This window comes from Zea mays, chromosome 10, assembly GCF_902167145.1.
Source record: "Zea mays cultivar B73 chromosome 10, Zm-B73-REFERENCE-NAM-5.0, whole genome shotgun sequence".
In the NCBI taxonomy this organism is placed as follows: Eukaryota; Viridiplantae; Streptophyta; class Magnoliopsida; order Poales; family Poaceae; genus Zea; species Zea mays.
In genome coordinates this window covers 1,043,993-1,114,795 of record NC_050105.1, presented here as the reverse complement: position 1 = coordinate 1,114,795, position 70,803 = coordinate 1,043,993, and the positions used below count along the sequence as shown (strand labels likewise).

The 70,803-nt window shown below is 50.1% G+C and overlaps 2 protein-coding genes across 3 annotated transcripts; one reads left to right on the top strand and one right to left on the bottom strand.

Annotated features, from left to right (window-relative positions):
* Window positions 1-31,620: 31,620 nt before the first annotated feature.
* On the bottom strand, window positions 31,621-51,835 carry LOC100281538 (AMP-binding protein). The gene is made up of 23 exons (NM_001154456.2): window positions 51,629-51,835; window positions 51,080-51,140; window positions 50,918-50,995; window positions 50,499-50,570; window positions 50,328-50,409; window positions 50,116-50,221; window positions 49,947-50,023; window positions 49,446-49,490; window positions 49,265-49,351; window positions 48,294-48,383; window positions 48,116-48,195; window positions 47,910-48,003; window positions 41,774-41,862; window positions 41,583-41,671; window positions 34,461-34,590; window positions 34,264-34,382; window positions 33,603-33,726; window positions 33,428-33,514; window positions 33,161-33,264; window positions 32,995-33,080; window positions 32,386-32,472; window positions 32,200-32,286; window positions 31,621-32,102 (listed from the first exon to the last, which is right to left on the bottom strand). The coding sequence occupies exons 1-23, from the start codon at window positions 51,732-51,734 to the stop codon at window positions 32,007-32,009; spliced, it is 2,076 nt and encodes a 691-aa protein (NP_001147928.2). The 5' UTR covers window positions 51,735-51,835; the 3' UTR covers window positions 31,621-32,006.
* Window positions 51,836-52,949: 1,114 nt separating this feature from the next.
* Window positions 52,950-57,068, top strand: LOC100193832 (uncharacterized). 2 transcript variants are annotated; one of them, XM_020544891.3, is made up of 10 exons: window positions 52,950-53,216; window positions 53,326-53,421; window positions 53,810-53,904; window positions 54,421-54,492; window positions 54,673-54,714; window positions 55,753-55,901; window positions 55,983-56,101; window positions 56,252-56,333; window positions 56,421-56,488; window positions 56,580-57,068. In XM_020544891.3, exons 1-10 carry the CDS (start codon window positions 53,126-53,128, stop codon window positions 56,723-56,725), a joined length of 960 nt encoding a protein of 319 aa, XP_020400480.1. In that variant the 5' UTR covers window positions 52,950-53,125; the 3' UTR covers window positions 56,726-57,068. The 2 variants fall into 2 exon arrangements, with proteins under 2 accessions (XP_020400480.1, NP_001132386.1); NM_001138914.1 differs by having other exon boundaries at window positions 53,079-53,216; window positions 56,255-56,333; window positions 56,580-57,002.
* The last annotated feature ends 13,735 nt before the right edge of the window (window positions 57,069-70,803 follow it).

Sequence of the window (70,803 nt, the reverse complement as noted above, 5' to 3'; positions counted from 1 at the left end):
CTGCAAAAAGAAATATGTGTGTGTGTCAGTGGGTTTAAATGAACGGAAAAATACAAGGATTTCATATATCATACCTTTAAACTGTTATAAGCTAGGCTGTCAGCCAGATCGTTCTTTGACAGCACCGAAAGTCCGTCTTCTAAAGTTGGGAATCCGAAGCTTCTGCTTATCTCCCGACAGACAGAAATTTCCTTGTTGTCGGGGAGACAGTACAAGAAGTCTTCTTCTCCACTGCCATTGAATATTAACGCCCCCTTTGGATATTTCAGTTTTTGGGCATAGTGGTGGGCCTCTTGTTCTTCTTTTTCTGATAATTTTTTCCCCGAAGCATGACGAACAATATAATCACGAACTTTGAATGCTTCGGGGGCAATAACACCGGTTTCTTCAATAAAAGTTGGTTTTGTTATTTTTTCTGTCTCGCTTTCCAAGGGTCTTTTCTTTGCGGGCTCTGAGGGCCCAGCTTCGGCTTCAGTATCTTGCTCTGGAGCTTTAGAACCCGAAGCTTCAACTGTTGTTTCAGGAGTGACAGCAGCCTTCTTCGGAGGGGTGCTTGAAGATTTGATCGTTTCCAGCACATCTAGCACATTAGCCATTCTCTTTCTTTTCGGAGTCAATGCTGGCACTTTTTGATTTTTTACTGTTTCAATGTTTGCCACAGGACTCAAAACTTCTGATGTTTTGGGGCCCTCAGTTGCTTCTTTTACCTGTTCCATTTTTTCTGTGGACGGCGCTTCGGCCCTCTCTTTTATTTCTGGTAACAAAATCTTTGATTGTTCCAATTCCATCTTTGATGGCACTTCGGCCATTTCTGTGACTTCTGGCAGCAGAGTTGGCTCAGTTGGTTTTTTAGCTTCGGTTGCCGAAGGAGTTTTTTCGGTAAACTCCGGCACCGAAGCTGGTTCGATGTAGCGCGGTCGGTGAGTGAGGACTTTTATTTTCTTTCTTTCAGGCTCTGGCTCGCTAGGAGCAGTTGCAGCTTCTTCTTTTGCAGAAGTTATGTTCTTTCTTTTCTGCTTTCGGACGGGGTAGCAATAGTCAGGGTAAACAAACCCAATTGCATCAAATACCCGATTCAGCCTCTTCTTTTTTCGGCCTCCGAAGGCCGCTGACATCGCAGTATCTTCGGCCTTCGAATAAGCACCAAGCAATTCGTCACTTAAATTTTCAATACTCTTTAGCCAGTCGTCATCTGGCTCAGTAAATTTATCTCCAAACTTGAAGGTGTACTTCAGTCTCACAAGCCCACCTTCGTCGGCCTCTTTTGTGGTTTCTTGAGGCATTTCCCATTTCTCCGCAAGAGGCCACACCCGGAAGGCAATATGCTCTTGTACTAAATCTCTTGTTCCAATAAAAGAGCAGATGACGCCAAAGGCCCTCTGGCATTCTTCGGCAGCTTCATTCATTTCCACCTTCGGCCTCCGAAGGCCGAAGCTTTGCCAAATAGGACGCATAATTATACCTTTGATGTCTTCTCGTGCTGATAAGTCATTCTTCACATAAAACCATTCTGTCATCCAATCCCCGGGCCATCTCTTCCGAAAGGTTGGTACGGGACAGCTTGCCCCGGACCGAGAGACGAAGCTGTAGCAGCCAAAGTTATTATGATACTGTTCTTTGCCCCAAGGCTTTGTTTCATATAATAATTCATGAACATTACAGAAGCTCCTTGCGTCAGGCTTCAGACCTTGGCTTCTCGCGGCCCACACGAAGATATTTAGCCTTATAATTGCCTCGGGAGTAAGTTGATGAAGATAGACTTCGAAGATTTTCAACACCTCCACGACGAAGCTGCTCAAGGGGAATCGCAATCCAGCTTTCAAAAAGCTTCGATACACCACAACTTCATTTTCTTCAGGGTGTGGACAAGTTTTTTCCCCTTCGTCCGCCCTCACAATGGACAGATCCCGGAAATACCTTCCCCTCATATTGGCAAAATGGTTTTCTTTGATAGCTGATTTGCCGAAAACCGCATGACTTGGTCGCCAGGGGCGATCTTCGGAGTCTTCACCGCCACTATCTACATCATAACTGTCACTGTCACCAGTATCCTCAGACAAGCCTTCCAGAATTTCCTTGGTAATTTTTTCCGTGTTTGTCTTCGACATTGCTATAAGAAACCCCAAGTTTTTCTCTTCATCAAGAGTCAGCTTCGTCTCAGCAACAGCATCCTTGTCTCCAGACATCTTCGGAGATACTAAAAACTGTTTTCAAATCCGAAGCTTTAAAAACTAAAGACTCAGAGAATCTTAGCGCGCAAAAGCTAAAATACGAGCAGGCGAGAGCAAGTGACAAAAGAGCGTACCAAATGAGCTCGCGGTATGCTCTTATTTATACGCTCGGTGCGGAAAAAATTGAAAGACCCCGCCTGTCAGTGAATGTTGCTATTCTAGCAAAGGGAAGGTGTTTTTTTGGACCTTCGGCTTAAAAGCCTTCGTCCATGTCGCAATCTAAATTTATTATTTTAATAAATTAATATTGCGAGGGGCTACTGTTGGGGGCCTTCGGCTTCCGAAGGTCCTCAAAAACATGATTTAACAGTGTTTCTAGAGTGTAATGTGTGAACAGGTACCTTCGGACTTGTATCAAAGAGGGAGAAGCTTAAAAGATACGAAGGTTGACACAGCACCGAAGCTGTGAAGCAGGAAAGCTTCGGCATGTTCGCAGAAAAGGGAACCGACTTAAAGATGAAAAGGCCATTTAGACCTCGATAGAGTGCTATAGAATTATCACCAAATGTAAAGGGCATGTATGTAATTTTGTATGGGTTGTACCCTGTGCCTATAAATAGGTGAACAGTACCCCCGTATTGTTTACGCTGACTGGGCATTTGCTTTTGCGTCATACTTGTATTTTCATCTCCTTCCGAGCCGAAGGTACATTTGTAATTCGATATTATCTCTATTTTTCTATGATGAGATAATAAAAGTTAAGTTGATGATATTATATAATTATTCATGCTATCTTTTATGTTTCATATGCTTCGTCTTTCATTAATGTTTACTATGATAATGAAGGTTTGTCCTTCATAACCTTCGTCCGAAGATTGTTATATCCTAAGGGAAATAATGTTTCGAAGGACGAAGGACTTTATCGTTTAACATTCTCTGTGTTGCCTTGTTCTTAACTCATAGCAATTGAGAACAAGTCCCCAACAAAGCCATTCGGGATGGAATACCTCTTTGATGAACCCTGCCGCCATCAGCTTGTGGATCTCCTCGCCTATGGCTCTGCGCTTTTCTTCGTCGAATCGGCGCAGAGGCTGCTTCACGGGTCGGGCTCCAGCTCGGATATCCAGCGAGTGCTCGGCGACATCCCTCGGTATGCCGGGCATGTCCGAGGGACTCCACGCGAAAACGTCGGTGTTTGCGCGGAGAAAGTCGATGAGCACTGCTTCCTATTTGGGATCGAGCTCGGAGCCGATCCGTATCTGCTTGGAGGCGTCGCTGCTGGGGTCGAGGGGGACGGATTTAACCGTCTCCGCTGGCTCGAAGTTGCCGGCGTGGCGCTTCACGTCTGGCACCTCCTTAGAGAGGCTCTCCAGGTCGGCGATGAGGGCCTCAGATTCGGCGAGGGCCTCGGCGTACTCCACGCATTCCACGTCGCATTCGTACGCGTGTCGGTACGTGGGGCCGACAGTGATGACCCCGTTGGGGCCCGGCATCTTGAGCTTGAGGTAGGTGTAGTTGGGGACGACCATGAACTTCGCGTAGCATGGCCTCCCCAGTACTGCGTGGTAGGTTCCTCGGAACCCGACCACCTCGAACGTGAGGGTCTCCCTTCGGAAGTTGGAGGGTGTCCCAAAGCAGATGGGAAGATCGAGTTGTCCGAGAGGCTGGACGCGCTTCCCGGGGATGATCTCGTGGAAAGGCGCAACGCCTGCCCGGACCGAGGACAGATCAACACGCAGGAGCCCGAGGGTCTCGGCGTAGATGATGTTGAGGCTGCTGCCTCCGTCCATGAGGACCTTGGTGAGCCTGACGTCGCCGATGACGGGGTCGATAACGAGCGGGTATTTCCCCGGGCTCGGCACGCGGTCGGGGTGGTCGGCTTGGTCGAAGGTGATGGGCTTGTCGGACCAGTCTAGGTAGACTGGCGCCGCCACCTTTACCGAACAGACCTCCCGACGCTCTTGCTTGCGGCGCCGAGCCGAGGCGTTCGCCGCTTGCCCACCGTATATCATGAAGCAGTCGCGGACCTCGGGGAACTCTCCTGCCTGGTGATCTTCCTTCTTATCGTCGTCGCGAGCCCTGCCACCCTCCGCGGGCGGCCCGGCCTTGTGAAAGTGGCACCGAAGCATGGCGCACTCCTCAAGGGTGTGCTTGACGGGCCCCTGATGATAGGGGCACGACTCCTTGAGCATCTTGTCGAAGAGGTTGGCACCTCCGGGGGGTTTCCAAGGGTTCTTGTACTCGGCGGCGGCGACAAGGTCCGCGTCGGTGGCGTCGCGTTTCGCTTGCGACTTCTTCTTGCCTTTCTTCTTGACGCCGCGCTGAGTTGACGCCTCGGGGACATCTTCCGGTGGGCGGCCCTAGGGCTGCTTGTCCTTCCGGAAGATGGCCTCAACTGCCTCCTGGCCAGAGGCGAACTTGGTGGCGATGTCCATCAGCTCGCTCGCCCTGGTGGGGGTCTTGCGACCCAGCTTGCTCACCAGGTCGCGGCAGGTGGTGCCGGCGAGGAACGCGTCGATGACATCTGAATCGGTGATGTTGGGCAGCTCGGTGCGCTGCTTCGAGAATCGTCGGATGTAGTCCCGGAGAGACTCCCCCGGCTGCTGTCGGCAGCTTCGGAGATCCCAGGAGTTCCCAGGGCGCACGTACGTGCCCTGGAAATTGCCGGCGAAGGCTTGGACCAGGTCGTCCCAGTTGGAGATCTGCCCCGGAGGCAGGTGCTCCAACCAGGCGCGAGCAGTGTCGGAGAGGAACAGGGGGAGGTTGCGGATGATGAGGTTGTCATCGTCCATTCCACCCAGTTGGCAGGCTAGCCGGTAGTCCGCAAGCCACAGTTCCGGTCTCGTCTCCCCCGAGTACTTTGTGATGGTAGTCAGGGTTCGGAACCGGGTCGGGAACGGCGCCCGTCGTATGGCGCGGCTGAAAGCCTGCGGACCGGGTGGTTCGGGCGAGGGACTCCGATCCTCCCCGCTGTCTAGCGTCCCCCACGCCTGGGGTGGTAGCCTCGGCGCACCCTCTCGTCGAGGTGGGCCCGACGGTCGTGGTGGTGGTTCTCGTTGCCGAGGCGAGCCGGGGCCGCAGGCGCTGTGTTGCGCGTGCGCCCGGTGTGGACTGAGGCTTCCCGCATGAATCGGGAAGTCGCGGCGCGATGTTTCGAGGGGTACCCCTGCCTTCGGGAGGCGGAGCTTTCGGCCCGTCGGACCGCGGCGTTCTCCAGGAGATTCTTGAGCTTTCCCTGGATACGCCGCCCCTCGGTGGTTGACGGCTCTGGCATCGCGTGGAGAAGCATTGCCGCTGCAGCCAGGTTTTGGCCGACTCCACTGGAAGTCGGTGGCGGCCTTACCCTGACATCGTCGGCGATGCGGTGCTGGATACCCTGGGGTAGATGACGCACTTCTCCGGCCGGAGGTTGGCCCGCCCATTCCTGCCCGATGTCCCGTCGGATCGGCTCAAGTGTTCCTGCACCCTCGTCGAGCCTGGCCTGCATCTCGCGGATTTGCTCGAGCTGTGGGTCATGACCCCCCGCCGGAACGGGGACCACAGCTAGCTCCCGTAGGATGTCAACGCGAGGCACAGGCCTAGGGAGATCACCGTTCTCCGTCATACCAAGATGGTTGCCTTCGTTGGGACCCCCTAGATCGACGTGGAAACATTCACGACTTGGGCCGCAGTCCTCGTCGCCGAGGCTACGGCTACCGTCAGAACAGTTGGAAAGGAAGTAGTCGCACGCGGTCATAAAGTCCCGCATGGCACTGGGGTTACCAAGTCCGGAGAAATCCCAACAGAAGTCGGGCTTGTCATCTTCCTCGGACCCCGAGGGCCCGTAGGTCGAGACGTCCGTCAGCCGGTCCCAGGGTGACCGCATACGATACCCCAGAGGGTTTGGACTCGCCTCTACGAGGGCGTCCACCAAAGCGAAGTCTCTTGATGGGTCGAGGTTGAATCCAAAAGGCGTGAGATGGGAATCGGTTGGTACCTCTTGGTCGACGGGCGGTGACGAAGTCACGTCAGGGACTGACTGCACCGTCGTCTCGGGTACGAGGGTGACGCCCAGCAAGTCCTTCGCGAGCGTGCTGGCGTCGTCCGTTTGCTTGGAGTTGGTGTGTTGCGGGGAGACGACGCTCGTCTTCGTCTCAGATGCGAGGTCGATGCCCGACGTGCCCCCCGTTGGGGCGCCAGCGCCGTCGACTCGCTCAACAGCCGACGAGGGGCCGCCTCCTACTTGGCCTTGGTTGCCCCGCCTCCTCCTCCGTCGGCGGGGGAGGGGACGGGGCGAGCTCGAATGTCGTTCTTCCACCATGCGGGGAAGACGTCGTCGATTCCGTCGCCGGCGGGCGGGCTGTCGGTCGCCATTGTCGCTGTCGCGCGGCGGGGGAAGGAGTATCATGTCGTAGCTGCCGTCGAGGGACATGAACTCAAGACTCCCGAAACGGAGTACCGTCCCGGGCTGGAAAGGTTGCTGGAGACTGCCCATTTGGAGCTTGACGGGAAGCTGTTCGTCAACACACAGCAGGCCCCTACCTGGCGCACCAACTGTCGGCGTTTTGAACCCGGGGGGTCCCTGGACCGACGAGTAAATTATCATCGCGTGCCCCAGCCCAGATGGGTCGGCGCGAGACGGAGCGCGAAGGGGGGAGAAGGAAGCCGGAGGGAGACAGGCGTGAGAGGTGGAATCCCGCGGCTTTCGTGTTTGTCCCGCGCCCGGGTCGGGTGCGCTTGCAGTAGGGGGTTACAAGCGTCCACGCGGGAGGGAGCGAGCGGCCTCACGCGAGCTCCGTCCCGTCCTTCCCCGCGCGGCCAACCTTCTGTAAGAGGGCACTGGTCCTTCCTTTTATAGGCGCAAGGAGAGGATCCAGGTGTACAATGGGGGTGTAGCAGTGTGCTAACGTGTCTAGCGGAGGAGAGCTAGCGCCCTAAGTACATGCCATCGTGGCAGCCGAAGAGGTTTTGGCACCTGTGAGCACCTAGAGGGGGGGGTGAATAGGTGATCCTGTGAAACTTCAAAAACTTAAGCCACAAAACTTGGTTAATCGTTAGCACAATAATTGCCAAGTGGCAAGAGAGGAATCCTCAACAAAACACAATAACCAACAAGGATCAATCACAGAGATGGCACGGTGGTTATCCCGTGGTTCGGCCAAGACCAATGCTTGCCTACTCCACGTTGTGGCGTCCCAACGGATGAGGGTTGCAATCAACCCCTCTCAAGCGGTCCAAAGACCCACTTGAATACCATAGTGTTTTGCTTGCTCTTTCTCAATCCCGTTTGCGAGGAATCTCCACAACTTGGAGCCTCTCGCCCTTACACTTGAAATTCACAAAGAACACAGAGCAAGGGAGGGATTAACAACACACACAAGACACAAGAATCAGAGTGTCAACACGCACACAAGTCGCAACAAGAGCTCGCAACACAACTCGAAGAGTTCACAACTCCACTAGAGCTCTATATGCTATCACAATGAAAAGAACGCGCGAAATCGATGTCTTGGTGCTTAGGAATGATTGGAAGATGCTTGGTGTGCTCCTCCATGCGCCTAGGGGTCCCTTTTATAGCCCCAAGGCAGCTAGGAGCCGTTGAGAGCAATCAGGGAAGGCAAATCTTGCCTTCTGTCGTCTGGCGCACCGGACAGTCCGGTGCACACCGGACACTGTCCGGTGCCAGATTTCTTTCCTTAAACGGCGAAGCCGACCGTTGGCAGACCTGGAGCCGTTGGCGCACCGGACATGTCCGGTGCACACCGGACAGTCCGGTGCCCCCTTCTAGCCGTTGGCTCGGCCACGTGTCCCGCGCAGATTGCGCGGCCGACCGTTGGCCCGGCCGACCGTTGGCTCACCGGACAGTCCGGTGCACACCGGACAGTCTGGTGAATTATAGCCGTACGTCACAGGTGAATTCCCGAGAGCGGCCACTTCGCTCGAACCAGCCTGGCGCACCGGACACTGTCCGGTGCACCACCGGACAGTCCGGTGCTCCCAAACACAGCAGAGTCTTGGCTGCTCGAGCCAAGACATTTCCAATTGGATTTTTCCTGTTTCCAGCACTTAGACACAATACATTAGTCCATAAAACAATGTACTAAGTCTGAGAAACATACCTTTATTCTTGATTTGTACTTTGTCCACCTTTTTACACTTAGGCCCTTGTGTTGGACACTAAATCACCAAAATACTTAGAAATGGCCCAAGGGCACATTTCCCTTTCAATCTCCCCCTTTTTGGTGATTTATGCCAACACAACATAAAGCAAGTAGAACAAGTTCAAAATCAATTCAAACTAGAACTCAAAGTTGTTTTGATTCATTTTGACATATATGGATCACTCTATGCCACCACTTGGTTTGTTTTTGCAAATCAAACTCAAATTTCTATCTCTAAGTCAAACACACATGTTAAGACATAAAGAGAGTCATTCCAAGAGAAATTGATTCAAGATTTCAAAAACTCCCCCTTTTTCCCATAATCAATACTTCTCCCCACAAGAAGCCAACTTTTGACAAGAGAGACAACAAAAGAGTTTTGACAAACCAAAAGCTCTATTCTACTGTTTTCAAAATCTCTCAAGTGGTAGCTAATCCATTTATCGCTTTGGTCTTTATTTTCTCCCCCTTTGGCATCAAGCACCAAAACGGGATCAATCTTGGCCCTTTAACCCCATTTCCTCACCAAAATCTTCAACTAAGAGCAAATAGGCAATAAGAGTATAAAGATGAACTTGGAAGAGTTACTCTTTTCATCGGAGTGCAGTGGAAGTCTTGCATGGTCCAAGTCCACCTTTTCCCTTTCAATCCTCTTTTGAGACTAAAACAACCAAACTCAAGTACATGGTTAGTCTCAAAGGGTCAAGTTGTAGCACAGCTCCCCCTAAATATGTGCATCACTTGCAAACAGGACTTGTGAGGTCCAGGGAGTGTTTATACAACTTGAGCACCACAATAAGCAACAAAATGCAGAATGAACATGATCAAAGGCATAAACACATGTATGCTATAATTCAATCCAAGTTCCGCGAATCTAAGATATTGAGCTCACTACGCAGCCTGCAAAAGGTCTTCTCATCTAGAGGCTTGGTAAAGATATCGGCTAGCTGGTTCTCGGTGCTAACATGAAACACTTCGATATCTCCCTTTTGCTGGTGGTCTCTCAAAAAGTGATGCCGGATGTCAATGTGCTTTGTGCGGCTGTGCTCAACAGGATTTTCCGCTGTTCGGATAGCACTCTCATTATCACATAGGAGTGGGACTTTGCTCAGATTGTAGCCAAAGTCCCTGAGGGTTTGCCTCATCCAAAGTAGTTGCGCACAACACTGTCCTGCGGCAACGTACTCGGCCTCAGCGGTGGATAGGGCAACGGAGGTTTGTTTCTTAGAGTTCCATGACACCAGGGACCTTCCTAAGAATTGGCACGTCCCCGATGTACTCTTCCTATCGACCTTACATCCAGCATAGTCGGAATCTGAGTACCCAATCAAGTCAAAGTTAGACCCCTTTGGATACCAGATCCCGAAGCAAGGCGTAGCGACTAAATATCGAAGAATTCGCTTCACAGCCACTAAGTGACACTCCTTAGGATCAGATTGAAATCTAGCACACATGCATACGCTAAGCATAATATCCGGTCTACTAGCACATAAATAAAGCAAAGAACCTATCATGGACCGGTATGCTTTTTGATCAACGGACTTACCTCCTTTGTTGAGGTCGGTGTGTCCGTCGGTTCCCATCGACGTCTTTGCGGGCTTGGCGTCCTTCATCCCAAACCTCTTTAGCAAATCTTGCGTGTACTTCGTTTGGGAGATGAAGGTGCCGTCCTTGAGTTGCTTCACTTGGAACCCAAGGAAGTAGTTCAACTCGCCCATCATCGACATCTCGAATTTCTGCGTCATCACCCTGCTAAACTCTTCACAAGACTTTTGGTTAGTAGAACCAAATATTATGTCATCGACATAAATTTGGCACACAAAAAGATCACCATCGCAAGTCTTAGTAAAAAGAGTTGGATCGGCTTTCCCAACCTTGAAAGCATTAGCAATTAAAAAGTCTCTAAGGCATTCATACCATGCTCTTGGGGCTTGCTTAAGTCCATAGAGCGCCTTAGAGAGCTTACACACGTGGTCGGGGTACCGTTCATCCTCGAAGCCAGGGGGTTGCTCCACGTACACCTCCTCCTTGATCGGCCCGTTGAGGAAAGCGCTCTTCACATCCATTTGGTACAACCTGAAAGAATGGTGAGCGGCATATGCTAGCAAGATACGAATTGATTCTAGCCTAGCCACAGGAGCGAATGTCTCCTCAAAGTCCAAACCTGCGACTTGGGCATAACCTTTTGCCACAAGCCGAGCCTTGTTCCTTGTCACCACCCCGTGCTCATCCTGTTTGTTGCGGAACACCCACTTGGTTCCCACAACATTTTGCTTGGGGCGAGGCACCAGTGTCCAAACTTCATTGCGTTTGAAATTGTTGAGTTCCTCCTGCATGGCCAACACCCAGTCCGGATCTAGCAAGGCCTCTTCTACCCTGAAAGGCTCAATAGAAGAGACAAAAGAGTAATGCTCACAAAAATTAACTAATCTTGAACGAGTAGTTACTCCCTTGCTAATATCAGCCAATATCTGGTCGACGGGATGATCCCTTTGAATCGTCGCTCGAACTTGGGTTGGAGGTGCCTGAGGTGCTTTTTCCTCTTCAACTTGAACATCCTGTGCTCCCCCTTGATCATGCGCCTCCACTTGAGGTACCTGTTCGTCATCTTGGGTTGGGGGATGCACCATAGTTGAGGAAGATGGTTGATCTTGCTCCAAATGTTCCTGAGGCCGTACATCTCCAATCGCCATGGTGCGTATTGCGGCCGTTGGAACGTCTTCTTCATCTACATCATCAAGATCAACAACTTGCTCTCTTGGAGAGCCATTAGTCTCATCAAATACAACGTCGCTAGAGACTTCAACCAAACCCGATGATTTGTTGAAGACCCTATACGCCTTAGTATTTGAATCATAACCTAATAAAAACCCTTCTACGGCTTTGGGAGCAAATTTGGAATTCCTACCCTCACTAGAATGTAGCATTTACTCCCAAAAACATGAAAGTACGATACATTGGGTTTGTTACCAGTCAGCAGCTCATATGAAGTCTTCTTGAGGAGGCGGTGAAGGTAGACCCTGTTGATGGCGTGGCAAGCCGTGTTCACGGCTTCCGACCAAAAGCACTCGGGGGTCTTGAACTCTCCAAGCATAGTCCTTGCCATATCTATGAGCGTCCTGTTCTTCCTCTCTACCACACCATTTGCTGAGGTGTGTAGGGAGCAGAGAACTCGTGCTTGATCCCCTCCTCCTCAAGGAACTCCTCCACTTGAAGATTCTTGAATTCGGACCCGTTGTCGCTCCTTATCTTCTTCACCTTGAGCTCAAACTCATTTTGAGCTCTCCTTAGGAAGCGCTTGAGGGTCCCTTGGGTTTCAGACTTATCCTGCAAAAAGAACACCCAAGTGAAGCGGGAAAAGTCATCAACAATAACTAGACCATACTTACTTCCTCCTATGCTCAGATAGGCGACGGGTCCGAAGAGGTCCATATGCAGCAGCTCCAGAGGTCTTGACGTGGTCATCACATTCTTGCTGTGATGTGCTCCTCCAACTTGTTTACCTGCTTGACAAGCTGCACAAGGTCTATCTTTTTCGAAATGAACATTGGTTAGACCTATCACGTGTTCTCCCTTTAGAAGCTTGTGGAGGTTCTTCATCCCCACATGTGCTAAGCGGCGATGCCACAACCAGCCCATGCAAGTCTTAGCCATTAAGCATGCATCTAGACCGGCCTCTTCTTTTGCAAAATCAACTAAGTAAAGTTTGTCGTCTAGTACACCCTTAAAAGCTAGTGAACCATCACATCTTCTAAAGACAGACACATCTACATTTGTAAATAAACAATTATATCCCATATTACATAATTGACTAACAGATAGTAAATTATATCCAAGGCTCTCAACTAAAAACACATTAGAGATAGAATGCTCATTTGAGATTGCAATTTTACCTAACCCTTTTACCTTGCCTTGATTCCCATCACCGAATATAATTGAATCTTGGGAATCTTTGTTCTTGACGTAGGAGGTGAACATCTTCTTCTCCCCCGTCATATGGTTTGTGCATCCGCTGTCGATAATCCAGCTTGAACCCCCGGATGCATAAACCTGCAAGGCAAATTTAGGCTTGGGTCTTAGGTACCCAACTCATGTTGGGTCCTACAAGGTTAGTGCAAATATCCTTAGGGACCCAAATGCAAGTTTTGTCTCCCTTGCATTTTGCCCCTAACTTCCTAGCAACTATTTTCCTATCCTTTCTACAAATAGCAAAGGAAGCATTTAAAGCATGATAAATTGTAGAAGGTTCATTAACTTTCCTAGGAACATTAACAACATTTCTCCTAGGCATATTATGAACAACATTTCTCCTACCAACATTTCTATTATGCACATAAGAAGAACTAGAAGCAAACATGGCACGAGAATCAAAGGCATCATATGCATTATAACTCCTATAAGCATTTCTAGATTGTCTCCTATCGTGGTACATAAAGGCATGGTTCTTTTGCACACTACTAGCCATAGGGGCCTTCCCTTTCTCCTTGGCGGAGATGGGAGCCTTATGGCTTGTCAAGTCCTTGGCTTCCCTCTTGTAGCCAAGTCCATCCTTAATTGAGGGGTGTCTACCAATCGTGTAGGCATCCCTTGCAAATTTTAGCTTGTCAAATTCATTCTTGCTAGTCTTAAGTTGGGCATTTGTAACACCCGGTTTTAAAGGACAAAGCCGGGTGCATCTCATACATGCGCCAAGAAGACAACATATATAATAACAGAGTGTATAGAGATAAATGTCATAATACATCAGAGTATTTATTACATAGCGGAAGTCTTATTACAAAATAAAGATAAATATAAAACGAACTAAGGATCGTCGGCGCCAATGTCAACTGAGAAACGCCACCTAGATCAGATCAAACTCCTCGCCTTGTAGCTCCTCCTGAACCACCTGTTCTTCTCCTGTGGGGGGGTGTGAGACAGCAAGAGTGAGCTCACATACGTTCATCGCTCAACAAGTTGTGGGGAATAATGTGGCATGAACTCACCAAAGGTGGGAGTTCATGAAGTGTAAGGCTGATCAATGAAATAAAGGCTGAGGCTGAGCATTGCTTTTATAAGTTGGTCAAAATTTTATTAGCAATTACTAAGTGTAAGTAAATACCAAACCCTTAGAAATAATAAGTAAAAGTAATAATAAAATAATCCCAAATGCAATGAAATGACAGATTAAGTTTAAGTTCCATAAATTAATCATGTGAGGGTCCGAGCCGCTCATGACCGTGAGCACGGCTAGTATACCAGTTTTACACTCTGCAGAGGTTGCACATCTTTACCCACAAGTCATGTTACCCATCTGCCAAGAGATGGCCAATCCCATACACCTCTACCGAGGAGGCGAGGCAGGGTAACACTACGAGGCCTTTACAAAGTTCCACTAGCTTCAGAAATCCCGCTACAGTTTATAGGAAGCTCCAGTGCAGGGTTCTTGCCTGACCGCCATCGCAGCAAAATCAACCCAAGGACCTCCCTACACTGACCACTCCCCTACTGCCCTTGCCCCTTTCGGGTAAGGAAGACCTCCACTAGCTTTCCTAGTTAATCAGCCAAGGGCGTCCCATTATACCCTTGTGGTAGCACTGTTTTCCCGGGTGGTCGCTCCATGTTCCCATTAACATAATGATCTTAACATGAACAGTAGTAATAACAAGATAATAAAAGAGTAGTCATGAATGTTGTATCTCCATACCCAATCCACATAAAGCAATAGCAGATACTACCCAAAAATATTTCAGGGGTGAACAAGGTATAAAGATAACCAAAACTGGGTAACCTAAAGGATCCCATCAAAATTAACCTATGCAGATCATTATAATTAATAAGAACATGGCTGGGAAAAAGTAAGTGATCAAGGGCACAACTTGCCTTCAATGAGCTCCTGCTCAGCTATCTCTACCTGTTGAACCTCAGATTCCACAGTGGCTTGCTCGTCTACTCGCATCAACACAATACATACATAGTATAGCATAAATTAACATCACATCAAACATGCAAATAGAATATACAGTAAAAATCTACACCTTAAAATGAGATCATAGAAACTGGAATCACTAAATTTGGAGTTATAGATTTCAAGTTATGAATTTCCTAAGGTTTAATGTGATTAAAATAGGATTAACTGATAAATTAATTTTCTAACAGAGTTCATGTCAAAACAGTGACTCTAAGCGTTAAAGAATAATATTACAAAATTTTAGAAACTAGAATGGCTCAATTTGGACTAAAAATGGATTTTCTATGATTTATACAAGTTCTAGGGCTTATCTTCATATTAAAATCCAATTTCTAATTCATTTAATTGATTTAAAACAGTTCTGGATCGGGCCTTAATTACTGGTAAGTTCAGGGGCTAACCCGCAAGATCTCCAAGACACAGCGCGCCACTGGTCTGGACTGCGGGTTGATTTCCAGAGAGGTGAGGGTCTCTTTAGAAAAATTGACCCACGAAGGGGTATGGATCTATCCTGGCTGTCCGATCTGAAATCAGGGGCACGGATTAGATCCAGGTGAGTTACCCACCGCGCTCATCCCTAGCCGTCGGATCGCGGATCTGCGGCCCCGATTCAATATAGCGAAAAGTTGTCCTCCATCTAATCGCAGCCGTCAACAGACGATCCGACGGCGCACGGTTGACTCCGCGAAGCGGTACGCGAGGATCTAATCAGGACCGCGCAAAGTGCATCCAACGACCCACGCTGAGCGCCCGAATTCCTTCTCCCATTCCTGACCGACGGCGACCCCAAACGCGGCGGCGCCATAACTGGTGAGAGCAAAAACGCCGACCACTACCCCAATCCTCGATGTAAACGGTGCTACACTATACGGCAACGATGGTGAACCGAGGGGTAGGATTCTTACCGAAAATGGCGCGTGCACGCGGTCGGTCCGCGGCGGGGTGTGAATCCGCGGCGGCTTGCAACTACGGCGAGGAATTGCAGGGGCTCGGGTCGATCCTCATGTTTGGCACTCCACACACACAATCCACACACGCAGTAGAGCGCCCAAGACCCAACCCCGACCACCCAACGCCGGTGCAGGAGCGGGGCAACAATGGCGGGCGGTGGCCTTCCCTCTCGGGTCTGTTTGCTCGTTCACGGGAAGGGGGCGGCTGGCTTCGTGGGGTCTTGGGGTTCCGAGTTAAGCGTCCGCGTTTATACGCGCAGCCCAGGCGGGGTGGAGGTTACGCCACCGGCGAAATCGGCCCGGTCGTTGGCGCCAGCTGGATCCGCGGAGGAGATGGTATGACTGCGATTCCGATTCGAACGGCGGTGGAAGACGTGCAGATGGATGGGATCCGATGCTCAGTGGAGCGGCGAGTTCACGTAGTGGGCGCGGGGGAGGCCGAGTCAATCCGCTCCTGTGGATTCGCGGCGGAGGACTGTTAGCGTGCGGCGGAATCCGCGGCGAAGAAGACCCCCGTCGGTATGGTCCACCAGTCATCGACTAGCGAAAAACGCCCGGGAGACTGAGAAGTGGGCCGCGGTCGTGATCAGGATGACAGGGCGGTCCCGCGGTGTCGGCGTCACGCAGCGGAAGGGCAGGTTGGGCCGCGCGCACGCTGAATGGGCCGCACCAGAAAACGGAGGATGGGCCAGATTCCAGGGTTTAGGCCCCTTACGCCTTTCCCCTTTTTGCCTTTTCTTTTTCCTGATTTCTTTTCCCTTTTATTTTTTTGAATATCTATTTTGAATCCAAATTTTCCTGTGAACTTGTTCCTAGATTCAAATGTAAAAATTGATCAAACAAGTATGGAAGGATTTTGTTTATTTATATATTTATTTTCTTCATTTTGTATAGTATTTTCATTTTCCTTCTCCAATTCTAACATTGTACCTTTGGGTTAAAATCCAATTCTCATCTCATTACTATATTCCCATATTATTCCTTTTTGAAATTATTTTTATATTGTCACAAAACGGACACAAAATAAAAATCTCAGCATGATGCAATGATTTAGTGGCATATATTTTATAATTATTGGTTCCAAAATATGGTGTTCACATGTGATGGCACGAAAGTTCAAACTCCCACATAGATAAAGTGAACTTGTTTCTCCCTTTGATATTAGCTCTTGCAAATTATAAATTGGGTACTACAAATCCTACCCCCTTAAAAAGAATCTCGTCCTCGAGATTTAGGAGAAACGAGAGAAAAGATGGGGAAAATCTATGCAAAGCTCTTCTTCTCTTTCCCAAGCTGCTTCATCTTCTCCATGGTGACTCCATTGCACTTTGCACATCTTTATAACTTTGTTCATCGTGACATGAGTCAGTGTGTCAAGAATCTTGATAGAATACTCCGTGTAAGTCAAATCACCCTGAACACTGAGCTCTTCCATTGGTAACTGTTCCTCAGGGACACGAAGACACTTCTTAAGTTGAGACACATAGAATTCAATATGCACATCAGATAGATTATCAGGTAGCTTGAGTTGATAGGCCATCTCTCCAACTTGCCTAAAAACTCTGAATGGTCCAATAAAACGAGGGGACAATTTGCCTTTAACTTTAAATCTCCTCATTCCACGAAGTGGTGACACCTCGAGGTACACATAACCTCAATCCTCAAATTTCAGTGGTCTCCCTCTATTATCAGCATAGCTCTTCTACCTGGTTCGAGCTAACCTCAAATTCTCTCGAATTATATGGACTTGTTCTTCTGCTTCTTGAATAAGTTCAGGTCCAAAGAACTATCTTCCTCTAGTCTGATCCCAATATAGAGGAGTCCTGCACTTCCTGCCATGTAGAGTCTCGAACAATGACTTCTTCGGACTGGCCTGGCAATTATCATTATGTGAGAACTCAGCATAAGGTAGACTCTTGTCCCAACTACTACCATGCTGAAGAGCACAAGCTCTCAACATGTCTTCCAATACTTGATTAGTCCTTTCAGTCTGTTCATCAGTCTAAGGATGATAGGCCGAACTTCGCATCCATATCCTCATGAAAACTTTTCCAAAATCTGGAGGTAAACGGTGATACTCTATCTAAAACGATCTTCTCCGGTACACCGTGTAGAGACATAATCCGAACCATATATAACTCTGCTAGCTGAGAACCTTTATAAGTAGTCTTGACAGGAATGAAGTGAGCCACTTTGGTCAGTCTATCCACAATGACCCATATAGAATCATATCCTTTCTATGTGCGAGGCAATCCTGTAATGAAGTCCATACCGATCTCTTCCCACTTCCACTCGAGTATCTTCAGTGGGTGCAATAGTCCAGCTGGCCTCTGGTGTTCAGCCTTAACCCTTTGACATACATCGCACATAGCCACATGTGCAGCCATATCTCTCTTCAATCCATACCACCAATATTTTTGCTTCAAATCCTGATACATCTTAGTACTCCCAGGGTGAATAGAATAAACTGAATCATGTGCCTCCTTCAATATGGTTTCCCGAAGACTATCAATATCGGGAACACAGATCCGATTCTTGAACCATATCGTGCCTTGCTCATCCTCTGTGAATTCCGGACCTCGACCTTCAGTAATCAGATCCTTGATCTCTTGTATTTTAGCATCACTAATTTGACCTTTGCGGATTTCTTGCTCCAAAGTAGGTTCCACATCAATAGTAACTCCTTTAGTGTGGGCAACTATCCCCAGGTTAAGTATCCTGAAATCCTCAACAATCTCATCGGGTAGCTAGGCAACAATAGCTGAATGAATATGCTCCTTTCAACTCAAGGCATATGCAACCAAATTTGCCTTGCCCGAGTGATAGTGAATCTCCAAATCATAATCCTTAATAAGCTCCAACCAACGGCGTTGCCTAAGGTTGAGATCCTTCTGAGTGAATATGTACTACAAACACTTATGACCCGTGTATACTTGACACTTGTTTCCCATAATATAATGTATCCAAATCTTAAGCGCATGCACAACGGCTGTCAATTCTAAGTCATGCATGGGGTAGTTCAATTCATGTTTCCGCAACTAACGAGATGCATAGGCAATCACATGTCCTTCTTGCATAAGTACACATCCCAAGCCTTGGCCACATGCATCATAATAAATGTCAAATCCCTTCTGTAGATCTGGCATAACCAACACTGGTGGCGTCATCAACTTCAACTTCAGTTGGTTAAAACTATCTTGGTACTTCTCGTCCCACTTAAACTCTCTTCCTTTCTCCAAAAGCGAGGTCATAGGCTTGGCAATCTTAGAGAACCCTTCAATAAATCTCCGATAATATCCTGCGAGTCCCAAGAAACTTCGAATCTCAGTAACTATAGTGGGCACTCTCCACTCCATTATCTCCTTCACTTTAGCAGGATCCACTGCTATTCCTCCATTAGAAATAATATGACCAAGGAATGGCACCTTGTCAATCCAAAACTCGCACTTGCTGAACTTAGCGTAGAGTTGATTATCTCGCAGCTTCTGTAGCACCAATCTTAGATGTTATTCATGATCACTTTCATTCTTAGAATAGATAAGAATATCGTCAATGAACACCACGACGAATCTGTCCAAATACTCCATAAACACCTTATTCATCAAATTCATGAAATATGCTGGTGCATTGGTTAATCCAAACGACATAACAGTAAACTCGTATAATCCATATCGGGTTGAGAAAGCTGTCTTAGGAATATCCGATGGTCTAATCCTCATCTGATGATAACCCGGTCGGAGATCAATCTTCGACACCTCTCATCTGACTAAATCCTCAATGCGGGGTAATGGATACTTGTTCTTCACAGTGTCATCGTTAAGGGACCTTTAATCCACACACATCCCTTGCAATCCATCTTTCTTCTGTACAAACAAAACTGGTGTTCTCCGAGGTGAAGACTCGGACGAATGTACCCAGCCTCTTGCAACTTCGTTAAGTGCTTCTTAAGTTCCTTCAACTCATCTACGGACATCCTATATGGCCGTTTAGAAATAGGGGCGGTTCCAGGTAAGAGATCAATAACAAACTCAACTTCTCTATCAGGTGGCATCCCTGGTAACTCCTCTAGAAAGACATCCGGAAAATCCCTAACCACCCGGATGTTGTCACCAACAAACTCCTCAGGCATAAAGAACATTGCACGCATGGATGAGGAGGTTACTGCAATATTAACTTGAAATCTTTCTCCTTTAGTGGTAGTGAGCTCTATGGTTCCTTTAGCACAGTATATAGACCGCCTTTGCCTTTTTTAACCATGACATACCAAGGATCACGTCTATAGTGCTCTCTTCTAACACTATAGGGGTAGTTCATCTGGGTTAGAAACATAAGGTAAGAAAGAAAGGTTTGTAGACAAGGCATGTAATTACGAAGCATGTTACTTTGGAGGATTTATTAGCTAAGTAGATTAGTGTGTTACCTACTAAAGCTAATACATTACCTTATGGTGGTACATGCTAAGATGCCCAACTATAATGTTTCAATCAATCAAAGAAGCAAATCAGGCATTGATCATCAGAACAATCAACCAACATTTTTTTTAATAGAGAAAATAATTTTAATTTCGTCTTAGGTTTCCTATCTCTTAAAAAGGCTATAATTGTAGGATTCCAAGGTGTGGAATCCATCATGTCTTAGAGTAGAAAAGGTAAGAATGATCAGAGTAGAAAAGCAAAAGGTGAGACAAGATCAAGATGAGATAAGTATAGAATGAATCAGAGTAAGGTAAGTAGTGAAGGGTTTTGTCCATTTTCTATCTAGGTTTCGTCCTACAGTCAACATTTCCTCTGATACCACTTCTGTAACACCCGGTTTTAAAGGACAAAGCCGGGTGCATCTCATACATGCGCCAAGAAGACAACATATATAATAACAGAGTGTATAGAGATAAATGTCATAATACATCAGAGTATTTATTACATAGCGGAAGTCTTATTACAAAATAAAGATAAATATAAAACGAACTAAGGATCGTCGGCGCCAATGTCAACTGAGAAACGCCACCTAGATCAGATCAAACTCCTCGCCTTGTAGCTCCTCCTGAACCACCTGTTCTTCTCCTGTGGGGGGGGGGTGTGAGACAGCAAGAGTGAGCTCACATACGTTCATCGCTCAACAAGTTGTGGGGAATAATGTGGCATGAACTCACCAAAGGTGGGAGTTCATGAAGTGTAAGGCTGATCAATGAAATAAAGGCTGAGGCTGAGCATTGCTTTTATAAGTTGGTCAAAATTTTATTAGCAATTACTAAGTGTAAGTAAATACCAAACCCTTAGAAATAATAAGTAAAAGTAATAATAAAATAATCCCAAATGCAATGAAATGACAGATTAAGTTTAAGTTCCATAAATTAATCATGTGAGGGTCCGAGCCGCTCATGACCGTGAGCACGGCTAGTATACCAGTTTTACACTCTGCAGAGGTTGCGCATCTTTACCCACAAGTCATGTTACCCATCTGCCAAGAGATGGCCAATCCCATACACCTCTACCGAGGAGGCGAGGCAGGGTAACACTACGAGGCCTTTACAAAGTTCCACTAGCTTCAGAAATCCCGCTACAGTTTATAGGAAGCTCCAGTGCAGGGTTCTTGCCTGACCGCCATCGCAGCAAAATCAACCCAAGGACCTCCCTACACTGACCACTCCCCTACTGCCCTTGCCCCTTTCGGGTAAGGAAGACCTCCACTAGCTTTCCTAGTTAATCAGCCAAGGGCGTCCCATTATACCCTTGTGGTAGCACTGTTTTCCCGGGTGGTCGCTCCATGTTCCCATTAACATAATGATCTTAACATGAACAGTAGTAATAACAAGATAATAAAAGAGTAGTCATGAATGTTGTATCTCCATACCCAATCCACATAAAGCAATAGCAGATACTACCCAAAAATATTTCAGGGGTGAACAAGGTATAAAGATAACCAAAACTGGGTAACCTAAAGGATCCCATCAAAATTAACCTATGCAGATCATTATAATTAATAAGAACATGGCTGGGAAAAAGTAAGTGATCAAGGGCACAACTTGCCTTCAATGAGCTCCTGCTCAGCTATCTCTACCTGTTGAACCTCAGATTCCACAGTGGCTTGCTCGTCTACTCGCATCAACACAATACATACATAGTATAGCATAAATTAACATCACATCAAACATGCAAATAGAATATACAGTAAAAATCTACACCTTAAAATGAGATCATAGAAACTGGAATCACTAAATTTGGAGTTATAGATTTCAAGTTATGAATTTCCTAAGGTTTAATGTGATTAAAATAGGATTAACTGATAAATTAATTTTCTAACAGAGTTCATGTCAAAACAGTGACTCTAAGCGTTAAAGAATAATATTACAAAATTTTAGAAACTAGAATGGCTCAATTTGGACTAAAAATGGATTTTCTATGATTTATACAAGTTCTAGGGCTTATCTTCATATTAAAATCCAATTTCTAATTCATTTAATTGATTTAAAACAGTTCTGGATCGGGCCTTAATTACTGGTAAGTTCAGGGGCTAACCCGCAAGATCTCCAAGACACAGCGCGCCACTGGTCTGGACTGCGGGTTGATTTCCAGAGAGGTGAGGGTCTCTTTAGAAAAATTGACCCACGAAGGGGTATGGATCTATCCTGGCTGTCCGATCTGAAATCAGGGGCACGGATTAGATCCAGGTGAGTTACCCACCGCGCTCATCCCTAGCCGTCGGATCGCGGATCTGCGGCCCCGATTCAATATAGCGAAAAGTTGTCCTCCATCTAATCGCAGCCGTCAACAGACGATCCGACGGCGCACGGTTGACTCCGCGAAGCGGTACGCGAGGATCTAATCAGGACCGCGCAAAGTGCATCCAACGACCCACGCTGAGCGCCCGAATTCCTTCTCCCATTCCTGACCGACGGCGACCCCAAACGCGGCGGCGCCATAACTGGTGAGAGCAAAAACGCCGACCACTACCCCAATCCTCGATGTAAACGGTGCTACACTATACGGCAACGATGGTGAACCGAGGGGTAGGATTCTTACCGAAAATGGCGCGTGCACGCGGTCGGTCCGCGGCGGGGTGTGAATCCGCGGCGGCTTGCAACTACGGCGAGGAATTGCAGGGGCTCGGGTCGATCCTCACGTTTGGCACTCCACACACACAATCCACACACGCAGTAGAGCGCCCAAGACCCAACCCCGACCACCCAACGCCGGTGCAGGAGCGGGGCAACAATGGCGGGCGGTGGCCTTCCCTCTCGGGTCTGTTTGCTCGTTCACAGGAAGGGGGCGGCTGGCTTCGTGGGGTCTTGGGGTTCCGAGTTAAGCGTCCGCGTTTATACGCGCAGCCCAGGCGGGGTGGAGGTTACGCCACCGGCGAAATCGGCCCGGTCGTTGGCGCCAGCTGGATCCGCGGAGGAGATGGTATGACTGCGATTCCGATTCGAACGGCGGTGGAAGACGTGCAGATGGATGGGATCCGATGCTCAGTGGAGCGGCGAGTTCACGTAGTGGGCGCGGGGGAGGCCGAGTCAATCCGCTCCTGTGGATTCGCGGCGGAGGACTGTTAGCGTGCGGCGGAATCCGCGGCGAAGAAGACCCCCGTCGGTATGGTCCACCAGTCATCGACTAGCGAAAAACGCCCGGGAGACTGAGAAGTGGGCCGCGGTCGTGATCAGGATGACAGGGCGGTCCCGCGGTGTCGGCGTCACGCAGCGGAAGGGCAGGTTGGGCCGCGCGCACGCTGAATGGGCCGCACCAGAAAACGGAGGATGGGCCAGATTCCAGGGTTTAGGCCCCTTACGCCTTTCCCCTTTTTGCCTTTTCTTTTTCCTGATTTCTTTTCCCTTTTATTTTTTTGAATATCTATTTTGAATCCAAATTTTCCTGTGAACTTGTTCCTAGATTCAAATGTAAAAATTGATCAAACAAGTATGGAAGGATTTTGTTTATTTATATATTTATTTTCTTCATTTTGTATAGTATTTTCATTTTCCTTCTCCAATTCTAACATTGTACCTTTGGGTTAAAATCCAATTCTCATCTCATTACTATATTCCCATATTATTCCTTTTTGAAATTATTTTTATATTGTCACAAAACGGACACAAAATAAAAATCTCAGCATGATGCAATGATTTAGTGGCATATATTTTATAATTATTGGTTCCAAAATATGGTGTTCACATGTGATGGCACGAAAGTTCAAACTCCCACATAGATAAAGTGAACTTGTTTCTCCCTTTGATATTAGCTCTTGCAAATTATAAATTGGGTACTACAGCATTAAGACTAGCCACTTCCTCATTTAATTTGGAAATTGAAACTAAATGATCACTACAAGCATCAATGTCAAAATCTTTACACCTATTACAAGTTTCAACAATTTCTACACAAGAATTAGATTTACTAGCTACTTCTAGTTTAGCATTTAAATCATCATTAAAACTTTTTAAAGTAGCAATGGTTTCATGACAAGAAGATAATTCACTAGAGAGCATTTCATTCCTTTTAATTTCTAGAGCAAGAGATTTTTGTGCTTCTACAAATTTATCATGTTCTTCATACAACAAATCCTCTTGCTTTTCTAAAAGCATATTCTTATCATTCAAGGCATCAATCAATTCATTAATTTTGTCTACCTTGGTTCTATCTAGGCCCTTAAACAAACATGAATAATCTATTTCATCCTCATCACTAGATTCGTCCTCACTTGAAGAAGCATAAGTAGAGTTTCGAGTACATACCTTCTTCTCCCTTGCCATAAGGCATGTGTGACGCTCGTTGGGGAAGAGGGCCGATTTGTTGAAGGCGGTGGCGGCGAGTCCCTCATTGTCAGAGTCGGAAGAGGAGCAATCTGAATCCCACTCCTTGCCTAGATGCGCCTCGCCTTTTGCCTTCTTATACTTCTTCTTCTTCTCCCTCTTGTTCCCTTGTTCTTGATCACTATCATTGTCGGGACAGTTAGCAATAAAATGACCAAGCTTACCGCATTTGAAGCATGAGCGCTTCCCCTTGGCTTTGGTCTTGCTTGGCTGTCCCTTGCGACCCTTAAGCGTCGTCTTGAATCTTTTGATGATGAGGGCCATCTCTTCATCATTAAGTCCGGCCGCCTCAATCTGTGCCACCTTGCTAGGTAGCGCCTCCTTGCTTCTTGTTGCCTTGAGAGCAAGGGGTTGCGGCTCGTTGATCGGACCATTCAAGACGTCGTCCACGTACCTCGCCTCCTTGATCATCATTCGCCCGCTAACGAATTTTCCGAGGACTTCTTCGGGCGACATTTTGGTGTACCTGGGATTCTCACGAATATTATTCACCAAATGAGGATCAAGAACGGTAAAGGACCTTAGCATCAGTCGGACGACGTCGTGGTCTGTCCATCGCGTGCTTCCGTAGCTCCTTATTTTGTTGATAAGGGTCTTGAGCCGGTTGTATGTTTGAGTTGGCTCCTCGCCCCTTATCATCGCGAACCTTCCAAGCTCGCCCTCCACCAACTCCATTTTGGTGAGCAAGGTGACGTCGTTCCCCTCATGAGAGATCTTGAGGGTGTCCCAGATCTGCTTGGCATTGTCCAAGCCGCTCACCTTGTGATACTCGTCCCTGCACAAAGAGGCTAGCAACACAGTAGTAGCTTGTGCATTTTTATGAATCTATTCATTAATAAACACAGGGCTATCCGAGCTATCAAATTTCATTCCACTTTCCACAATCTCCCAAATGCTTGGATGGAGAGAAAACAGGTGAGTACGCATTTTGTGGCTCCAAAATCCGTAGTCCTCTCCATCAAAGTGAGGGGGCTTGCCAAGTGGAATGGGGAGCAATTGAGCATTTGAGCTATGCGGAATGCGCGAATAATCGAAAGAAAAGTTTGAGTTAACCGTCTTTCGTCTGCCGTAGTCGTCGTTGTCCTTTTGGGAAGAGGAAGATTCGTCGCTGTCGTAGTAGACAATTTCCTTGATGCGCCTTGTCTTCTTCTTCCTCCCGTCTTTTCTTTTGTGGCCCGAGCCTAAGTCGGTGGGCCTGTCATCATTGGGCTCGTTGACGAAGGACTCCTTCTCCTTGTCGTTGATCACCATCCCCTTGCCCTTAGGATCCATCTCTTCGGGCGGTTAGTCCCTTTCTTGAAGAGAACGGCTCCGATACCAATTGTGAGCACCTAGAGGGGGGGGTGAATAGGTGATCCTGTGAAACTTCAAAAACTTAAGCCACAAAACTTGGTTAATCATTAGCACAATAATTGCCAAGTGGCTAGAGAGGAATCCTCAACAAAACACAATAACCAACAAGGATCAATCACAGAGATGGCACGGTGGTTATCCCGTGGTTCGGCCAAGACCAACGCTTGCCTACTCCACGTTGTGGCATCCCAACGGACGAGGGTTTCAATCAACCCCTCTCAAGCGGTCCAAAGACCCACTTGAATACCACGATGTTTTGCTTGCTCTTTCTCAATCCCGTTTGCGAGGAATCTCCACAACTTGGAGCCTCTCGCCCTTACACTTGAAATTCACAAAGAACACGGAGCAAGGGAGGGATTAACAACGCACACAAGACACAAGAATCAGAGTGTCAACACGCACACAAGTCGCAACAAGAGCTCGCAACACAACTCAAAGAGTTCACAACTCCACTAGAGCTCTATATGCTATCACAATGAAAAGAACGCGCGAAATCGATGTCTTGGTGCTTAGGAATGATTGGAAGATGCTTGGTGTGCTCCTCCATGCGCCTAGGGGTCCCTTTTATAGCCCCAAGGCAGCTAGGAGCCGTTGAGAGCAATCAGGGAAGACAATTCTTGCCTTCTGTCGTCTGGCGCACCGGACAGTCCGGTGCACACCGGACACTGTCCGGTGCCAGATTTCTTTCCTTAAATGGCGAAGCCGACCATTGGCAGACCTGGAGCCGTTGGCGCACCGGACATGTCCGGTGCACACCGGACAGTCCGGTGCCCCCTTCTAGCCGTTGGCTCGGTCACGTGTCCCGCGCAGATTGCGCGGCCGACCGTTGGCCCGGCCGACCGTTGGCTCACCGGACAGTCCGGTGCACACCGGACAGTCTGGTGAATTATAGCCGTATGTCGCAGGTGAATTCCCGAGAGCGGCCACTTCGCTCGAACCAGCCTGGCGCACCGGACACTGTCCGGTGCACCACCGGACAATCCGGTGCTCCCAGACACAGCAGAGTCTTGGCTGCTCGAGCCAAGACATTTCCAATTGGATTTTTCCTGTTTCCAGCACTTAGACACAATACATTAGTCCATAAAACAATGTACTAAGTCTGAGAAACATACCTTTATTCTTGATTTGTACTTTGTCCACCTTTTTACACTTAGGCCCTTGTGTTGGACACTAAATTACCAAAATACTTAGAAATGGCCCAAGGGCACATTTCCCTTTCAGCACCCGGTTCGTGTGGTGTCGTGGCCGTCAGAGGAGCGCAGGAGCCTGCTGGAAGGACAGCTGTCGGGGCTGTCGAGTCCTTGCTGACGTCCTCTTGCTTCCGTAAGGGGGCTGAGAGCCGCCGTCGTCATAGAGCGTGCGGGGCGCCATCATTGCTTGTCTGGCGGAGCGAGCCAGATGGACGCCGGTCTTATTCCCCGTAGCCTGAGTCAGCTTGGGGTAGGGTAATGATGGCGCCTCCTGTTGACGTGGTCGGTCCGTGCCCTAGGTTGGGCGAGGTGGAGGCTCCTCCGAGGTCGAGGTCGAGTCTGTCTTCCAACGTCGAGGTCGAGTCCGAGCCCCTGGGTCGGGCGAGGCGGAGACCGTCGGCCGAGGCCAGGGCTGAGTCCGAGCCCTAGGGTCGGGTGAAGCGGAGTTCATCGTCTTCCGGGGCTGAGCCCGAGTCCGTGCCCTAGGGTCGGGCGGAGCGGAGTTCGCCGTCTTCCGGGGCTGAGCCCGAGTCCGAGCCCTGGGGTCGGGCGGAGCGGAGTTCGTCGTCTTCCGGGGCTGAGCCCAAGTCCGAGCCCTGCGGTTGGGCGGAGCGGAGTTCGCCGTCTTCCGGGGCTGAGCCCGAGTCCGAGCCCTGGGGTCGGGCGGAGCGGAGTTCGTCGTCTTCCGGGGCTGAGCCCGAGTCTGAGCCCTGGGGTCGGGTGAGGCGGAGTTTCCCATGGCGCCTAGGGCCGGACTTGGCTGCTGTCAGCCTCACTCTGTCGAATGGCTCAGCAGTCGGTGCGGCGCAGACGACGCTGTCCACTTGTTAGACCGGTCAGTGGAGCGACGAAGTGACTGCGGTCACTTCGGCTCTGTCGACTGGAGGGCGTGCGTCAGGATAAAGGTGTCAGGCCACCTTTGCATTAAATGCCCCTACGATTTGGTCGGTTGGCGTGGCGATTTGGCCTAGGTTGCTTCTTGGTGAAGACTGGGCCTCGGGCGAGCCGAAGGTGTGCCCTTTGCTGGAGGGGGGCCTCGGGCGAGACGTAGATCCTCCGGGGTCGGCTGCCCTTGCCCGAGGCTGGGCTCGGGCGAGGCGTGATCGCGTCCCTCGAATGGACTGATCCTTGACTTAGTCGTACCCATCAGGCCTTTGCAGCTTTGTGCTGATGGGGGTTACCAGCTGAGATTTAGGAGTCTTGAGGGTACCCCTAATTATGGTCCCCGACAGCTATAAAGTGACCGGGCTTACCACATTTGTAGCAAACCTTCTTAGAGCGGGGCTTGTAATCTTTCCCTCTCCTTTGTTTGAGGATTTGGCGGAAGCTTTTGATGACGAGCGCCATTTCCTCATTGTCGAGATTGGAGGCATCGATTGGTTGTCTACTTGGTGTAGATTCCTCCTCCTTCTCCTCCGTTGCTTTGAATGCAACCGGTTGAGCTTCGGACGTGGAGGGACCGTCAAGCTCGTTGATCTTCCGTGAGCCCTTGATCATAAATTCAAAGCTCACAAAATTCCCGATTACTTTGTCGGGAGTCATTAGTGTATATCTTGGATTGCCACGAATTAATTGTACTTGAGTAGGGTTAAGGAAAATAAGCGATCTTAAAATAACCTTAACCACCTCGTGGTCATCCCACTTTTTGCTCCCGAGGTTGTGCACTTGATTCACCAAGGTCTTGAGCCAGTTGTACATATCTTGTGGCTCCTCCCCTTGGCGAAGACGGAAGCGACCGAGCTCCCCCTCGATCGTTTTCCGCTTGGTGATCTTGGTGAGTTCATCACCCTCGTGCGCCGTTTTGAGCACGTCCCAAACTTCCTTGGCGCTTTTTAGTCCTTGCACCTTGTTGTACTCCTCCCTACTTAGAGAGGCGAGGAGTATGGTTGTGGCTTGGGAGTTGAAGTGCTCGATTTGGGCCACCTCGTCCTCATCATAATCCTCATCTCCTACGGATGGTACCTGTGCTCCAAACTCAACAACATTCCATATACTTTTGTGGAGTGAGGTTAGATGAAATTTCATTAAATCACTCCACCTAGCATAATCTTCACCGTCAAAGGTTGGCGGTTTGCCTAATGGAACGGAAAGTAATGGAGTATGTCTAGAAGTACGAGGATAATGTAAGGGGATCTTACTAAACTTCTTGCGCTCATGGCGCTTAGAAGTTATGGAGGGTGCGTCGGAGCCGGAGGTAGAAGGTGATGAAGTGTCGGTCTCGTAGTAGACCACCTTCCTCATCTTCTTTATTTTGTCGCCACTCCGATGCAACTTGTGAGAAGAAGTCTTCTTCTCCTTCTTCTTCTCCTTGTTGTGGGACTCTCCCGATGAAGCTTTCCCGTGGCTTGTAGCGGGCTTGTCGCCGGTATCCATCTCCTTCTTGGCGAGTTCTCCCGACATCACTTCGAGCGGTTAGGCACTAATGAAGCACCAGGCTTTGATACCAATTGAAAGATTGAAAGTCGCCTAGAGGGGGGGTGAATAGGGCGAAACTGAAATTTACAAAGTTAATCACAACTACAAGCCGGGTTAGCATTAGAAATATAAATGAGTCCACGAGAGAGGGTGCAAAACAAATCGCAAGCAAATATAGAGTGTGACACGCGGATTTGTTTTACCAAGGTTCGGTTCTCGCAAACCTACTCCCCGTTGAGGTGGTCACAAAGACCGGGTCTCTTTCAACCCTTTCCCTCTCTCAAACGGTCCCTCGGACCGAGTGAGCTTTTTCTTCTCAATCACTTGGAACACAAAGTTCCCACAAGGACCACCACAAGATTGGCGTCTCTTGCCTCAATTACAAGTGAGTTTGATCGCAATGAAGAATCAAAGAAAGAAGAAAGCAATCCAAGCGCAAGAGCTCGAAAGAACACAAGCAAATCTCTCTCACTAATCACTAGGGCGTTGTGTGGAATTGGGAGAGGATTTGATCACTTGGGTGTGTTTTGTATTGAATGCCTAGCTCTTGTAAGTAGTTGAAGTGTGAAAACTTGGATGACTTGAATGTGGGGTGGTTGGGGGTATTTATAGCCCCAACCACCAAACTAGCCGTTTGGTGGTGGCTGACTGTCGTATGGTGCACCGGACAGTCCGGTGCGCCAGCCACGTCACCAGGCCGTTGGGATTCGACCGTTGGAGCTTCTGACTTCTGGGCCCACCTGGCTGTCCGGTGTACACCGGACATGTACTATAGATTGTCCGGTGCACCGTCTCGCGCGTGCCTGACTTCTGCGCGCTTCTGGCGCGCATTAAATGCGCCTGCAGGTGACCGTTGGCGCGAAGTAACCGTTGCTCTGCTGGTTCACCGGACAGTCCGGTGTACACCGGACATGTCCGGTGAATTATAGCGGAGCAAATTCCCGAAGCTGGCGAGTTCCAGAGCCGCTCTTCCCTGGGGCACCTCTGGATTTTCCCGAAGGTGAAGAGTTCAGCGTGAAGTCCCCTGGTGCACCGGACACTGTCCGGTGGTGCACCGGACAGTCCAGTGCGCCAGACCAGAGGTGCCTTCGGTTATCCCTTGCTCTCTTTGTTGAACCCCATACTTGGTCTTTTTATTGGCTAAGTGTGAACCTTTGACACCTATATAACTTGTACACTAGAGCAAACTAGTTAGTCCAATTATTTGTGTTGGGCAATTCAACCACCAAAATTAATTAGGAAAATAGGTGTAATCCTAATTCCCTTTCACACAGTCACGTTCTGTTCCGTTCACTATGCAACCAAACAAAAAACAGAGCCGCTCCGTTCCAGATTACCAAACACAGAACAGAGCGGCTCCGTTTCTAGAATTGGGGATGGAACGACTCCGTTCTACTTGGCTCCTCAACCAAACACTACCTTAACGGCTTGTTTGTTTGTAAGAGGTTTAAAGGGGATCGAAGACTATTCGATTTTGAGGGCTGGTTTGATGGATAAAAAAGTAAAGAGAATCTATGGGGTGAAATCTTCTTAAAGTATAATTTGGATACTTTAGTATTGAGCTTAATCCATATGTATTAAAGTAGATTTGGTGTAATTTAAACTAATTTACATCTCAACACACGTGGCTTGGGTTAATACTAGAGTATTCAAACAAAGCCTAAAGCTAGTTTGGGAGCCATAAAACCGTAGGCGATTGGAGGTGATAGAATCTCTTTCTTATTTAAAATTAAATAAAAAGATGATTCTAGCCCCCTCCAATCCCTTTCGATTTTGTGGCTCTCAAACTAGCCTTTACTATTCAAATTCTACCCCATGAGGCTTTGTTTGTGTACTCAAGTATCGATCTCAATCCACATGTGTTGAGGTGGATTGGAGTAACTTAAACTAGTTTACATCACAATCCACCTCAATACATGTGGATTAAAATTAATACTAGAGTACCTAAACTAGACCTAAATGTTCTCTATTTCCTTACTACTCAAAGGGGATTTAGTCCCCTCCAATCTCACTGAGGCTATTACCAATGGTGGTTTCATGCACATTTAGTAGTGTGTCACGTCAGATTTTTTGGTGACATGGCATAACATTTAAAAAGATTGATTTTCATGGGATAAAACTATGTCAACTCGTTTTTAAGGTCTTAGAAACCGTGTAAAACCTTCGTTGAGAGTGATTTGTTTCATATTCATATAATTTACTAAATTTTGTTGCCCATTGAGTTGCGATATTTACTAAATAGAGACATGAAATATTGTATTGAGAGGTATTGTTTCTTTCATAATTTTATAGCACTTATAGCATAATCCATCACTATCCGAATAAGGCCTAACGAAACACGGTTCCTGGTGTGCTGGATCGAGATCAAACGGTGCAAATCAAAACAAGTTACGGACTGTAATATACATCTAACAAATTTGTCGTCTCACCATGGTAATAACAACGTAAAAATCGCACGTGCATTTTTTGTTTTGTGATCAAACTTGTGCTAACGAGAAACGGAGGCGTGTTTTCACTCTCCCTTTCTCTTTGTTTAGCTGATAAGTTTAGAAACTCAAATTCCCTTTGGAATTAAAGGGGACTAATTTCCGCGAAGATCAGTGACCGTCCAAGCAATTTGATTGCTTAGCAGTAGATTATATTGAGAGATTGCCATCGCGAATAATCCTTATTTAAATTCAAACAGAAAGGCGCTTCGTGTTCTTCACATTTCTCTAGGTCGTTCCGATCAACTAGATATGCAACAACACACCACGATTGTTAACTGTTCACTGTTACATTTGCAGAATATCTTTTTCCTCTCTACCTAGTATCAGGCTAACGTGGCTTGGCACGTTGGACAAGGGAAAACGGCATTCAGTTGAGAGGTTCATAACGAGGATTCATCTATATGATTTGCACCAAGCACTGCCTCCGTCTCGACTCTTCCTGACCATTGCAGGAACCATTATTTGCTGCGCCAGTAAAAAGATGATTACGTTTCTTCTAGACATATGATCTGTAAGCCTGTATATGTCGCTTCTCCTTGAATTGATCATTACAACTTCGACCTGGGTGCCTCTGCCTCCCGCAGCTCCGCGTACATATCTGAAATTTCCTTTGCAAAGTATGTCTTTGCTTGCTGCCTTTTGACCTGCACAAGTATTGAGAAGGGAGGGGGTGCAAAAGGCCATAGCCACTCAGCATTTCAGCTTGTAAATTTCCTCTAGAGTCGCCAGTGGGGGGCCTACCTTGAATGTTGGGGTGAGGAGACCATTGTCCACTGTGAATGGCTCAGCGACAAGCCGAACAGCTTTAGCAAATTCAAAACCTCTTAGCTGGGCACAGAAGACCAATATAAATCATCACAGCACAAGAGTTTCGCTTGGATTGAACATTTAGAATTTGCTACGTGGGTCAGAGCAGAAGAGAGAAACCTGTGCTTCCTTCCCAACAGAATCCATGTCGGCCAGGACTGCAGCTCTTGCTCTAGGGTCAGCACAAAGCTGCCTCAAGTCTTCGCACTACATGTTACAAAAGAACAGTTTAGAGCATAAAGAACCTGTGCAGATGTTGAAGAGTTGCTTGAAGGCCTATCTGTGCTGAATTTTACTGTGATGGACAGTGGACACCGAATCGAAGAGAGACAGACAGGTCGTAGTCGTAGGCATGGAACAATTAAGGAATGTGCAAGTGACAATAACATGCTAAAGCTAGATAATATTTTATATAGTGTGATCTATTGGGCTTGGGCAGCAAAATAGTTGTGGGAACCAATAAGATTCCACCTGATCTACACTTCCTTTGGACCCACAAGGCCACAGCTGAACACAGGATTCGGCATTAAACAGCCACATGCTAAGGAGGGCGTGGAAGAGACTGACACAGTTCCATTCGATATATGATTCAACCAAAGCATAACATGGAAAATGAATGCCAGTTTTCATAAATTGTAAGTTGGATCAGTGTCGGACTACTTACAGACTCTCTTTTTTGAAGGATGAAACAAATAGATGGCAAACGTTGCTATGGTTAAAATCTTTTACCTGGATCCCTTCAGATGCAGCCCAAGCCTTCATAACCTCTGGTTCAACTGCAACAATACCAACTAAGGAAGAGTTGAAACTGTCGCCTGCAACCGAAACAAGAGATTTAGAACATGCTTGGCCATAACTGATGGTCATATAGCCAACACAGAATCATAAATATTACCATATATAAAACATTGGGCAATGAACTTGCATTTGGCATAGACATTTTCAATCTTCTCTGGAGCTATGTATTCTCCTTGAGCTAACTTGAAAATGTTCTTTTTCCTAAAATCCAGGAGAAATTTAAGGCATTAATAATATAGGAAGAAAAACGGTGAGATCAAACAGCGCCTAGGGAAAATGTAAATCAACAATATAGCCAAGGAAAAGTGTTCTGCAAGAACACAAGTTCTGAATGGATAAAATATAAAACAGTGCACGTTTTTACCTATCGATGATCTTTAAACGTCCTCCAGGTAGCCACAGACCTATGTCTCCAGTGTGCAACCAACCATCTTCATCAATGACTTCTTTTCTGTAGTTTTTAAAATGTATTTATTGATAAGTTGCAGTTGAAGATCATTCAGTACAAAGCTATGTTTAAGTGACGGATAGAAATTTACGTTTGAACTTCATCCTTATAGTAACCCTGGAATATTATAGGTCCTCTAACACAAATTTCTCCACGAGGATAAGGTTGATCATCAGATGTATAATTCATTTCTGGGACATCCACAAGTTTCACCTCTGAAAATGGAAACACAAAGATCCACATTACGAAACTGTGACAATAATACAAAAGCACAAAGGCACACCCAATTATTTTGGATATGGATGTCATTTGATTAGTGTCATGGGAAAGAATATTGACATCTTTCTCAAGAAACAGGCAGCTTTTATTCTAGAAACATGACCCATTCAACATGGTGACTACAGGACCTTGCTAAATGGATGACTTCAAGCACGTTAGACTTAAAACTTAAAAATAATCCTATATAGGGTGCAGGGCATAGAAACAATAATTTAGGATAAGTTTGCTCAATGCAACTAATTTCAGTAAACGTTTATTGGATTTTTAATGCACCACCATCATGGCATCATCAATATAAGATAAGAAACATCCAAAAGTTTTTAAAATCAAATAAAAGCCTCCTAACTTTAGCATGGCTTCTCTACGTATATTAATATATTATAAGTTGAATTCATGGACAATATTTTCAACACAAGTGCAAGTGCTACCCAATCAAATTCATTATACCCTTCAAATTGAAACGCGGAGCTTACCACAAGATGCAGTTGGGGATCCAACATGACCAATTGATCTGTCACCAATATCCATTGCAGATATGATACAGGATGTCTCCGTCATTCCATAGCCTTCAAGAACTTCACCACCAAAGCATCTATAGAAATTGAAACAGTAAATGTCACCAAGCCAAGTTCCAAAATCATCCAAGGGAGCTCAAAAGGAGACAGCTTACATCCTCAGGAATTCCATGACATCTGCTGACAGTGGAGAAGCACCTGAACTCATAAGTCTCACTCGTCCACCAAGCCTAGCTTTTATTTTGTTAAATACCAACTTATCCCACACTGGGGATGGATTTTTCCCTGATAACACAAAGTATAGAAGTGACATTTTATTGCACATGCATGTGACGATCAAAATTGGATTTAAAGATGTTAGACTACCCGTCTAGGGTTTGGGGTGTTCCCCCTGTAATTACCATCTCACCCTCTCTGTATTGGGCCTGGCCCATTTACTGCGTCTATTAATATCACTCCTAGCCCTGTTTAGGGTTTAGGTTCGCATTCCAACATGGTATCAAATTAGGTTTAGGTCCCAACAGCAGCCCCAGCCGCCGGGGGGGGGGGCTTTCTCCTCCCGTACAGCCGCCGCCGGCTCCCCTACAGCCGCCGGCCTCCCTCCCCCGTCGGCCTGACCTCTCCCCTTCCTCCCGTACAGCCGCGCCGGTCCCTCTCCCTCTGCCGCCGGCTCCTCCTCCCTCACTGCTCGCCGCCGCGCCAGGTTGCAACCGGCCGGGCGACTGAAGCCCCGAGCCGCCTCGACGCCCCTGCCCTACACCGCCTCGACGCGCCCGCGCCAGGAGCACGACCGCGCCGACCCTGCACGCGCCGCGCGCGCCCCTCGCTCAAGCCGCCCGAGCCCCTGCGCCGCGACCTCCGACTGTCCGCGCAGCGACCCGAGCCCAGGACGTCAGGACCCGACGCGCCAAGCCGCCTCGCCCTTCCTCGACGCGCGAAGCCAGGAGCAGCCACGCCAGCCGCCAAGCCCGACGCCCTGCAACCAGCCGCCAGCCGCGCCCGGAGCCGCCGTCCGTGACCTCGCCTGGCTGCCGCACCACCGTCCCAGGTGACTGCCGCGCCGCCGTCCCAGGTGGCTGCCCTGTCGCGCCGCCGTCCCAGGTGACTGCCGCGTAGCCGCCCTAAGGTGCTGCTCCGCCGCCCTGCTGGGTCCTCGCCCGATGGACGCCCCCACTGCCGCCACCACTGCTGCCGGACCCAACGTCGGGGTCACCACCGGCCCTGGCACGCACGCTCCTGTTGTACTCAGCAGCGAGCTCGCCCATGGAGGGGCCCCCTACATCGCCGGTCTTGGGCCGATCCACGCTGCTTCCCCGCTGCCCATGCGACGCGGCTCCCCGCCGGGCTTCCCCGCCTTCGCTTCTCCCACCTGGAGTCACACAGTCGCGCCCTCCGCCTCCCTGCCACCGACTCCCCGCTCGTCGGCACCCTCGCCACGATCCAGGCCGCTGTGACGGCCTCGCGGGAGCGCGAGCGCGCTGCCTCCCTCGCCCTGGAGCGTGAACGTGCCCTGGGCGCTGCTCTGACCACCCAGATGGCCACCACGCAGCGCCTCCTCGGCCGCCCGACACTCGCTGATGCGGCGCCCCCAGAGGACCCCCACGCCTCTGACCTCGACGCCGACCTCATCGCCGCTCTCCACGCTCAAGCCGCCGGCCTGCACAACATCCGGGCCCTCGTGTCCGTGGTGTTGGATCCGGCGTCTTCCCACTACCCCCGTTGGCGAGGACAGGTCCTCCTCACACTACGGCGGTTCGTCCTTGACGATCACGTCCTCGTCGACCACGACACTCCGTCGCCTCGCTCCTGGAGCCTCATGGACAGCGTCGTCCTCTCGTGGCTCCACGGCACCATCACCGTTGAGCTACAGGACATCATCCACGACCAGGCGGACACTGCGCGCCAGGCGTGGCTCGCTCTCGAGAACCAGTTCCTTGGGAATCGGGATGCTCGGGCACTCCACCTCGACGCCCAGTTCCACCTGTTCTCTCAGGGGGACCTCTCTGTGGGAGAATATTGCCGCCAGATGAAGGGTCTGGCTGACTCTCTCCGCGATCTCGGCGAGCCCGTTGCCGATCGTACCTTGGTGCTGAACCTCCTGCGTGGCCTCAGCCCCCGCTACGGCCACCTGAAGGCTCTCATCAAGAGGACCGTGCCCTTCCCCACCTTCCACGCCGCGCGGAACGAGCTTCTCCTCGAGGAGCTCACCATGGCGCATGAGGCACCCACTCCTGCCTCGGCTCTCTACAGCGCTCCTACCAGCGGTCAGCCGACTTCGGGGGGCCAGGCCACTCGTCCTCCGTCGACTGGGGCTCCTACCCGCCCTCCACCCGCCGTCCCGGCGGCCCCTCGTCCGACTTCCACGACCGACGGAGGTCGTCGCTCCCGCAAGGGCGGCCGTGGGGGTGGCGGATCCTCTCGTGGTGGTCCCTCCGGCCGGGGTGGCGGCCACGCGTGGCCGTCCTTCTACAACCCCTGGACCGGGACCATCGCCATGTGGCCGGGCCAGGCACCGAGTGCCTCCCGTCCCTCGGCACCGGCGCTCCTGACTGCACCTCACTACGGCATGCCCCCGACGCCTCCTTACGGTGTGCCCGCCGTGCCCCAGGCTCCGCCCGCGCTCCTGCCCCCGGGGACCCACACCTCGACGCCTTGGTCCCCGACGGCTGGCGGTTGGGACAACGCCTCCCTCGCTGCTGCCTTCAGCACCATGGCGATGACCCCACCCCCCTCCGACTGGGTGATCGACTCTGGTGCCTCGTACCACACCACTCCCACGACAGGCACGCTCTCTCGCTCTCATCCCCCCTCCCCTCTCACCCATCCTCGATCGTCGTTGGAAACGGTTCCACTCTGCCAGTCACCTCAGTAGGTGCCTCGGTTCTCCCTGGGCCGTTTTACCTCAACGATGTTCTCGTTGCTCCCCACATCACTCACAATCTTCTTTCTGTTCGTCGATTCACCACTGGCAACTCCTGTTCCCTTGAGTTTGACCCCTCTGGTTTTTCTGTGAAGGATCTGGCCACCAGGACCCTTCTCGCCCGCTGTGACAGCTTGGGGCCGCTCTACACGCTCCAGCCCTCCACCGCCGGCGTGTCTCCACCCCCTGTCCTGGTCTCCACCACCTCCTCCACCACATGGCATCGTCGTCTCGGCCATCCTGGACCCGACGTCATGACCAAGATTACCAGTAGTCTAGATCCTTCATGTAGTAGGGGACATTTTGAGGGTCTCTGTCATGCTTGTCAGTTAGACCGACATACTCGTCTCCCATTTACTACTTCTTCTCGGGCTGAGCAGGCTTTTGACCTGGTTCACTGTGATCTTTGGACCTCCCCTGTACTCAGTCTTTCTGGTTATAAATACTATTTGGTGATTTTGGATGATTTTTCCCATTTTCTCTGGACCTTCCCGCTTCGGTTGAAGTCGGATACATTCACCACCCTCACACACTTCTTCACTTGGGTATCCACTCAGTTTCGTCGCCCGGTCCGTGCTCTGCAGTGTGACAATGGCCGCGAGTTCGATAACAACGCCTCTCGCTCTTTCTTCCTCACTCATGGCGTCCAGTTGCGTCTCTCGTGCCCCTACACCTCTGCACAGAACGGCCGAGCCGAACGCATGATCCGCACCACCACTAATATGCTCCGCTGCCTCCTCTTCCAGGCGTCTCTCCCTGCCAGCTACTAGGCAGAGGCCCTGCACACTGCCACCCACCTCCTCAACCGTCTTCCCTCGAAGGCGGTACGCCACCCTACCCCTCACTTCGCCCTATACGGCATAGCCCCTTCCTATGACCACCTTCGCGTGTTCGGCTGTGCCTGCTACCCTAACACTTCCGCTACCGCTCCACATAAGCTTTCTCCTCGCTCCGCCCGCTGTCTATTCCTTGGCTACTCTCCTGACCACAAGGGGTACCAGTGTCTGGACCTCACCTCCCACCGCATCATCATCTCTCGTCATGTCATCTTCGACGAAGCTGTGTTTCCTCTTGCTGGCTCCACCCCACCCACCGATCTTGACTCCCTCCTCGAGTCCGATCCGATTCCTCCCCCACCTCCGGCTCCCCGTCTTGCGCCGTTACCTGCTCCTCGTACGGCCACTACGACCTCTTCCGCGCCACGCGCGGCCCCGTCGACCCCGCCTGCGCCACGCGCGGCCCCGTCGACACCGGCTCGCTTCGCCAACCCAGCACTCGTCTACCATCGCCGCGACCACGCCACTACCTCGGCGCCCCCCGAATCGGGCCCGTCGACGAGCGCGGCCCGATTCGCCGACCCCGCCGTCGTCTATCACCGCTGCGAGCCGGCCCCACCAGCCGCTCTCGACGTTCCGGCGGGTCGCTCCGAGTCGTCCGTGTACCACCAGGTCGCCATCCACCGCGACCCCGGGCACGTCCACCCGATGGTCACTCGGCGCGCTGCTGGCGTTCTCCGCCCCGTCGACCGGCTAATCCTGGCAGCTGCTACGTCTAGCACTCCACCCGACGCCTCCCCAGTGCCCTGCTCCGTTCGCACTGCCCTCGCCGACCCACATTGGCGTCGTGCTATGGAGGAGGAGTACGCGGCCCTCTTGGCCAACCACACCTGGGACCTGGTGCCGCGTCCACCAGGCACCAACGTGGTCACCGGCAAGTGGCTATTTCGCCACAAGCTAACCTCGGACGGCTCCCTCGACCGCTACAAGGCCCGTTGGGTCCTTCGGGGCTTCACCCAGCGCCCCGGAGTGGACTACGACGAGACCTTCAGCCCTGTCGTCAAGTTCGCCACTGTTCGCGCCGTCCTCTCCCTCGCCCTCTCCCGCGACTGGGCGATCCATCAGCTCGATGTCAAGAATGCCTTCCTCCATGGCACTCTGACGGAGACTGTCTACTGCAGCCAGCCCACCGGCTTCGTCGACGCTGACCGTCCGGATCTGGTTTACCGGCTGAATAGGTCCCTGTACGGCCTCAAGCAGGTGCCACGGGCTTGGTACAGTCGCTTCGCCTCCTACCTGGCCTCCATCGGCTTCGTCGAGGCCAAGTCGGACACGTCCCTGTTCATCTACCGGCGCGGCGACGACACCGTCTACCTCCTGCTCTACGTCGACGACATTGTGCTCACGGCATCCACCGCCGACCTTCTACACCGCACGATCGTCGCCCTTCAGCGAGAGTTCGCGATGAAGGACCTGGGGCCCCTACACCACTTCCTCGGCATCACCGCCGAACGACAGCCTCAGGGTCTCTTCCTCCACCAGCGCCAGTACGCCATCGACATCCTGGAACGGGCTGGCATGTCTGACTGCAAGCCCTGCTCCACGCCTGTCGACACTCAAGCGAAGCTCTCTGAGGACGACGGGCCTCCGGTCGCCGACGCGACGTCATACCGGAGTCTCACCGACGCGCTCCAGTACCTCACGTTCTCCAGGCCCGACATCGCTTACGCCGTCCAGCAGGTGTGCCTTCATATGCACACTCCGCGGGAGCCCCATCTCACTGCGCTCAAGCGGATTCTGCGCTACCTCCGCGGCTCCCTCGACTACGGCCTCCTACTCCGCCCATCCCCGACGTCGGAGCTCGTGGTCTACACCGACGCTGACTGGGCTGGCTGTCCCGACACGCGCCGGTCCACCTCCGGCTACGCCGTGTTCCTGGGCGCCAACCTCGTCTCTTGGGCCGCCAAGAGGCAGCCCGTCGTCTCTCGCTCCAGCGCTGAGGCCGAGTACCGTGCCGTGGCCAACGGTGTGGCAGAGGCCTCCTGGTTGCGCCAGCTCCTCCATGAGCTCCACAGTCCCCTCCAGCGCGCCACTCTCGTCTACTGCGACGACGTCAGTGCGGTCTACCTCTCCACCAACCCCGTGCAGCATCAGCGCACGAAACACGTCGAGATCGACCTGCACTTCGTCCGCGAGCGTGTCGCTGCCGGTGACGTTCGGGTTCTCAGCGTCCCCACCACGCTGCAGTTCGCTGACATCTTCACCAAGGGACTACCGTCGAGTGTATTCTTAGACTTTTGATCCAGTCTCAACATCTGTACAGGATAGAGTTGTGACTGCGGGGGGGTGTTAGACTACCCGTCTAGGGTTTGGGGTGTTCCCCCTGTAATTACCATCTCACCCTCTCTGTATTGGGCCTGGCCCATTTACTGCGTCTATTAATATCACTCCTAGCCCTGTTTAGGGTTTAGGTTCGCATTCCAACAAAAGACAGCATCAAAATGAAAAATTAGACTGATCCATTTTTTTCAATTAACAGCAATAAAAAACCAAGATTACTATTTGAAGTTCTGAAACACAAGTTATGAATGCGCTATATAATGAAGTCCTGAAGAAACTACAAACCTTCATATTTGCTAGTACTATGAGTGGCCACCAATCTTAGATGAATTTCATTTGCACAGCAAAACCCTAATGGTTGACTGCACCATATTCTTGCTTCAAAATTATAAACGGAAACAAAAGAAAGGATTGCACAAAGTATTCTATTTTCCAAGTAAAAACCAGGCTGGTGATACTGAGGTCATCCTAAAGATCATAAGGTATATAGCAAACTAGATAATGCAAAGACACATGAACAACAAAAAAGGCATATTACTTCCCACTGTGTTTATATACTTGTCATTGTTGACTTTTGCTATTGTAACTTCGACCGCCATTCTTCTAGTTAGTGCATATTTAAATTCTTATAAATATACTACAATATTGTAGTACTATCTATACCAAATCTACCAGTTACATTTTATTTTACCTAAGTCAATCACTTGGAAGTTATTAAGTGGTCAAGTTTTGAACAGTACTCTAGAGTGATAAATATTTGAAAACAGAGGAAGTGTCTTCCTTTTTTTTCTCGAACACACCAGAGAGCTGTGTATCTTATATTAAAGAGAACAAAATGGTCATTCTATGGACCCTTACAAACAACCACTCTAACCCCACTAGAATTATCTTACTACAAGCTACTGGAACACTGACCATTTTCTTCAATGTGGATTGGGTCAATGACTCAATGCTCTTGCCGGCAGTTTCGCGCGAGCGGGGGGTGGGGTGGGGGTGGAAGGGTCAAAGTTTCTGTGCAATAAAGAAGTAAAATAAACCTAGTTGCCCAGGAGATCTCCTTTCTACCCAGGGGATCGCCTTACCATTTATTTTACTAAATTCTGCAAGTGTCCAGTTATCCATGTATGACTGGTTGGCTGTATCGATCCTATGCTTCACTATGGATGCAAAAGAAATTCTCATAACTGTTATCCAAAAAAAGAAAAGGCACCTAACTTCAATAAACTGCATACTGTTCTTACCTTTAAGGATTGCTTGTCTCTTGGCATTGTATGCAGTATGAAACAATTTTTCTTTCAGCCCACCAGACTCCTTCACAGCATTTGTAATCCTACAGATCGAATAAGCAACTAGTATTGTTAGCATTATGAACAGATCATATCACTTCAAGAATTTATACCAAACATAGAAGTTATTGATACAGTTTTATTACGCAGTATAAATTCTGTTATATAACCGGGGAACACTTGCGAATATTGTCGGTCTCAAAGCAGCCAGATCATCCATGAGCTTCAAATTATCCTGGAATTTAACAAAGGACAGATGAAAGGGTCATAATGGTAGATTTATAGGTAAACAATTATGGGATGCAAGTACAGATTATTGGAAGCTGAACCCATACCCTAATCAGGGGTTGGGAGTGATATTAAATAGAGAGAGTAACTGGGCCAAGGCCCATTACACAGGGGTATAACGGTCATTACACAGGGAATAACACAAACCCTAGACGGGTAGTCTAACACCCCCCCGCAGTCACAACTCTATCCTGTACAGATGTTGAGACTGGATCGGAAGTCTAAAAAGACACTCGACGGTAACCCCTTGGTGAAGATGTCGGCGAACTGAAGCGTGGTGGGGACGCTGAGAACGCGGACGTCGCCGGCAGCGACACGCTCGCGGACGAAGTGCAGGTCGATCTCCACATGCTTCGTGCGCTGATGCTGCACGGGGTTGGTGGAGAGGTAGACCGCGCTGACGTTGTCGCAGTAGACGAGGGTGGCGCGCTGGAGGGGACTGTGAAGCTCGTGGAGGAGCTGGCGCAGCCAGGAGGCCTCGGCCACGCCGTTGGCCACGGCACGGTACTCGGCCTCAGCGCTGGAGCGAGAGACGACGGGCTGCCTCTTGGCGGCCCAAGAGACGAGGTTGGCGCCCAGGAAGACGGCGTAGCCGGAGGTGGACCGGCGCGTGTCGGGACAGCCAGCCCAGTCAGCGTCGGTGTAGACCACGAGCTCCGACGTCGGGGATGAACGGAGGAGGAGGCCGTAGTCGAGGGAGCCGCGGAGGTAGCGTAGAATCCGCTTGAGCGCAGTGAGATGGGGCTCCCGCGGAGTGTGCATGTGCAGGCACACCTGCTGGACGGCGTAAGCGATGTCGGGCCTGGAGAACGTGAGGTACTGGAGCGCGCCGGTGAGGCTCCGGTAGGACGTCGCGTCGGCGACCGGAGGCCCGTCGTCCTCAGAGAGCTTCGCCTGAGTGTCGACAGGCGTGGTGCAGGGCTTGCAGTCAGACATGCCAGCCCGCTCCAGGATGTCGATGGCGTACTGGCGCTGGTGGAGGAAGAGACCCTGAGGCCGACGTTCGGCGGTGACGCCGAGGAAGTGGTGGAGGGGCCCCAGGTCCTTCATCGCGAACTCCCGCTGAAGGGCGACGATTGTGCGGTGAAGGAGGTCGGCGGTGGATGCCGTGAGCACAATGTCGTCGACGTAGAGTAGGAGGTAGACGGTGTCGTCGCCGCGCCGGTAGATGAACAGGGACGTGTCCGACTTGGCCTCGACGAAGCCGACGGAGGCCAGGTAGGAGGCGAAGCGGCTGTACCAAGCCCGTGGCGCCTGCTTGAGGCCGTACAGGGATCGGTTCAGCCGGCAAACCAGGTCCGGACGGTCAGCGTCGACGAAGCCGGTGGGCTGGCTGCAGTAGACAGTCTCCGTCAGAGTGCCGTGGAGGAAGGCATTCTTGACATCGAGCTGATGGATCGCCCAGTCGCGGGAGAGGGCGAGGGAGAGGACGGCGCGAACAGTGGCGAACTTGACGACAGGGCTGAAGGTCTCGTCGTAGTCCACTCCGGGGCGCTGGGTGAAGCCCCGAAGGACCCAACGGGCCTTGTAGCGGTCGAGGGAGCCGTCTGAGGTCAGCTTGTGGCGAAATAGCCACTTGCCGGTGACCACGTTGGTGCCTGGTGGACGCGGCACCAGGTCCCAAGTGTGGTTGGCCAAGAGGGCCGCGTACTCCTCCTCCATAGCGCGACGCCAGTGTGGGTCGGCGAGGGCAGTGCGAACGGAGGAGGGTACCGGGGAAGCGTCGGGTGGAGTGCTGGTCGTAGCGGCTGCCAGGATGAGCCGGTCGACGGGGCGGAGAACGCCAGCAGCGCGTCGAGTCACCATCGGGTGGACGTGCCCGGGGTCGCGATGGATGGCGACCGGGTGGTATACGGATGACTCGGAGTGAGTCACCGGAACGTCGGGAGCGGCTGGAGGGGCCGACTCACGGCGGTGATAGACGACGGCGGGGTCGGCGAAGCGGGCCGCGCTCGTCGATGGGCACGCGTCGGGGGGTGCCGAGGTAGTGGCGTGGCCGCGGCGATGGTAGACGAGGGCGGGGTTGGCGAATCGAGCCGGAGTCGACGGGGCCGCGCGCGGCGCAGGCGGGGTCGACGGGGCCGCGCGTGGCGCAGGCAGGGTCGACGGGGCCGCGCGTGGCGCAGGCAGGATCGCCGGGGCCGCGCGTGGCGCAGGCGGGATCGCCGGGGCCGTGCGTGGCGCAGGCGGGGTCGACGGGGCCGCGTGTGGCGCAGGCGGGGTCGACGGGGCCGTGCGTGGTGCAGGCAGGACCGACGGGGCCGCGCGTGGCGCAGGCGGGGTCGACGGGGCCGCGCGTGGCGCAGGCGGGGTCGACGGGGCCGCGCGTGGCGCAGGCGGGGTCGACGGGGCCGCGCGTGGCGCGGAAGAGGTCGTGGGGGCCGCACGAGGAGCAGGTAACGGCGCAAGACGCGGAGCCGGAGGTGGGGGAGGAATCGGATCGGACTCGAGGAGGGAGTTAAGATCGGTGGGTGGGGTGGAGCCAGCAAGGGGAAACACATCTTCGTCGAAGACGACGTGACGAGAGATGATGATGCGGTGGGAGGTGAGGTCCAGGCACCGGTACCCCTTGTGGTCAGGGGAGTAGCCGAGGAAGAGACAGCGAGTGGAGCGAGGAGAAAGCTTGTTAGGGGCGGTAGCGGAAGTGTTAGGGTAGCAGGCACAGCCGAACACGCGCAGGTGGTCGTAGGAAGGGGCTGTGCCGTACAGGGCGAAGTGAGGTGTGGGGTGGCTCACCGCCTTCGAGGGAAGACGGTTGAGGAGATGTGTGGCGGTATGAAGGGCCTCTGCCCAGTAGGTGGCAGGGAGAGACGCCTGAAAGAGAAGGCAGCGGATCATGTTGGTGGTGGTGCGAATCATGCGCTCGGCCCGGCCGTTCTGAGCAGAGGTGTAGGGACACGAGAGACGCAACTGGACGCCGTGAGTGAGGAAGAAAGAGCGGGAGGCGTTGTTGTCGAACTCGCGGCCATTGTCGCACTGCAGGGCACGGACCGGGCGCCAGAACTGGGTGGATACCCAGGCGAAAAAGTGAGTGAGGGTGGTAAATGTGTCGGACTTCAGCCGAAGGGGGAAAGTCCAAAGGAAATGGGAGTAGTCATCGAGAATGACCAGGTAGTATTTGTAGCCGGAGAGGCTAAGGACAGGAGATGTCCAGAGATCACAGTGGACAAGATCAAAGACCTGGACAGCCCTGGATGTGGAAGTAGAAAAAGGAAGACGGGACTGGCGGCCGAGCTGACAAGCATGACAGAGGCGCTCAGAAGAGCCCCGAGTATATGATATGTCAGAGTGGCCGGAAAGCTGGGACATGACGTCAGGTCCAGGGTGCCCGAGGCGACGGTGCCAAATGGCGGAGGAGGTGGTGGTAGTAGCAAGAGCATGTGAAGTGGTGGTAGTAGTAAGTACAGGAGATGAGGCTACTCTGGTGTGGGGAGTGGAGGGCAAGTGAAGAGAATAGAGGGGGCCGGAGCTGTCACAGCGAGCGAGCACAGCATGTGTGGGAAGGTGGCGTATGGTGAGGCCCCAGGGGTCGAACTCCATAGAGCACTGGTTGTCACTAGTGAAGCGACGAACCGAGAGGAGGGGATGAGTTAGTCCGGGAGCAACAAGGACGTCGTTAAGGCAGAATGGTCCTGGAAGAGCCGATGTACCTACTGAGGTGACCGGGAGGGTGGAACCGTTGCCGACGACGATGGAGGTAGGATGTGAGGGGTGGGGTGGATGGGAGTGGAGTAACGAAGTAGTGGTGGGGGTAGTGTGGAAGGAGGCCCCGGAGTCAACCACCCAATCGGTGGTGGTCCGGGGAGGTGGAAGTGTCGAAGGTACGTTGTGAGCGGAGAGGGCCAAAGAAGGTGCCCCGACAGAGGCACTAGGAAGGGAGGGAGATGACACGGGCTCAACCGCTAGGGAGGCGATCGCAGCACGTGGGAAGACAAGCGGTCCAGGCACGTGACGGCCCGCCTGAGGGTGGACCTCGACGCAGTCCCGAAGAATGGGGTTCCAGACGGGATCGAAGGACACGAACATGCCCCGGATGAGCTGGCCGTTGTGGAGGAGGACACGCACCGTCACGAGAGCGGCGGGCGAGGTAAAGCTCATGACGGCCGGCACAGGGAGGCGCGGACTGGACAGCCGGGCGCGGAACAGCAGAGGCGGCTGAGTGCTCGGCGTCGGGCGTGCACGGCACGGGACAGCAGGGGCGCAGCGTGACGCGGAACAGCAGGGGCGCGGGACCACCGGGCGGGTGCTCCTGGTCGGGTGAAGCAGGGAGGAGAAGGCTGCGGAGCAGTGGAGAAGGACCGGCGTCCGGAGGTGGCCGGCGGCTGGTAGGGGAAGGGGAGCTCGCGTGGGACGCCACTCCCCTGGCCGGATCTCGCCCTGCTCGCCCCTGGTCGGACGTCCAGGCCTCTGCGCGGCTGGTGGAGGGAGCCTCGGCCGTCGGCGGGGGTAGGGGCGGCTGCGTCCTGAGCAGGAGCGGTGGCGCTGCTCGGTCGCGGGCCGCTGGGCGTCGGGGAGGCGAGGCGGGCGCGACCCTGGGTGCGGGGCTGCGCGGCCCTGAACGGGCGGCTCGGCAGGGCGCCGGGGCGTGCGGCCGGACGGGGTGCAGAGCACGGCGCGCGGGCGTCGGGTCCTCGGCGGCAGGTGGCGACGAGGCGGTGCGGCGGCCTGGGCGGGTCGCGTCCTGCTCGGCTGGGCGCTCGGTGCAGGAGGGCGGGGCAGGTCCTGGTCGCGGGGAGGCCGGGGCTCGGCGCGCCTGGCCGGGTCCTCGGCGGCAGTCGGCGACGAGCGGCGGCTACGGGAGCGCGGCTCCGGAGGCAGCGGGCGGCCTGGAGCAGGCGGGCGCGCGAGCGCTGGCGCGGCCTAGCGCACGGCGTCGCGGGAGTGCGACGGATGCGCGGGTACGGGAAACAGGGGAGGGCGGCGCGCGCAGGCGGCGCGGCGAGCAGGGAGGGCGCGACGAGCAGGGAGGGAGGGAGGGAGGGAGAAGGGAAGCCGGCGGTGGGAGGAAGGCCGTCGGCTGGGGGGCCGGCGGCGGCTGCAGGGGGAAGAGAACCCCTGGCGGCTGTAGCTGTGTGTGGAGAAGACCTAAACCTAATCTGATACCATATTGGAAGCTGAACCCATACCCTAATCAGGGGTTGGGAGTGATATTAAATAGAGAGAGTAACTGGGCCAAGGCCCATTACACAGGGGTATAACGGTCATTACACAGGGAATAACACAAACCCTAGACGGGTAGTCTAACACAGATGCATAACTTAGAAAAGCCACATAAACTGTTTGCTTCATACAGATCAGCAAACAAAAACGAGATGATCATTCATGGGCATAGTTAACTGGTGTTGTGCTGGTGTTGTGTGGACACAGGAAGTCCACAGCAGGAAAAGTATTTGTGTGTGTGTAGGGGGGGGGGGGGTACAGTGACCAACGAGGATATATTGACATAACAACTGGTACGCGTGAATTAAAATTGATAAACATATTATATTGAAGATGAAAGATCCTTCACACTGGTCACTGGTGTACAGCTACTCTTTGAATTGTCCAAAGCAACTCAAGTGCCCAATGCATATTTTGCACTAGGTGATCATATTCCTACAACCACAGGCACCAACTTATAAGTAAACCCTTAGTAGTTTGGCAACGACTATTATGCAAGCAGTCCTTGTGTGCAAACGTGCAAGCAAACCATCTGATCCATTAGATCGTGATCCAACCATAGATCACATTTAACACTTAAACCCTTCCACCACCAGCTCAATAATCTTTATAAAAAAACCCCCTAACAAAATATGGTTGTATCTGTGGTTGGATCGTAATCTAATGGATCAGATAGTTTGTTTGCACGCTTGCATAGAAAGACTGCTTGCATAACAGTGGTTGCCTAGTAGTTTAGTGTTAATTAATTCTCATAATGCAAATCAAAATTGTTATGTAGTTATGTAGTTATGTAGTTATATAGATATCATTCCAAATAAAGTTGAATCTGCATACCCCTTGGTAGAATCCAATGGCAACACCACAGTGCAGTGCTGCAATCTGGTTAACCCTCTCGTAAATGTGAGCCAAAGGCAGATATGAGATATACCTGAGGAGAGTGATCCACAGAGTTATTTTCACAAATGTTAAGTGCAGATGTGAATTGGATAAGCTGATCAAGCACAAACAATTTTATTTGAGTGTATATGCAAAATACTAACACATCGGAGGGGTAAAACTTAATGTTTAGGCTTGATCCTGCTACATTTGCAATTAAGTTCCCATGAGAAAGAACAGCTCCCTGAGAAAAAATGATATCCAATATCACCGATCCGAAATGTACAAGTAAAAGAACTTTGCTGATGAAGCAAAGAATAATCAGAAGGATGGCCGATTTACCTTCGGTGTGCCAGTAGTGCCACTAGTGTAACAGATAGTGGCAACATCTTCAGGTTTTGGAAGACAAAAAGGTTGAGGACTAGCCTTTCCCTGAGTTGAAGAATTGAAGGGTTACAGAAAGCAGGGGCACACAATATATCGGAGCAAGTGGAAAACAGAAAGTGATGTGCCCTTCTTTATTCAAAATTAAAACACCGATGATAATGTATTAACAACTTAAACATTCAAATTCCATAAACTAATTAATATGCAAACATGTACACATTTATATATATGCAAAGTAAAGGTAATTCCCAGCATGAGCATGCTATGAATGCCTATAGCCATCAAATGCATTTATAAACAGCTATGAAGCTTGCAAAACTGTGAGTTGACCAAGGATGACATTTAATCTGTGATTTCATGTGTATTTTTCATATGACGAGAAAAATAAAAAGTGCCCTAAAGAAACAAGTAAAATAAAAACAACTGACATCTGCATACAGCCATACAGGCATGCAGATAAAAACATCGTCCTCCATGTCAGGTTAATCTGAACTGGAAGATTCAGTATGCATTCTATATATATATATATATATATATATATATATATATATATATATATATATATATATATATATATATATATATGTGTGTGTGTGTGTATATATATATATATATATATATATATATAAAATTTCCACCCAACAAAGGATGGAAAAGAAATCATGGCATCCCATGTATAAAATCTAAGAACACAATATATAACATAAGTACATATGTGTGACTTAGGTATGAAATCACATCAACTTTGTAATGGTCAAACTCTTGAAGCACATAGGCAAGGAAGAAGAACAAGAAGAAAACAGTAAAATAATGCAGTTTACGGGAAGTAATTTGTAACATGGTAGCTTTATGTAGCGTTGGAAATGGTTAAAAGAGAAAATCATCATGAGTAAAACTGAAGGATGCGCAAAAATCATCATGAGCACCTGGATGAGCAACCTGGAGTAAGTTATGATTTGCACTCCAGTAGTTACTGGCGTTGATGGCAGATTTGCATCATCTCCACCAACTACCTAGACAAAAGAAACTAGGAAAATTAAAGAGAAAAGGCCCTTGAATAATCATGAATGTTACATTGTTTGTCAACAGTAAGCAGTCCATACTTACCACTATAAGCCGAACACATGGCATTTGAGCTATAAAACTTAACAGCTGCAATTAAAATATAACCATGAGTAAAATAAATACCGTAAGTTCAGTCTGTCTTTAAAATCTAGGATACAATACTATAATAATGTGAAGTTAAAAGCTAAATGGCATTAATAAACCAATGTAATTTTTCTAAACAACATCAATGAATGCCACTGTATCCAAAAGATTAACCATCTATTTCATGCATATGGGCCTCCAAAAAAGTTGGCATGCCTGCCACTTGCCCATTTGTACCATACTATGCAATGTTTTTTATGCTAGAGAAACCTGTTACAGAGTTATACCAGTACAAACAAAGAATGGCCCAAGTTCCTGATGCAGTTCTAGCCTCGCTAGTTATAACTTATGACTAATATGACTTCTGACATGCAGCCTCATCATAGGAGTCATTTGCAAATTTTATTTCAGGAACGAGTAATTGTTGAAGGTTGAAAGAGATAAGTGATTAAAGCTTACAGTGCTTAGAGTTTGAGGCACACAGAATATAACTTCCACCGCTGCATGGTTCACAATGAATTGAACAGCATCTGGGCCTGAAAGTACAAATGTACAATCAACAAAAACTGTCACTAGACAAATCATGAACAACCAAGATACCTATAGTATAGTCATTCTATGAACATACCAAGTGTGTCATAAAGTGGCACAGATACATATGAATATGCAGAACAAGCATGGTCAACTATAATCCACTCAGGTCTGTTTACAAAATACAGACCAATGCATGCACCCTGATTCCAAATAGAAATATGTTTGACATAAGCTCAAATATACTCAGAACAATCTGTTTTGTTAAGAACAAAATAACAAGTGCTTGTTCAGATCATGATGACTCACTTCACGAACTCCATGATATATAAGGCCAGAACCTACTGCAGTCCTGCTCGTGCTAGCTTCTCCATATGTCATCCATTTGTAGCTACAACATTATTTGTCACTTGCACAAATCAGTCTGGATGAAAAGGACGCTGCAGGCGATAGTGAGTGTATTAGATAGCTAATCCTTACTCTCCAATTGTTCCATCTGCTCTGATTCTTGTTCCCAGGTACTTACAGTCTGTAAATGTCTCAACTGCATACCTGCAAAATTTGGAAAATATAACACTTTGCCTGAAAGGTTACGACATTTTTTTCCTCCTAGTCGGTCAATTTTACCAGCTTTCATGAAGGCGTGAGCTATCACATAAAAACTAGTGCATTCAAGATTTTCACTAGCTCTTATTCAGTTATTCTAACATCAGATCAAGATATCATATTTGACCTAGATAACTTTTTTTCCAAATCCAAGCTTTGCGCAAAAATAAAGGGAAACAGTAAACCGATCACATTGTTGTTGGTAATAACAGAACCTTTCACAGAAGCTAGATAGGAAAGAAAGCAAGATAAAAAGGCCAGATGGAAGTGGGGTGGTGGCCCCGGTGTCTTACGTGAAATTGTCATGCAGCGTTCCAATGTCTGGGGTGTCAGGGAATCTACTTATCAGCCTTAACGGTGAACGCGCGGATCTGCAAGACGGCGATAGGAATCAGAAGCAAGCCATCACAGCACAGGGACCGCAGAAAGAACAACCACTAACCAAGGGCACGTACCGGTACACGTTCCACCTGCCGGTTTGCAATTTCTCAGGGAGGAGGACACTGTAGCCCTGCGCTGAAAACATTCATGTATGTAACTGCACCGTCAACCCAAACAAAGGAAACAATAATCGCGGTTGGAATGGAGCAGGGATAGGGTGGCAGCAGGCGCTGGGGACGAATGCAGGTAGCAGCGATATCATGTGCATGCGTCCATATAAACAGTTCGATTTAGATACAGAGTATATTCTCATTCTCGCTACTCAACGAGGATGGAGTGGATCCATCCTGATGCTGACAGACAAGTGAAACTGAAGGAAGATAGATGCCTTAATAAGAGTTGACTGGACCCATCCTGATGCTGACAGACAGACAGACAGATATAGGAGTAAATAAATCTAGTAGTAACTAGTAAATAAAGCGAAAACTCCATGTTGCAGTGGATCGTTGACGGGGAGTCGGGAGCGGCTCGCGGCGAACGAAACAGCAGGCGGCGGGGCGGAACGGAACTGGCACACGGAGGAAGGGAAGGGAAGGGAAGCGCAGGTAGTTAGAGCGACGCACCGTGGACGTACTCGGCCGCGGTGGGGTTGACGGTGAGGCCGTAGCCCCCGGCGGGCGGCGGCGGGCGCTGGAGGTGGGTACCGACGCGGCGCTGGGCGGCGTCCATTGCTGTTGGGGAGTGGATTGGTGGGATGCTCAAGCTCAAGTTGATTTGGCGATCCGTTGCGTTGCGTTGCGTGGGGTAGGCGGCAACGAAGGGAACGCAAGCTGCCGCAAGCCGCCTCTCTGTAGTCTGTCCCACCTCTCACGCTGAAATAGGATATTCTTTTTATCTGTATGGTGCTGATTGCGTTGCGTGTCGTGTCGTGTCCTTCTCGTCCGCTGCTCGCGCTTGCTCTGCTTCTCATCCTTAATTCAGTGTCATCATTATTAAGAGCGTGTTTGACATGACTCTGCTCCACCCTAGAGCAGCTCTAATACAAAACTCTAGATGGAGCAGCTCTACTTTAGAGTTTAGATTGTTTCTCATAACTGGTGGTAGTGACGGGTAAATAACACCAAACTCTCTGACTAGGTTGCTTTCTTGGAGTTTTTGGAGTAGCAAAAGAGGTACTCCAAAAAATTGTACTGTAGCTCCAAAAACTCCATAGAGTTTACAACTCTGAAGTTAGGGTGTTTGACATGCTCTGACCAACTCCTCCTTAAAAGTTTGCTCTGAAGCCATGCCAAACAGACCCTAACGCGAACATCCGTGACTGCCGAGATCTCAGCCACGTCGACGCTCTACTTTTGTGGATTTTTAGTTGCATGTTCTACTCCTATATACTGTTTCCAATCTAGTTTCATGTGTATATGTGACTAAAATTCAGATAGAATTATATGTGTTTTCAGTTCATACAGAACTATTGAATTATAGGTATGCAATCTGATCGCGCTCGTCCTACTGTACAATCTAATCACGGTTGAAATAAATTAATGAGGCACTGATTTCTTTTATGGAACACATGTGGACTAGCAACTAATTCTTGGTGATAATTAAAGTACCACATGAAGCAAGTAGTACTACCTGAATATCTGATGAAGAAGCAAAACCAATGAACCAAGACCTTGTACACAGATGAAGTAGGTGAAGCTGTTCGTTATTTGATCTACGTGCTTGCCTGGATGAAGACAAACTAGGGCTATTTAAAAAAGGCTAATAAGCTGAGTTAGCATTATTTTAAAAAATAGCAACTAAAAATAGAGGACTATTAAAAACATGGAATTTTTTACTTTCTATTATTATTTAGCAACTCCCTACGTCGTTTTTGGGAGTTTTTTTTTAAAAAAAAAAACTACTGAAGATCTTTAGTCCGGTTGGGTGGCGTCATCAGATCTACTCGAACAGCAACCAAGCCTAGGGTCTGCTTCTCTCTCCACGTCCGTCAGATACCGTGCGCACCAATCCTAAAGCACGGGACAGAGTTAGAAGAGATCAAGAGAAGAATCGGAAAAAAAAAACAGAAGTACTAACGCCCCGCCCCTGCCTGGGGTTTTAACCCTACCCAACCGCCGCCCATGGCGTCCATCTCGGAGCCCGCTGCTAGGGAGAAGCCCATCGTCGTCCGGGTCAAGCGCAAACCTTCGCAAAACCGCCCGGACGCTTTCTGTGAGCTCCCTTCTCTTCCTTTCTCAGTGCCCCGCCCACTTTTCTCTTGGATTTTCCCCCACTCAATACAAATGACTGTTTTCGGTTTTTTTTCCTGCTCTATTATCAGGGCTAGAGATTAATGAGAGGCCGGCAAAGAAGGCGGCGATTGATTTCTCCCGCCTTTCCATCTCCGAACCCTCCTCGTCCTCTGCCAGTGTCAAAGGTACACAAGCCAAAAAAAAAGGATGTAACATGTCACTGTTACTAAAGGATTGTTCATTCCGTACATTATCAGTAACTTGCTCGTGCGAAATTATCCCGAAACAATGTAAGGGCTAGTTTGTGAACTCCATTTTCCTATAGGATTTCTATTTTCCCAAAGAAAAATGAACTAATTTCCCTTGGAAAAATGGAAATGAAAATGGGGTTTCCAAACTAGCCCTAAGATTGTCCTGTCTCCTCCTGAATGCTGACGTGATATGTTTAGGTGGTACCGAATTCAGCTCATATTCAGACGAACAATTATAGGCAACATTTTTTTTTTAAAAAATAAAAGCATAGCAGTGCCTCCTTCGCCGGCAAATTGATTTAATTGCTTCACATCCACGCAGCTTCAGAGGAACCACGGGTTAAGAAAATTCTTGTCCAGCACATCGAGACAGTACACCACTCTGAAGCTGTCGAAGATGTTTTACAATCTCTTTTGGTATGGCTTCCCTTTCCATTCGTCTGCTTCTTATTTATTTCTTGTTGTATAAGCTGGATTAGCATCCAGATTCAGGGTTTGGCGTGGCATAGCTGTTTCTTAGCCCGTGGTTAAATTTCAGTTGATGCTTCATTTCTCCTATCTGTTCAGCGATACTACTGCGTCATTGGACTTATTCGTTAATTTTTCCTCCCTGTGGATTATATATAAAACACAAGTAACCTTTATCACGGAATGTTTTCAAGTCGGACGACTTGGGCGATTAATCGCTATTCATCGGACGACTTGAAAACATCACAACATCTTCAATGCATTTCTTGGAGTTCAAATACTGCAAATGAACAGCTTCTTCGAAATACAAAAATAACGTTACCATTTGTACGTACAGTATTCATCATCGCTTTACCTGGAAAACAGAAGCCTGTTTCTGTTATGCACTCAAACAGGGTTACACAATGGACGTGCATTACTTGTTCTATATATCAGACATATAAACTACTACATTTGTTTCTGCAGCTTGTTGACTCAAATTCCAAGGAGACAAAGAGCAAGACAAAGGAGTGGAATGACAGAATCAAGCAAGACAAAGTAAGTATTTGTGTTCACTGGTTCCCAAGAGGATTATGTAATAATTAAACCTTTTTAATTTTCTCCTGTACGTTGTAGGCACTAACATTTACTACCTAGCAATCAGTGTTTTTCATATTTTAGCTGTTGAAATGAATTTAGTTGGTTAAATACTAAAGTCAACCCTTTTTGTCTGGACAGAAACCAGAGCAACTACGATCAGCTGCCAGACAGAGGCATGAGGTACACATCATATTATTCTGACTGCAGCCAGATTCTTCTTCTCAGGTTTCTGCAAGTACTAAGGGGACAGTGAATTTGATATTTTGGTGCATATCATGAAATGACTATAACCCAAGCATAGAATTAACTATATGAGGAAAACTAAGGGCTCTAATTACAATGGAAATTTTAAGTACATTATTCACCAATAACCATTATTAACTTGCAAAACATTTTTCTGTTCTATTTTGTCAGGGTTAAATTAAGTTTTCTATCATGCACTTTATTTCTTCCTTGTAATCTAGTATTAGGTTTATTTCACATACTCTGATTGGTGCATAGTTTATTGGCTAGTTCAGGAGTGCCCCATGATGATTTAGTATGAGTTTTTTGAAGTGTTTACATCACTGCTACTTCTGCATTCTTGTTTGAATTTTGTATGTCACACCTCACCTGCGAGTATATGCGATTTGGTTTTAGCTCCACACCACAGATTTATCCATGTTGGTCCTGATTGTGACATAATCTTGTGGGAACCAAGCTATGCTAACAGTGTTGTGTCCCAATTCCCAAATAAGTTTATTGGTTGGGAATTGGACTCTGGGAACATTCCCTTGCCACAAGCACATGGAAAGCTAGATATGCAGATTTAGCTAGCAAAATGATTACATGCTAAATTAACTATTGTGTGCTCTACTTTACCAAACCTGGAGGCCTGGGTACACTCGTGTATATTGATGGATGACACTTGGCACTGGACACTATTTGTGTTAATGTTTTAATAATGTGGTGGTCAGGTTCTTTAGGAGAGAGGCATTTGATTGTTGCAAGTGAGCAGGTTTGGTCCATTACAGAATGTGGCTAGTCTTCAGGAGTTGCTATAGCATGCGCCTTGTAATGTTAGATTGTGTATTAGGATTTCATGAGGGAATTGATATTCTCTGATTATCCTTAGACTAAAAAACTGTGATAGTGTTTTATTTTTAATTCTTTTGTAGATTACATGGTGTTCCTTCTCATTCACTCTTATTCATGGTTTTGTTCATTGACCATATGCAGGATATGGGAAGAAATGCTCGGTTTGCACAAATATGGAAGAGTCGAAAAGGAGAAAAGGCTGATGCTGGTGACTCATTGAGAGAAATATGCCATCTTTATGATGCTGTCCAAGTAGATCCCGATGATGAGAAGCATCCAGCAGAACCACGGCAAGTTTTTTTTACAATTTATCAGGCCATTTGGAATGTGGAGTTGTACTGTTTCATGTTTCCTTACAATATTCACTGCAGGATTACATCTTTTGAAGAGGGTGCTGTTCTATGCAACTTTCTTCCACTTATACGGGAATACTTGCCATCAACTGCCGAGGAAATTGAGGCGGATATAATTTCATTGGCGCAATCAGAAGGTATTGAAGCTTGTTGCCTTGAGATGCTCTCAACAGTAACGGAAGGGTTCTTGGCGCTTTCTTTATTAACTGTAATACTAGCGACCAAGTAGTAATGGTGAACAATCTAGCTCCAGCATTAATTTTGACGAGTCTATTTTTGCTGTTTAGCAGATTCTGAAGTTTATGATATCTATACTGTCAAGGAGGTGGATGACACAATGGAGGCCACGTCAGCAGCTTCATATCCAAGGTGAATAACCAAATATGAATCACATGTGTTTTATTCAATTCGGCTCATGTGAGAGTGTCTTCTTAATGAGTGGTCTTGTTACATAAGGTTACAAGTGGATGATGGAGAAGATGAATGCTACGAAGATTGTCCATATGACACAGATGATTCCAATGGTAACCGTACCATCATTATTTTTCGTTAACTAATCAGTTAGATCCATAGCTGCTTGAATTAGCTGAAGCTCTTTCCATACCGAATATGCAGCCGAAGACAATCCTCTTTTTGATTATCCTGATGAATCTTCCGAGGACGAGGATGATGGTAGGAACGACGAGGATCCTTTTGGAGACAAAGAAGGTTCTGACTCAGATTACGAGAAGGAAGAAGTAGAGGTGGAAGAGGATGAGTAACGGTGAAGGGAAGTTGTGATGAAACGTGCGGTTGTAGAATGTAGATGCAGGGCAGCAGGGGAGCTGACTGATGAATGTTTGTGTTGCTTTATGCTGTCTAAGAAACGGGACTTGTCTCGACGCTTTGTGCCAGTTAGCATAGCACATCGTGTGCAGTATCCGGAGGAAGAATTGGGAAAAAACAATATTTGGAAGCGTCAGCTAGACACAGGCGAATCGTAATAATTGGTATTTTGCCACTTGAAAAGTTGCATCCTTCTGTAATTACCGTTTGTGTAGCCTTGTGTGTTCTTGCTCTCGTATTATATAGGAGTAATACATGTGGAAATAAACTATTTTCGTATATGCAGCTGGGAGTAGGGATGACAATTTTACCCGCGGGTTCGGTATCCACGGATATCCAATCCGTTGGGTCCAGATATGGAATTTAACTCGTGGGACTCATTCATACCCGATCCGTGATAAAATCGGGTCGAATACGGATTTTATTTTTCACCCGCGGATGCTGGCAGATATCCGAAATTAAAAGTATATGTATTTTCAGCCCACCAAAAACCGGCCCAATGGTCCATCTTTATTCACCCAGTTGGCACTTCTTAGTAAGCCTAACCCTAGTGTCGGCGTTTCGACTCCGGGGAGTCCCTGGACCGACGAGTAAATTGTCGCCGCGTGCCTCAGCCCAGATGGGTCGGCGCGAGACGGAGCGCGAAGGGGGGAGAAGCCGGAGGGAGACAGGCGTAAAAGGGGAAACCCACGGCCTTCGTGTTTGTCCCGCGCCCAGGTCAGGTGCGCTTGCAGTAGGGAGTTACAAGCGTCCGCGCGGGAGGGAGCGAGAGGCCTATGCGCGCGCCGTCCCGTCCTTCTCCGCGCGGCCAACCTTCTGTAAGAGGGCCTTGGACCTTCCTTTTATAGGCGTAAGTAGAGGGTCCAGGTGTACAATGGGAGGTGTAGCAGTGTGCTAACGTGTCTAGCAAAGAAGAGCTAGTGCCCTAAGTACATGTCGTCGTGGCAGTCGGAGAGGTTTTGGCACCCTGTTCGTGTGGTGTCGTGGCCGTCAGAGGAGCGCTGGAGCCTGGCGGAAGGACAGCTGTCGGGGCTGTCGAGTTCTTGCTGACGTCTCCTTGCTTCCGTAAGGGGGTTGAGAGCCGCCGTCGTCATGGAGCATGCGGGGCGCCATCATTACTTGTTTACCGGGGCGAACCTGATGGGACGCCGGTCTTGTTCCCCGTAGCCTGAGTTAGCTTGGGGTAGGGTAATGATGGCGCCTCCTGTGACGTGGTCGGTCCGAGCCCTAGGTTGGGCGAGGCGGAGGCTCCTCCGAGGCCGAGGTCGAGTCCGAGCCCCTGGGTCGGGCGAGGCGGAGACCGTCGGCTGAGGCCAGGGCTGAGTCCGAGCCCTGGGGTCGGGCGAGGCGGAGTTCGTCGTCTTCCGGGGCCGAGCCCGAGTCCGAGCCCTGGGATCGGGCGAGGTGGAGTTCGTCGTCTTCCGGGGCTGAGCCCGAGTCCGAGCCCTGGGGTCGGGCGAGGCGGAGCTTCCTATGGCGCCCGAGGCTGGACTTGGCCGCTGTCAGCCTCACTCTGTCGAGTGGCACAGCAGTCGGAGCGGCGCAGGCGGCGCCGTCCTCTTGTCAGGCTGGTCAGTGGAGCGGCGAAGTGACTGCGGTCACTTCGGCTCTGTCGATTGAAGGGCGCGCGTCAGGATAAGGTGTCAGGCCATCCTTGCATTAAATGCCCCTACGACGCGGTCGGTCGTCGTGGCGATTTGGCCAATGTTGCTTCTTGGCGAAGACTGGGCCTCGGGCGAGCCGAAGGTGTGTCCGTTGCTTGAGGGGGCCCTCGGGCGAGACGTGAATCCTCCGGGGTCGGCTGCCCTTGCCCGAGGCTGGGCTCGGGCGAGGCGAGGTCGTGTCCCTTGAGCGGACCGAGCCTTGACTTAATCGCACCCATCAGGCCTTTGCAGCTTTGTGCTGATGGGGGTTATCAGCTGAGATTAGGAGTCTTGGGGGTACCCCTAATTATGGTTCCCGACAGTAGCCCCCGAGCCTCGAAGGGAGTGTTAATACTCGCTTGGAGGCTTTTGTCGCACTTTTTTGCAAGGGGACCGACCTTCCTCGGTTGCGTTTTGTTCCGGTGGGTGCGCGCGAGCGCACCCGCCGGGTGTAGCCCCCGAGGCCTCGGAGGAGTGGTTTGACTCCTTTCGAGGTCTTAATGCGTTTCGCGATGCTTCGGTCGGTCTGGTTGTTCCCTCATGCGAGTTGGCCGTAGCCCGGGTGCACGGTTGGGTCCCAAGTTCTCGGGCTGGTATGTTGACGTTGTCAACGGTTTGGGCGGAGCCAGGTTTGCGAGAGCAGCCCCCGAGCCTCCGCATAGAGCGAGAGGACGGTCAAGGACAGACTCGACTTTTTTACATACGCCCCTGTGTTGCCTTTCCGCAAGGAGGAGGGGGGAAAAGCGCCATGTTGCCCTTGGAGGGCGCCGGACATGGTGTCTCCAGTGAGCTGCTAACGGGTAATCCGAGTGGACGCCCGTGCCCCATTTGTTAGGGGTCGGCTAGTGGCCCGGAGGCACGCTCCAAAAGTACCTGCGGGTGATTTGCCGGACCCGGTCCCCTTTTGACGGGGTCCGAGGGCTCGATGCCTCCCTCTGATGGGATTCCGTTACAAAATCGTTCCCGTCGGTCTCGGAAATGTCCTAGGGTACCTCGGGAGCGTAGCCCGAGCCTTGGTTATGTATCGAACGTACCCAGGGTCATCCCTCGCTCTGCGTCTGAGGCGGCTGTCGAACCCTTTCGAGAGCCAGCCTACGAACCCCTGATCAGTAATGGGCGCGAAGCCCGAGTGGTCTGAGGTGGCCGTTGAACCCTTTCGAGGGGCCGGCCTTCGAACCTCTGACCAGTAGTGGGCGCGGAGCCCGAGCGCTCTGAGGCGGTTGTTGAACCCCTCCGAGGGGCCAGCCTTCAAACCTCTGATCAGTAGGGGGGCTCGGGGCCCGCTTCCTTCGCGGAGAAGGATCCCTTTCGGGGTATCCCCTTTCCCGGTCCCTGTTGTAAGAGAGAGAAAGAGGAAAAGGAAAAGGATACGAAATCGAATGACGTGGCGCACCTTTTTTGACGCGGTCATTACGGTGGAAGCGAAGCGTCGCCCGCTTCGCCCGCCAAAGGCGCCGCCTGTCCTGCCGCAGAGTTAATGCGACGGGACGAGTGGTTCGCGGGGCAGCCGTTGTGCGTGCGCGAGCCGTTCGAGGAACGGGACACGGGCGCGCCGTCTGCACGCCGTGGGAGAGGGTTCTCTCGCTGTCCCAGGAGGGGACGTGAGCGTGGCTGGCGACTTGACCGCTGCTTCCGCCCGCCTGCCACCGCCATTACTACCGGCCCATTTCTGGTCGTATCGACCGTCACGCCTTCTCCTGTGGCTGACTGACCCGTGACCGATGTGCCTAGTTGGCACCGTTGGGTCGTGCGCAGGGTTGCCTCGAGTGGCGGTACTGGTTTCGCAGTCGAGGAGGCACGATAGTGGCGCGAGTGGCGGTGCAGTTTCTTGCACGTAGCAACCGGCGCACCGGTTACATGACGTGTGGGCCTGGGCCACCATGCTGGACGCGTTGAAGTCGAAAGGGTGCGCCCCCTTGGTGCGGTCGCATGCCGCCTGCATGGCGGTCCACCCTTCCACCCGCTGGTCTGGGCGAAAGTGGAGGAATGCTTGTAACCGCTGGGCAGTTGCGCGCACCGCGCACGGCGGTTTGGCTTCTTCTGCCCTGGGCCAACTTGCATGACGCGTGGGACCCAGCCCCCGTGTCGTAGGGGGAGGACCTTGGAGCGTGTTGGAGAAGACTCAGCCCGCGATGGCTGAGGACGCAAGTGGGGTGAGTTGCCTTTAAAAGGAGGGTGACCCCCTTGAAAGGTAACCATGTCTTCGCGCTCCCTTATGCATCGCGTCTTTCCACCTTCCAAGCCCCCAGATGGGGGACACTCGCAGTTCTTCCGCCTTGTCGTTGGTGGAACTCAACTTTGCGGAAGTTGGTACCTTTCAGCCATCGTTCGGCTTCAAGGATTTTCATCAGGCAGCCCGGCCGCATCCCCTTGCCAGTGGTCACCCAAGACGGTGACCACCAGTTCGATGGTGGGGAGAAGCGAGCTGGGCTGCGATCTTGGTTCCGCCCTCAGCTTCAAGGATCTTCATCATCCTTGCTGGGGCGGAGAGCGAGGCGAGCCGGGGCTCTACCTCCCGCACGGGTCGGCTGGCCACCTCTTCTTCCAGCTTCTGGTGGTGGAAACCATCCTCCAGCTCTGCGGAGGAGGCGTCCTCCAGCCATGCAGGGAAAGGCGAACTGTTGCTGCCCAGCTAGGATGCAACATTCCGTCCTCCTCCTCACTTTCGTGGCGAGGACGGGAGCGAGGACCTGCCGGTGCGCTTTGGAGCGGCCCGCGCTCGCCGGTGCGGCGTTGGTGGAGAGGCGGACGCCGCCGTCGGTGCTGACGTGGTGGCAGCTGGAGGAAGCTTCCCCACCGTCGAGGCCGTCAGCGTCGCCTACGGACTGACCTCCAGCTCTTTGGCTTTAATGTCTGGTTCGCGTCCCTTGAGTGGGGACGCGAACGAGAGCCTTCCGGTGGCTGCGTCTGTCCTGGGACCATGGCTGCTGCTGCAGAGGTCGCTGGCGAGTCGCCCGGAGCTTGTCGCCCCACAGGCCCCCCGGTGTGGAGGTTGTTCATACCCGCGGGGACGGAACCGGAGTTCCGTTTGTAACGGCACCTTGAGTGCCGGTGTCTTGTTCATTGTGGCTGTCGGGGCCTGAACATGTATGTATTTTCGGCACGGAGCCGTGTTTTTTCCTCATTTCGAGCACTAGGACTCGCTTGTCGGCTAACTGAACCGCTTAACCAAGTGCGAGTTGCCTCGTGCGAAGGTGACGAGTGAGGTATCCGTATCCCGGAGGCGTAGGAGTCCCTTGGCTCGGTCGGCCTTGCCGCCCGAGGCTTCTCTTGCTTAGTTAAAGGAAACCCTCGACCGCTCTTCGATGAGCCGAAGCCGGAGGCAGCGGTGTCAACACGGACATAGGTGGAGTTGGCTCGAAAAGAAGACTTCGTCGGCCGGAGCCTGGCCGGGCCGTCCACTGGCGGGACCGACGTCGGAGTCGAGTTGCCGAGGCCATGAGCCGGGCTGATGTCCTCGAGGGACAGCTGGCTGAGGCTTCGGGGTGGCCGGTCGGGCTGTCTGCTCGAGCCGGATTCCTGGAGAAGACCCTGGCGGCGATGGCCCGGGCGCGGTGCTGATGTCGTCCTCCGAAGTGGAGATCTTCCGACCGCGTTGCCGTCCGAGGCTCGGTCGGACTTTGCCGAAGGTGTAGTTGACGTCGAGGGTGCTGCTGCTCCCCCTCCATCAAGGTCTGAGCCTGCAAGATCGGTTTATCTTGTAGTGTGCGTATGTTTTCTGCGGCCGCCGAGGCCCAAACATACTATCGGCGTGTTGTAAAGCTGCGTTTCTTTTCCTCTTGTTTTGAGTATCTGGACTTATTTGTCGGTAATAGAATTGTTTGTCCGAGCAAGAGTTACTTTTCACGGAAGGTGATGAGTGAGGTATCCGTATCCCGGAGGCGTAGGAGTCCCTCGGCTCGGTCGGCCTTGCCGCTTACGTGTACTCTTACTAGTCCGTAGGATTCTGCTATCGATATAGTCGAGAAGGCCCGAAAAATCGTTTCGGCAGAAGAGTTTTCGAGCGTGAAGACTTGTTCGGTCCGCGGAATCACTTATCCGAGCGTGAGTTACTTATCGCAGAAGGTGATAAGTGAGGTATCCGTATCCCGGAGGCGTAGGAGTCCCTCGGCTCGGTCAGCGTTGGCTGCTTACGTGTACTCCATCGTTTTCAGGATCCCACTTTCGAAGTAGTCGAAAGGCACGAAAGACATTCTGGCAGAAAAGATCTTTTCCGAGGAAAATTTTGACGCGGAGGGGGTTCCCCCCTTCTAGCCCCCGAGGGAGGGTCGGGCTTTGCCGAGGCGAGGCTGACCCTTCCTTGATGGTTAGACTTTGTGTGTGAATGAGGTGTACGAATGACTTGAAAGCATCTTAAGGGTAGAAGTGACGTAGCTGTCGGATGTTCCAGGCGTTGCTGTAGACCTCGCCTTGACTGTTGACCAGCTTGTACGTCCCAAGCTTCAGAACCTTGGCGATGACGAACGGCCCTTCCCAGGGAGGCGTGAGCTTGTGCCGCCCTCGGGCGTCTTGTCGCAGCCGAAGCACCAAATCGCCCACCTGGAGGTCTCGGGACCGAACCCCTCGGGCGTGGTAGCGTCGCAGGGACTGCTGATACCGCGCCGAGTGTAGTAAGGCCATGTCTCGAGCCTCCTCCAGCTGGTCCAGTGAGTCTTCTTGGTTAGCTCGATTGCTTTGGTCGTTGTAGGCCCTCGTCCTCGGGGAACCGTATTCTAAGTCTGTGGGCGAGATGGCCTCGGCTCCATAGACTAGAAAGAACGGTGTGAAGCCCGTGGCTCGGCTCGGCGTTGTCCTCAGACTCCAGACCACCGAGGGGAGCTCCTTCATCCATCGCTTGCCGAACTTGTTGAGGTCATTGTAGATCCGCGGCTTGAGCCCTTGCAGAATCATGCCGTTGGCACGCTCTACTTGCCCATTCGTCATGGGGTGAGCCACGGCGGCCCAGTCCACCCGGATGTGGTGATCCTCGCAGAAGTCCAGAAACTTTCTGCCGGTGAACTGGGTGGCGTTGTCGGTGATGATGGAGTTCGGGACCCCAAAGCGATGGATGATGTTGGTGAAGAACGCCACCGCCTGTTCAGACCTGATGCTGTTTAGGGGTCGGACCTCGATCCACTTGGAGAATTTGTCGATGGCGACCAGCAGGTGCGTGTAGCCCCCGGGTGCCTTCTGCAAGGGGCCGACGAGGTCTAGCCCCCACACAGCAAACGACCAGGCGATGGGTATCGTCTGCAGGGCCTGAGCGGGCAAGTGTGTCTGCCTCGCATAGAATTGACACCCTTGGCAGGTGCGGACAATTCTAGTGGCGTCGGCCACCGCGGTCGGCCAGTAGAAACCTTGTCGGAAGTCGTTTCCAACAAGGGCTCGAGGCGCTGCGTGATGACCGCAAGCCCCCGAGTGTATTTCTTGTAAGACATCCTGGCCTTCGGCGATGGATATGCATCGCTGGAGGATGCCCAAGGGGCTGCGGTGGTAGAGCTCCTTCCCGTCCCCCAGCAAGACGAACGACTTGGCGCGCCGCGCCAACCGCCTGAAAGGGAAATGCTAAGTGTTTTGGTGATTTAGTGTCCAATACAAGTGCCTAAGTGTCAAATGGTGGACAAAATACAAATCAAGTATAAAGGTATGTTTCTCAGACTTAGTACATTGTTTTAGAGACTAATGTATTGTGTCTAAGTACTGGAAACATGAGAAATCGAATTGGAAGAGAGATGGCTTTGTTCAGCCAAAGTCAGCTCTGTCTGGGTGCATCGAACTGTCCGGTGGTGCACCGGACAGTGTCCGGTGCGCCAGGCTGGCTCAGGCGAACTTGCTGCTCTCGGGAAGAAATTAACGGTCGCCGAGCCAACGGTCGGCCGCTTAATCCGGGCGCAACGCGTGGCTGAGCCAACGACTAGAAGGGGGCACCGGACTGTCCGGTGTGCACCGTACAGTGTTCGGTGCGCCAACGGCTCCAAGGCGCCAACGATCGACTTTGCCAAATAAGGAAAGAGATCCGCACCGGACAGTGTCCGGTGGTGCACCGGACTGTCCGGTGCGCCAGTCGACAGAAGGCAAGAAATGCCTTCCTGGAATGCACTCAACGGCTCCTAGCTGCCTTGGGGCTAGAAAAGGGACCCCTAGGCGCATGGAGGAGTACACCAAGCATTCTAAAAGAATTCCTAAGCACTAAGACATCGATTCCGCGCTTTTGATTCCTTGCAATAGCAATTAGAGCTCTAGTTGAGTTGTGAACTCATTGAGTCGTGTTGTGAGCTCTTGTTGCGACTTGTGTGCGTGGTGTTGCTGTGATTTCTTGTCTTGAGTGTGTTGCTCATCCCTCCCTTACTCCGTGCTTCTTTGTGAATTTCAAGTGTAAGGGCGAGAGGCTCCAAAGTGTGGAGATTCCTCGCAAACGGGATATAGTAAAGCAAGCAAAACACCGTGGTATTCAAGTGGGTCTTTGGACCGCTTGAGAGGGGTTGATTGCAACCCTCGTCCGTTGGGACGCCACAACGTGGAGTAGCCGAACCACGGGATAAAACCACTGTGCCATCTCTGTGATTGATCTCCTGTGGTTATTGTGTTTTGTTGAGACTCCTCTCTAGCCAATTGGCATTATTGTGCTAACGCCTAATCAAGTTTTTGTGGATTAAGTTTCAAGTTTCACAGGATCACCTATTCACCCCCCCTCTAGGTGCTCTCAATTGGTATCAGAGCCGTTCTCTTCACAAAGGGACTAATCGCCCGAAGAGATGGATCCTAAGGGGAAGGGAATTGTGATCAACGATAAGGAGAAGGAGTCCTTCGTCAACGAGCCAAAGGATGACAAGCTGAAGCGTCCCCAATCCTCTGGGACTCAAATGTGATACAATTACTAGTCCCAGGAGGCTAGTAAACACATTTATACATCAGATAGTTCTAGAACTGCATAAACGAGACAAACCTATAAAGGTGGCGAACAACTTTAAGAGTTGGTCCACAACTCGGGACATATCATCAGAGTGGGGCTGAAGCAGCCCGATATACGCAGCGAAGTAAATCAGCGGTCCAACAGCCACAGGCAAGGTTGGGAACAGTCGTAACTCTTACCCGATCTCCTTTTTCTGAAAAACAACAAATAAGCAAGGGTGAGTACAAACGTACTCAGCAGCCCACCTTCACCCGCGGAATGGGGAAATCATATATAATGCATGGAATATGTGGAGCTCAGGATATTTTGCAGAAATAGCAATATTTTATGCAGAGTTGTTTTGAAAAACATTTTGTATTTTTGCAAAGCACATCCTCTCCAGAAGGAGCAGGAAGTTTTTCAGTATTATAACAAAATCCCCTGGACTAAACCATCCAGGTATCTCAGCAGTTTCCCACTGGTTTTCATTTCCAAAAACAGCTACTGGACTTCCCGTCCACCACAGCTCACGGCTCAACCACCGAACCTTTTAAAAACCACTTTTCTCAAACGCACCCTTTTTTTGGAAAACAAAACATTAATTGTCATACCATAGCAGACTCGTCCATTCCTGTGGACACAGACTATTCGAATAGGTTTGAGCTCTGCACAGACGGGTACACTTTACCCACTAGTTCGGCTCTGTGGTCCCATGGCCAATGAGACCCGAATCCGACTCTCTTTCTTTCCCCGCACGTCCTAACCTTAACGGTTATCCGGAAGGAGTTAGGCCACCACCATGTCCAAACCGGAAAAAACTTTCCCCCTCCTTATCCTCCCGGTGCTCCCCAGCCTTCATAACCCTGGGGTTGGACCGTACGAGTTCAGATTGAGTGACTTCCCACACAGTCTCGAGTGGTTGTACTATTAAAGAGTACAGGTAGTGAAGATGACAAACCGGTCCTTATATGAGGGGACAATCCTTCTGCTCACGCCTAAACCAGCTGAGCCAACACCTTAGGCCCTCCCCTAAACCAGGGAGTCCCTGATTATCCCACTCACAAGGTGATAAGGGTGAAAACCCTTCATCACACACATTTTGAAAAGAATTTTCTTTTGAAAACTCACACCTGTTCTCAAATCATTTGGAACATATATATCAGTGATTGATTGCGGCAATCGGCTGGGTGGCCATAATAACTTGTCTCAAAATCATATCATGCATAAAATAACAGGCTGAGGGTTGTGGTTGAAAAATTATAGGTAATTTATGCATCAAAGGGATCCAGTGAGCTTGCCGTGCTTATTCGGCGAAGGGGGAAGGGGAGCTCGCGGAACTGGCTTCTGGCTCCACCGCCTAGCGTAGACTCGCGGATCTAGCCTCCACGAGATGGCACGAACGCTCCGATAACTATGCAACATGAACAAGCAAACATACAAACGAGCAAGTATACCAACAAATATTTAGTATAGTGGTCAGAATAGTGATACATGGATGGGTAGAGTCTTGAGTAGAATATGTGTCATGTGGTGTTGAGATACTACTAGTGGTGGAGCGGAGGTGCTTACCAGGAGGGTGGACTGGAGGCGAAGCGACACTATGCGTGTAGCCGGCAGAGCAGAGTAACTAAGTGGGTGGGGTGTTTGCCTTGGCTGAGGGTGTTGAGTGTGTGTGGAGAGGGAGAGGGTAGCTGGGTGTATTTATAGTTGGGTGTATGTGGTGTAGCACAGTGAAGTTCACTGTTGGTGAGAATAGTGACGAATGAATCGTCTGACTTAGTATGAACAGGAGAGTTATAGGCAGAATATAGGACAAGAGTATTTTGGGAGTTTTTCTGGAATATGGACCATGCTTAAGGGATGACATGGTTGGATAGGGAATAGTTTGATAAGAATTTAGAAACGAGAATTATTGGAATCTGAGTTTGGGAGCCTGGTTCGAAGGAATCTCAAAGTTAAGCGTGCTCAACTTGGAGAAACCTGGGATGGGTGACCAGATGGGAAGTTCCCACTGGAAAGAAAATCACAGCCATCGGAGTTTGTATGACTGGAATATGGGTCTGGCTGGTCTTAGGTGGACTGGACAACATGATGCATGACTAGTTGAAATTTGGGGTGATCGGCTAATCGATGAATAGTAACGATGAATAGTGACGACGAAAAAGTTACTAGATATCATCGATGAGTAGTAACGACGATGAATAGTAACGATAATGAATAGTAACACTGAATAGTAACGATGGTGAATAGTGTCAGTGAATAGTAATGATGAATAGTAACGGTGAATAGTGATGGCGAATAGTCGTATGAACGAACGATGAATAGGAACTATGAACGAACGGACGAACGAACGATCGGAATTTCGGCAGCATAACGGCAAGACAAAGATTATCTGGAAGAACGATGAATAGGGACTATGAACGAACGATGAACGATGAATAGGAACTATGAACGAACGATGAACGATCGAATGATCGAACGAACGAACGATCGGAATTTCGGCAGCATAACGGTAGGAAAAAGATTATTTGGACGAACGATCGGACGAACGGACGAACGAACCATGAACGATCGGACGAACGATCGAACGATCGGACGAACGAATGAACAAACTAAGAACAGGGGACGAACGATCGAACGATCCTTGTGCTAGTGTGTGCTTGTGTGGAACATGGAGTGGGTGTGGGTGTGGGGGGGGGGAGAGAGTTGCCATGAAATGGCTTGGGGTGGGATGAGAGGAGGCCCTTGCCCCTCTATTTATAGCCATGGTGGGGGATTAGGGGGAGGGATTGAGAGGATTAGTGGGAGGATGAGAGGATTAGTGGGAGATTAGCATGTATTTGTCTTGTATAAGTGAGATTAGCTTGTAGAGCTCACGTATGACACTGGAGGCATACGTATACGTATGAGCATGAGGAAAGTTATGAAGAAAATATTTATAGGGACTTGAAAAATGATTCTGAAGGTATTTCTCAAGAGGAAAATACTTGGAGATATATCGGTGGAATATTTGGACAGTATTTCTGGAAAGAACTTGAAGGGGATTACTCGGGAAATATCTGGGCGGTATTTCTGGAAACAATTTGAGGGGTATTACTGGGAAAATATTTGTAGGATATTTTGAGTAGGATTTTAGAGAGAATATAGACCACTATACTTTATTTGTTGATATCAACTCGCAAACAAACATTTTGAAATGAAATTTGAAATTCATTTTGAATTTATAGCAAGTTTGAGAAAATTTCAGGATTTGATTTTTTGGGATGCTACAAATCTACCCCACTTAAAAGGAATCTCGTCCTCGAGATTCGGCTTAGAAGGGTTACAGGTATAGCTTTACTTCAGCTACATATCTTCACTTTGCAGACTCTTCGAGGAGACGGAGCTTACACAGAATCTGGCCTGGCGGAGCATCTGGTTGCTGATTGCAAACGCTGATTCTGGCTACTCAAAGATCATCTTCAGGCTTCTGGCTTTCGCTTGGCAGCTAGCTTATTGAGGAAGCATTGATGCCAACACGCAAACCTTTCTCTTGCGAACTCCCACATGGATTCCTTTCTTGATTGGTCTTCTGGTGCTTCATCAACAAAACTTGGGTGACCACTTCTCATCCAGAAACTTATATGCTTGGACGATCGGGTCCTCCACAAGCTTGCTACAGGCCTTCTTCTTTTTCTCCATAGCAGGAACTTTGCTAGAACACTACCCCACTTAAAAAGAATGAGGGTAGATCTCTTGAATCTTGGAGATTTGAACTCCTTGAAGTACCTCATAACAAGGGTGTTACGGGACCTTCTTCTGCTGTTACTGCTTGAGTAGGCTGCAGAGAAATGACTGACATAGGGTTGATTCTGGGACAACCTTCTTCTCATCTTCTCTTCGCTATCTTCTTTTCTCTTCTCACTTTTCACTGCCTCTTTCTTTCTCTTTGCTCTTCCCACTGGAGGATTCTATCAAAGAGTATTACCATCATACAGAGGAGGAAACCAAAGACTATGAACCATGTACAACAGTCTTCAACCCAAGAATCACCAAGCATTGTGATCTTAGGGGCGAGGGAGTGGAAAATGGAGTTGCTTACGATTTGGCAGAGGGGATTTATCTAGAGTGTGCTTTGCTTTGAGCGAGATGGGAGTTGAGGGAGCTGGTGGTGGGGGTTTTATAGGCGAGAAGGGGTGCTCGGGGGGGGTGTGGAGTGGTAGTGATGGAGCAGGTGACACGAGGCAACAGGTGCGACAAGGGGGAGGGGGCCTGTTGCCGGCGACGATGGCGGTGGGTGCGCTGTAAAGGGGGGTGGGCGGCGGTAGTGCGCTGCAAAGGGGGCGTGGGGCGGTGGTAGTGTGCATGGAGGCGGGCACGCGTGCGAGGGGCACGGGTGAGTGGTGGGGTTGATGACCCTGATGTTTGTGGTCTCTGGTTCCAAGAATCTTTGCCTCTTTGTATGGTAATAACTCCTTCTGTCCTCTTTTCCTGTTTACTTTGACTCAGGGGCAGTGCTTTGATTCCCACGATCGGTCCTTTTGACTGAGCGGCTGGACTGGTTTCTTCTGTAGCTTGTTCTAGGCTTCAAGGGTAAGCTTTCCGGTATCTTCTTGGGTAAGGCACTTTTCTCTTGAGATGGGTTAAGATGAGAATGGAAGCATAAGGTGAGGATTAGATCTAATTTGTGATTTATGTTTTTAGAGAAAACCTTTCTTAAAAAGAAAGAAAACACATAAGTTTAGCAATGATAAGCACAAACAAATCAAATATTTTGAATAGGGGAAGAATAGAGTTTTTCCAAAGCACGAACTACTCAGATTCGGGGGCTAAGCATAACTACTATTGCTTGGCTCCTGAATTGAGAACTATGCTAAATGCAACTTATGAGCACTAACGTTAAAGCATCACATATGCACTCAAAAGGGAGGAAAACATCAAGCGAAATTCATTTTGAAATGCCCTAGGGGGCAACACAATTAGAGTTTTTCAAAACACGAGTCTACACGATTACCTCTCATACATGTAGGGCTCTAGCCAAAGTGAAGAAAAACTTTACTACCCAATGCATGCAGAGGACTGGGCATAACTAACTTCAGACCAGGCAGCTTCTCTTCTGGTAAGGCTGGCGCACAACTTCAATCTGAGACATCTCCTGGATGGGTCAAGAGGGAGCTAATGTTGATGACTTCTTCTGGCGGCGACTGAGATGGCAGGACAGGGTCGAACTCTTCTTCAAGCGGGACTGGCTCTTGTAGCTCCTCAGAGGGCGGCGGTGCTGGCGGGGTGCTTGCAGCTTCTTCCTTGACTTCAAGGGATGGTGCTGGAATCTTCTTCATGGTGAGGGGCTCAAACAACTCTGGCGGGGGATCTTGGGAGGACTCGGGGTGCTCTTGCTTATCCATAGCCTTAGGGGAGACTGGAATTCCTTCCAATACTATGGCTCCTTTCGGGAGTTCCCAAGCCTTCTTCTCTCCTCTGATAGAGACCGGGTGACCTTCAAGAATCTGGGGGTCTTCAG

What these genes read in the sequence shown, in the direction of transcription:
- LOC100281538 (NM_001154456.2), bottom strand. Translation starts at nt 51,734, where the DNA reads ATGGACGCCGCCCAGCGCCGCGTCGGTACCCACCTCCAGCGCCCGCCG. An exon ending in CGTTTAAAGATCATCGATAG is followed by an intron (nt 33,265 to 33,427) that starts GTAAAAACGTGC and finishes CCTGGATTTTAG; the next exon opens with GAAAAAGAACATTTTCAAGT. An exon ending in TGCCCAATGTTTTATATATG is followed by an intron (nt 33,081 to 33,160) that starts GTAATATTTATG and finishes TTTCGGTTGCAG; the next exon opens with GCGACAGTTTCAACTCTTCC.
- LOC100193832 (XM_020544891.3), top strand. Translation starts at nt 53,126, where the DNA reads ATGGCGTCCATCTCGGAGCCCGCTGCTAGGGAGAAGCCCATCGTCGTC. An exon ending in AAACCGCCCGGACGCTTTCT is followed by an intron (nt 53,217 to 53,325) that starts GTGAGCTCCCTT and finishes CTCTATTATCAG; the next exon opens with GGCTAGAGATTAATGAGAGG. An exon ending in ACAGAATCAAGCAAGACAAA is followed by an intron (nt 54,493 to 54,672) that starts GTAAGTATTTGT and finishes TTGTCTGGACAG; the next exon opens with AAACCAGAGCAACTACGATC.